Raw genomic sequence first — 72,089 nt, 5'->3', positions numbered from 1 at the left:
CGTGTGAGTACCAGAGGGCAAATATGCCTCAGGGCAAATAGGTACCACAGGGCAAATACAGCTCAGGATACCCTTTCCTTGACTTTACAGTATCATTTGTACCACCTATACTTATCTTCAGAAAGAGCTGAATCATCTTAACAAAAATTTTCCCAAAGTAGCCTCAGAATGGAAAGGTTTCAGTTGAAATGGATGAAATTTTGCAAGATTATAAGCAGCTAAGGGCAGAATACTATAATGGGAAATAAGCAAGCCCACCAATCTTATCTATAAAAATACAAGAAATTACCAGAGGCAGCTAAGTAATTTAATGTGCATGTTTTTGTTTTCAGGCTTCTATCCCCACTCAACTAACTAGTGTTAGTTGTTTTCCTAGTTTTTAAACTGTTAAAGATGTTTGAACAGTGTTTGTTAAACGGTTTGACTGTGGCCTCAGGTTTCAATGGTAATACTAATATTGGAAAAGGATGAGGTATTTCTACGTCACTTGGGACATCCCGTGAAATGCATTCCCAGGCCATTATTTTTCAATTTAAGACTAGAGGGGTTGAGTAAGCATTTATTGTCCATCCTACTGAAATCCATTTGGTGATAACCTTTGTTTTTCTTTTCCTCTCTTTTTCAAACCTAATGATAATTAATATGAGGTTTTGCACCATGAGCTGTAATAACCATTCAGCAGCCATGGTTCCAATTTTATATTGACAGAGGAGGTTGCTCATAAAATCATAAATCTTTCCCTAGTTTCCCTAGGCTTTCTTTACAGGTAATTGAAAGGGAGAGCCTCTTGCAGAGGATTGTTCAGAGCTGGACCCTAATTAAACTGCTCTGTTTTTTCCCTTGGAGAACTTTCTTTTCTCTATTGATGATAAAAAGAATCCAAACATGTTTTTTGTACAAAGTTTTTTACTTCACCTCTTACAAAATTCATCTATTTGATATTGACTGAACTCCATGTCATAATATGATGACTGACCAGGGCATATCAGAGATTATTTAAACTAGTAAGTAAATAGTGCGTGTTTATCGCCTTGTGTTGATTGACTTGATTAGTGGTCTATCACAATGATAGATTACCAAATAGTTGGAGTATTGCAATTACCTTAGAGCACGCGTAATGACCAAAATATTCTATTCTGATAATCCCATGGACATCAGTTATATTACTTGCTGCATGAATTATCTCTAAATATTCCCAGGTTTGAGATCTAGTATGCTTTCTAGTATACTTACTAGTGTACTTTATACTAGTATGGTCATACTTTCTAAAGACAAAGGCACAGCCTCTGTGCCAAACAATAGTACTCAGTCAGTTGCTGAGCTTAACCAATATTTTCATTTCAGTGTTTTTTTAGCATATGCTGCAGTAAGGATACTGACATTTAAACTTTTTTTTGGCTTTTTTTTTAATGAACCCAAGGGCATTCCTATCCTGCGGATGCTGGGATGCTGGTTGTTCCCATGGTTTTCCTTGTAAAAATCATTGTGCATATCTAGCTGTAATGTGACAAAAATGTCCATGTGAAATTGAAGAAGCAATATATCTTTACTAAACATTTTTTCAATTCTAAATAGAACATTTTATTTTACATAGAAAGATTAAAACACTATTTGTTCCTGATTTTGTCTTTGTAGATTCTTTGTACTGTATGAAAGGTCTTATGCACAGTCATAAATTTATTGTTATTTATTTATGATTTTTATTTGCCATCTATCTGTTCAGTCTTACCTGACTTTCATTTATTTTTATATTTTTGCTGAAATGAATTATTATGGGATTGTTTTAAAATTTCTTTTGATCATGGCTTATCAAGGCCTGTTTTTCTTTTGATCATGAAGTGAAGTATGAAACAATGTATTTGTGAAATCCTTTTAAATGAGGATAAAACAGGTATATATCCAAAATATCTTTCCCAATACGGAAAGTGCAAAGGTAGTGCATTACCTCTTTCAAAGTTAACCTTCTACATATTCAAGGTGTATAAATAGAAAAAAATTCCTGAATAAGCAAAAAAATACTTTTAAATTCTTGTATAAAAGACCTTCAGGGTGATATAAAATGATTCAGACTGGTGATGTGACATGCTTAGAATGCACAGAGATAACATCTATAATTTTTTCATTATAGTGCTGTATAAACAAGTTTCATTAGACATTTGTCTAACTTGCCTTATAATCTAGCAGTAAAATATTTTTCCTGCTTTCCGTTCTGACTTACAAAGGATCCAATCCTGCAGTTCTTACCAAGCAAATTTTAAATGTGTATTTCTTGTCTGCAGAAGTGTCCTAGAATGAGGGTCTAAAGGTACCCTACAGAAATGGAATGATTAATTGGTGAATAAGAGTAAGAAAAAGACTGTACTTTTTAAAGTAAGAAAACCATAATTTCAATATTAAAATCAGGGTTTTTCATTAGTTTAGAATTCCACCTAATGGTCAAAGAGAAAGAAATAGAGGCAGAATAAAATAAAAGTCTATACCCTGCTTTTATCTCTGTTTCTTTCCAACTGTAGGGTTTCTTTCCAATTTAATTTAATATCATCATGCATCTCCTGAAGTTCAAGATTCAAATTTACATCAAAGAAGCCTTCCTTATCTGTACATGTACCTTTGCCATATTTTTATGACAGTCCAATTATTTGATCTACCTTTATATGAAGAAATAGTATAAAGCAGGACATCGGGGGGTATTCACAAAGACTAACTTTAGGCATAGGAGGCTAATTTTCTGTAGGTTTCCTCAGTTGTTGGTAGAGATTATATAAGTCCCTTTTTGAAATATTTCAGAGTAGGAGCATAGTTTAGTCTGCTCTGAAATGCCCTCTGGAGAAAATGCTCTCTCTCTACTGACTATACATATACATATACTGCAGAAAACATGCTCCTGTGCTTAGAGTCCTGTGATCCCCAACTCGTCCTGCCCCACCCTCTGTCCATTCTTGTGTATCTCAGGTTAGGTTTCTGAATCTATACTTTAACTTTCAAAAATCTTGAAAACTCAGAATTCACTGTGATGAACATTTACAGATGGCTTCTTAACAGTCATCCTATTTCGGTATATGTGATTGAACATAGATTTAGGGTCCAACCGTGACACACAAATTTTTTAAAATTGTCATTTATATTAGATATGCATTATAATATTTATAATAAGTATATATATATATGTTGTCTGTCTATATTACATATGTTATACATATATTCATCATCACTCAGTCTTCATATTTAGACTTAGTCATAGGCTTACTTCTAATTTCAGCTCCACATTTTTGAAGAGTTGAGTGTGAGGTGATTAAAGATTCCATCCTTGACCTGCTGGAAAGCAGAGAAGGATCTGGGAGTCCTGGTTGACCATAAGCCAGCAATGTGCCCTTGTGACCAAGAAGGCCAGTGGTATCCTGGGCTGCAATGGACAGAGGATTGTCAGCAGGTTGAGGGAGGTGATTCTCACCCTCCACTCAGCCCTGGTGAGGCCACATCTGGAGTGCTGTGTCCAGTTCTGGGCTCCCCAATACAAGAGAGACATGGAGCTACTGGAGCGAGTCCAGCGAAGGGCTACTAAGATGATGAGGGGACTGGAGCATCTCTCATACAAGGAAAGGCTGAGAGAGCTGGGCCTGTTCAGCCTGGAGAAGAGAAGGCTGAGAGGGATCTTATCAATGTGTATAAGTATCTGAAGGGAGGGTGTCAGGAGGATGGGGCCAGACTCTTCTCAGTGGTGCCTAGCAATAGGATGAAAGGCAACGAGCATAAACTGAAACACAGGCAGTTCCATCTGAACGTGAGGAAAAGTTCTTTACTGTGAGGGTGACAGAGCACTGGAACAGGTTGCCCAGAGAGATTGTGGAGTCTCCTTCTCTGGAGATATTCAAAAGCTGTCTGGACACAATCCTTGGCAACATGCTGCACGTGACCCTGCTTGAGCAGGGGGTTTGGACTAGATGATCTCCAAAGGTTCCTTCCAACCTCAACCATTTTATGATTCTGTGATCCCTGCTCTGCTCTATGGTCACTATAGTAAAAGTATGGACATATGCTGGTAGAAGTCACATAAATACGTAAGTATTTACATAAATAAGTAGCTGCTTCCCAAAGTTTGCAGTTTTCATTTGAAAATGTCTCCCTTAAGATCCTGCCAAGCAGATCCCTGACCAAGCTGAAATTTCCTTTCCTTAAGTCTAGGATTGTGATTCCAGTATTTGTCTTGCTCACTTTTCTCAGAATGGTCTCAAGATCACTGTAGCCAAGGCTGCCCTTGACCACCACATGCTAGACCAATTCTTATTTGAGAGTAACAGGTCCAGCATAGCATCTCCCTAGTCACTTTGTTGATGCCCTGCATCAAGTAATTGTTGTTAATACACTTCAGAGACACCCTGGAGTGCTTGCACCCAGCTGTATGTCCTCCCAGCAGGTATCAGGGTAGTTGAAGTCCCCCATGAGTATCAAGGCCTGTGACCATGAAGTTTTTATAGAAGGCTTCATCTGCCTTCTGTTCTTGAAAAGGCCATCTACTGCAGATGCATATTAGTGTTATGTGTGTTAGTCTGTTCGATGATCCTTACCCATAAGATCTTGCCTTGCTCTAAGGCAAAGCTCTGTATATTTGAGCCTCTGCATTTTATGGAGCACAACTGCTCCTCCTTGCTTTTCCAGTCTGTCTTTCCCAAAAAGCTTGACTGGATATAAAAAAATCGATGGAAATTCATTGCAGCACTCCAGTCACATGAGCTGTCCCACCACATTTCTGTAATCCCAGTGAGATCATATCTCTACAAATATGCAAAAACATCTAATTCCTCTTGTTTGTTTGCCATTATGCATCCATTTGTGTACAGGCACTCAGTATAGGCCAACACTGCATCTACTGCCAGTACAATGCTGCCCTTATATGCAGAGTGCAAGAACCTCCTCCACCATGTTCTTCCCTGGCAATATCCTCACTGTCCCCCAGGCTTTCACTTCTCTTTAGGTTATAGTAACCCTAGTTATGCACCCAGTCTTGGTCCAGAAGGGGAAAATCTTGTTCTGTAGATAAAAGCGGTAAAGACGGAATTAAAATAGCACATTCGTGCTCCCATTCAGTAAAGCAAGCATATGGGCCCTGGTGCAGTGACAGTTACATAAGCAGACGTGTTCCTGTAAAGAGATTAACTGTATGGTGCAGAATATTTAAAGTTATTTAAAACATTAGAAAATCCATAATAAGGAATAGAATCTCTGTTTCAGCGGAGGGATTTGTGAACTGTTCTAACTCTGTTCATGTCACCACGCACAGAGATATGCATCTATTCTTTGAAAAGTCGAAGGTTTTGAATAAGGCTATAATTGATGAGGGATTTATCCTATTCAAAGTATTAAATTCTGAAAATTATATAGAGTTTAGGATCAGACTTCTAAATCATGAAAAATACTTGAATCAATGCATGATATACCAAGGCAATACAAATGCCTTTTCAATTCAGTGTTTATTTGTGATGTGTCTCCTGGCATGATATTATTACCTGGCAGTCTTCAGTAGCCATTTTGGCACTTGTACTCTGCACAGGAGGACCAACATAACTGCACTTTTAGAGTAGACCTCAAGAGAGAACATGCACCAAATTTGAATACCCACTTAAATCCCACCTCATCCATCAAAACAGGTTCTAAATGAGTGTAAAGTGAGACAGGTTTTTTGTGGCTTCTGTGTGCAAGGGTTGTTTTCATTCTGTACCTGTTTATGGGTGCATCACTGAGTCTTCTGTCTGGTGTGGCGTCCATGTAATCTTTTTATTTTATGTACATCAACAGAGAAAATGATTCTTTGCTTTAGAGACCTTAGTTTAAAATGCTGGACCAGTTCTCACTTATCTCACTTCTGTGCAGAACAGCAAGTCAGGCAAAGGACTCATCCATCATAATTCTGAAGCCAGACTCTTGTTTGGTATCCAACCACTAAAGTTGCAGAAAAAAATGTGAACTAAGGACTTCAACCTTTCCCCTCCATAAAGTCAGAATACCCTTCTCCAAGCACCTGTCCCTGCTTCCCTCATAGGGCTGGCAGAGCATGGAAGAGGTGAGGATAGGCTCTGACGGATTTTTGGCTGCTGTGGCGTTTGGCAGAAGCTGGAATTAGGTTAGCTTAGGAAAAGAAGAGCAGAAAATGGAAAGGCATTTTTATCTTCAGTTAAACTAAGTACAAATTCAGTATATCCTTTCAGTATATATTACTGAGTATTCAGTATATTCCCCTTTTTCTCAGCATTACAGACAAAGCCAGGATTTTTTTTTTTTTAAATATTGTGAGTGATTGTTTTCCATAAGCTTGTAGCACATATCGGTGGGCACCAAGGGAAAGAAGCCTTGTAAACATGGGTATGTGCTCAAGTGAGTCTCCATTTTCAGTTTCATCTCTCCAGTTCTATTCCCTTTCTTTTCTGTGTTTTCCTGAGGCATGTATTTTTTTCTTTGTTTGTCTATAGTGACTTCTGTTCTCTTCCCTGCTCTGTCTGCACAACAGCACTACCCCTCTTATGCTCTGTGTGTTGACCTCTCAGACCGTACTCCCCACCCCAAATACATTGTTCCTGCATTGAGAGAGAAGAATGTAAGTACTGGAAAAAAGCAGTTAATTCCCTGTGGCGGACAGATGAGTGAACTTTTGCCTTAAACATTTCTTGGTACATAAGGTGCAAGCAAACCATAACCCCGAACAAGCCATCTGTTCCCGGCGGAAACAGGACTGAGCTGCTGCGACCCCCAAAGTGGTCTCCCTGCGACCACCCGGGACACACCGAGCCTGCGCCGAACCAGGGCATGATCGGGCAGAGACTTTGGGACCTGGACTGTAAATTACTGCCACTTAGCACAACTTTTATAAAACTTGCTTAGCATGAGTAGCTACATTTGCTGAAGCCTTAGGCCGCACTCCCTAGTTCAGTGAGAAAGGGCCCCAGAGCTGGTGCAGACTGGAAAGACAAGGGAGTTACAAGCAGTCTGCATTCCTGTGCTTCACACTCCGGGAGGGAGGATGTGAAGGCTTTGAAGTGAGGCCTGCTTGGGCGCCAGGACCCTGGGAAACAAAGCCTCCCCTCACTGCTGAAACAGTGTTAATTAGGGGAGTCTGGATTATATCCTCTTCTTCAGGACCTTGGAGGATAACACCTACTGTCACTGCTGGGGCAGTGCTAATTGCTGGAACAACACCTGTTTGTCAGGGCCTTGAGAGAGAAGGGCAGAACCCGAGGAATCAAAACACATCTGTCAGCAGAAACCACAACAGTAAAGATAAGGGAGAAAAGCAGCCTGCCTGGGAACAACGATGAGACCCAATAGGGAGCAGGAGACCCCAGACCCCCAAATTACTATTGGTCTGAACTACCACGTGAGGGGTGGAAAACTTAATTTGAAAAAGCTATAATTGCCCGGGGATTTCTTTGTTCAGGGTCCCTCTTCGGAGGCACCCAACTCGAGCTGTAACCACTGCACGCATGTCATTACAATTTATTTATTTTATTTGCCTTGATTTGGCTCCGAAATTTTCAGCGGGAACCTAGGGTCGGACCCTGTTTGAGTTGTAATTACTGCACATGCATCGCTAAAATTTACACCCAGGGTGAAGAGGACCAACGGGACGCCGCTGGATCCATGGGTGGTGATATCTCTTTCTCTTTCCCCCTTTTCTCTCTCTCTCTTTCTCTCTCTCCTCCCCTTTGCCTTTCCCCACCTTTTCTCCCCACTCCGTGGAAAATAAAGTTAAAAGGTTTGTACGATATTTGACCGGTTTTAGCGTCTTAATCTCGTCCTTGGGATCGTAACGAAACCCCTCCGATATTGGATCGGGACACTCCCTGCGTGGAACAAGATTGTTGCCTCAGTCCCAGATGTGGGTGCATATTTCTGAGTGTGAAACAAAAGCAGATGAAAGGCTGGAAAGATTTTTCTGGCTGTTGTGCTGTAAAGGCAGAAAGCTCAAAGGAGATAAGAGAGAAGATACCAAGGGAGCACCAGGCACAGCCTGAACCAGTCTTGGGAATGTGGTCCTGAGAAAGGCAGCTTTTGGGGCTGAGAACTCCTCTAGGACAGGCTTAGAGCTGTAAACTAAGAGACTGATTTCTCTCTGTGTTCAGAGAAAAAGGATTTTTGTATTTTCCTGCTGATGATGTAAATAGACAGAATTATATCAAAGAAACTCCCTACTCCACTATCAGCATCTCCTCATGTGAGCAACTTGCCAGCCACAAACTTTGCCTAACTGCTTAGGTCAAAAAGAGGTAACAGTATATATTTATACAGAGTGAATAATACATGAATTCATTGCTCTCCAAGTGTGATATTGTGTTCTTTATAATGTCATTCATTGATCTATATGGCACAAACAGTGGGAGTGGGTCGATACAGTTAAAGATAATTAAGAATTGATTAGCACCTGAGAAGTCAAATGAAAAGACACATTTTTCCCAACGGTTGGAGTTGTTAAATTAATTGATAAAAGCAATAATCTTTGTTTGAGATCAAAATCTGGTTGCTCCTTACTGTTAGTAAGATATTTTGTTTAATTCAATGTTGGCATGTTTTGATGATGTTGCACAGTGCCTTAGGTACCTTAGCCTTTGTAATGCTAAGGAATGCCTTCTATTTCCAATTCTGTGCCTGCCTTTCACTTGCAGCTCTGCAAACTTTGCACCCAAGCTGCTGGTCAGCTGGGGAAGGACATTTGCCTGGGGACTCCCATCACTTCTTCTCCCTGTTGGCCACTGGGGAGGGTTTTCCCTTTCCCTTTCTCTCTCCCTCTCTCTCTGCTTTTGTTTTTGTTTTTCCCCCAAAGTAACTTTTACTGTTAATGTATACTGTTTGCTATGTTTCCTCACTAGTCTTTGTGCATGTGAACCTGTCAGAAAAACCAAAACATTAATTTTAGAAAAAGAGACAAATAGTCTTTCATTTATCCGTTATAAAGCATTTAATTAAAGGGGAATTTTTCCTGAGAAACATAAAGTACATCAATAAGCTTCTGCAATGCCATAAAGTCTTTTAATCTATTCCAACACATGCCCAAGGCACATACGCTCTTTTGTGAAGTATTAATACTTGATATAAATTCTTTGCTGAACATGAGTCCTGAAGATCTCTAACCAATGAGAAGTGCTTTCCACAACTAGTTCCAGCTTCTTGGAGTGACTTTGCAAACTAACCGTTGATGTTGTTTGCTTCCAGACATTATCTATCCTGTGTTGATGGCTGACCTAAGGATTTTGGAAGATTAGGAAGGCAATCCTTTGTGTTAAGTTTGCCTGCCCTACATGCTTCTAACTTCATATTCAGGGGTCAATCCCATTGCTTGTCTACGAGGGGAACCTCTAAGGACCTCACTGGATTCTCTCACAGCAGAATCACGCCTGAGTGGTTGATCATTTTTAAAAATAATCTTCAATTTTTATTAAAAGTGTCAGAGTGACTTTTCCAGGAAGAGTTCTCATTTTATGCATGATGGGAGTATAATCAGTGGTGGAGTCCTTGTTCCCTCTCCTCCTACCAAAAAAAAAAAAAAAAAAAAAAAAAAAAAAAAAAAAAAAAAAAGAAGGAAAAGAGAGAGAAAATGGGAAGGGAAGGCAGGGCAGTGCAAGGCAAGGCAAGGCAAGATAAGATGAGAGATTTGAACTTCTGCACAGAATCTCTGCAGTGCTGGCTCCATCTTTGCTGTATCTGACCCTTGCTTCCAGGCACATCCCTATGTGCCTGGACACAGGTCAGTGGTGTCATTTTTAGGAAGTAATTGTACTTCAGCTTAGGCTCCTTGGCCAGTTGTGGACACTTCTTTGCATTGCTCTGAATCAGTATGGTTTGGCTGGACTTAATGCTTATCTCCTGATAAGCATTTGGCTCTGTGTTGTGAGTTATGAAAAAATTAATATTTCTTTTATCTATCTCATTTTGAAGGATATGAAACTGGTTTGCAAACACACATTTGAAATGAAATGTATTTCAACCTTTTTGTCCTGAAATTTCTTAACATTGCCAGTGTTTGTACTGTTTTAAGTACTACTATAGTAAGTAATTAATAACCTTATAGTGTTTGTGCAAATAAATCTACTTTTTCCAAATTGTAACTTGATTTTGTATCGAGAAGTAGTCTTTGCATGTAGTATTTTATTTAAATTTAACGATTTTTATTCCCGAAGTAGAAGGTATAGTTGCATTCTATCACATGTTTTCTAAATAAATTATATATGAGTTTGAATCCCATATGTGGCATAATTCACACACACTATGTAATTTTTTTGCATCATGTAACAAATATTACTGTGAATAGTAATTCTATACTTCATCTGCACTTCAAATCTCACCACTGGCTTTATTTTAATGCCTAAACACATGCTTTCTTATGCCTGACATATACCAGATGCGATGATGTGGTAGTAATATTGAGATTCATATAATTCATATATTTGTGCCACTATACTTTGCCCATAAAGTTCTGCTGGGATTTCTTTTAACAATCTAAGCTACTGATTAGTTTCAGGTTGCGCTTTCTCTCTTGAAATGGAGGGAAAAAAACATCTTGCTAGAGAAATATTTCATTCTTTCTGCTCTCACCACAAATGCTGAATTTCTTTCAATATGGCCTGAAGCCCAGGACAGGCAGTATTCTGTAATGTACCAGTGACAGGATTAAGATTCAGTAGTTTGTGATCCATCAGTGTAGAAATGGGAGCTGTATACCACTGGCAGGGCGGATCACTGGAAAGGAAATGGAATGTGTACAGTACTTTCTATCAATCATGTCACTCCTGAAATATCAGACCATGCACTTGTCATATTATGGGTGAAAAAGCAATTTATATGTAATTATTGCATTTCTAAAATGTATTAGTGATCATTTCACTCTCCTTTAGATGTCTGCACAGTTATACTCCTGATATTAGAGGATTTATTTTGCTGCTGGAGAAAGATGAAAGTGACACTAATAATATTTTTTAAACAAAAATATTTACAAAGTCTTCTTTGGTAAAGTCTGAGAAATATATAGAATGCTTCATGGATGACAGAGAGAATAGCTTGTCGTTTGTTTGATATTTATCAATTTTAGGCCAAAATTACTAGATCATCTAGTCACTCATAATAGGTCATTGCATTTCACCCTGTTTTCCTGAGGCATATCTTTCACAAATGGATCAAATCTTTAATTGAATATTTTTGCCAGTAATAGGAAAACCTAATGACTACATGTTCTTATCACTGAAATTTTGTGCCTTATCTTTCATATGAATTTTTGTGGATTCATCTTCAAGCCACTGATACCCACCTTGTTTTCTTCTGCTAGATTAAATAGCTCATTAGTATCTGGTGTTTTCTCCCTGAAAATGCACTTATATTCTGTAATCAGATTGTCACTTCATCTTTTGATGAAACTAGATAGAGCTATTTCATCTCTCACTGAAAAGCATTTTCTACAGCCCTCAAATTATTCTGTGTTCTTTTTGATACCGTTGAATTTTCAACAACTTTTTCTAGAAATAGACCCCAGATCTGGATGCAATCTTCTTGTATTACTTTCACTAGTACTGTATACAGCAGTGTGATAGCAATGCACCAAGAGTTTACATTTAGTTACTAGTCTACTGTGATTCTTAGATGATTTTTAGTCGCTGCTTTCCAGGATACAGTCTGCCGTGCTTGTCGGTTTTACCTCTGTTCTTCGTTTCTACAAATATGATTTTGCATTTTGCTGTACTAAATTACATTGTATTTAAATAGCCCAATTTAGCAAGTGAGACATTGTGCTGTATGACTGCTTTTTCCTCATCATTATTTTTCTCTCTACTAACTGTACAGTCATCTACAATATTTTTTTAACTAGTTCACTGATGAAAATGTTGAATAACATCAGCCCTTGAACCACTTCCTTTGGGGTTACATGAGAAACACTTCCAGCCAGTGGAAGACTTTTCATTGACAACAGTTCTTGAAGGTGTTTCAGTAAAGCAGCATCAAAACTGAATCCTCACAAGATTGCTCTCAGGTTCAAGTCCTCAACCTTCCTATTGTCAGTCTTTTAGCTTGATCACAAAGATGGTCCAGCCCCACTTCAGAGACTCTTTTGAATTTCCAGGATGAATCTGACTCTTTGCTTCATAGCTTCATCCATTTTCAAAACGTATTTTGAGCTCACTTGCATATGCAAGCTTTGAATATCAGAAGTTCCCAAATAACAATGGTTTCAGGCATCTTTGCACCCTTCTTCATGTCTCTTTTCCCCATTAATAGGGACAAACACAGAAGTAGTCCCTAGACTGATTACAGGAAGGACTTCACTCCATAAAATAAAAGAAAAGCACCACCTCATAACCTGGGTGGCTTTTTTGGGAGTTAGAATGTATAATACAGAACAGAGAGGGCAGCTCACATCCTTTCAGGAGACTCCAAGGTCAATCATTCATTCAGTGTATACATTCTCCATGTTAGCTTTTAACCTATTTACCATGCACTTTACTGATATCATGTGAGGCTCAATTATTAATCATAGTGGAATGTCATACACATCAAATGCCTTCCAAATCTGTATATTACATCTGTATAACTCCGTTTATCAGTCTTATGAAAGAATGAAATCAATCTTGTTTGATGAGATCTGTTCCCCATAAAATCACAATTATTGACATTAATTATAGTCCTATTTCAAGTTTTTGGAGGAACTTCTTATCAACATTTCTGACTTTCTGCACGATTTTGATTGGATTTGATGCCAACCTAGTAACTCATATGTCCATAGCATTTATTCCTTTAGAGATATTACCTGAGATGATCACATTTCTATTCTTCCAAAATTTCCCTACTATCCTAGTATTTGTTATGTTGAACATAAATCAAGCTGGATTTGCCGGCTGACCAGTTTAAAACTCCTGAATATGAGCCATGCTAATGTGAAACTCTTTTTATCACTCTTAGATGATTTTTATTTAGTGGAAATTCAATGCATTCTATCTGATCCTTGTTTGAGCATTCATTACAGCACCATGTGGGAAGATACTAGTTAAAACAAAGAATGGTAAAAATGGATAGAAATACAGGAGGTAGGAAGAGAATTAGCTAAAGGGAACATGCCAACAAGTTGGTTGAAAGAAGAATTGTGATGGAAAGCGATTGCCTGTAGAGCTCCTCAAGGACTGGTGTTGGAAGTGATCTCATATAATAGTTTAATTAATGACCTTGGCAGAAATAGTAGGAATGTTGTAATGAAATTTGCTGATGACAAAATTTGGGAAGTATTATCAATACAAAAAAGAAATTGGACGACCTCAAGGACTGCAGTAATAGAATATGATTACATTTAATAATGAAAAGTGCCAGGTCATGCATTTAGGAACTAATAAGAATTTCTGCCATGTGCTGAGGACTCATCAGTTGGAAATGACAACAAAGCAGAATGATCTGGGTCAGTCAGGGTATGACAATAGGACTAGTCTGTGAAAAGGCCAGGTAACCCAGGGATGTATCTGGTAAAGTAGCTCCAGTAGAGAAAGGTGAATATTAGTTCCAGTGTAGAGTGCACAGAGGGTAAGACCCTCATCTGGAACACTGTAAGTAATTCTATTTATCTGTCTTCAAATTTTCCCGAGTTTTGTAAAATTAGCCTTTCTGAAGCCCCGAATATAATATACCGGTTTACTTTATCTTGTGTTTGCCTGTCGCTAAGCAACCTCCAGTTCACAGTGTAAGAATTAATTTATTTGTATAAGGTACCTTGCCGAATGATGAGTATTGCTCTCTCCAGGGCCTACGTACGCTTTTATATGCAGTTGTGCTGCATGAAATTCAGTGGATTATTTATATTTATATAGGTTACAGTCTGTAAAATCTTTACCCTTGCACAGTCATGACTGATAGTTACTAACCATCTGTCTAGAAGAGTGTAGGATGGTATATTTAAAGATACTTAGCACTAGCCTGACTTTTTTTGTCATTGGTAAAGTGCCCCTTTGGCTTAAGTGAGAATAGAGTGAGGACCACTTTTAGAGCTTTTAAAAATCCAGCAGTGCAATAAGCTTTCACATGAAGTCCACTGAAATCAGCAAATGGCCATATATTATAAGCAACTGTTTTGGAGAAGCTTGTCAGCGTCTAAACTCTTCAGGAACCAATCAAAGCATTCAAGACAATACAAGGCTGTAGGACCAACAGAAGGTCCAAGTTGCCTTCCAGGTTATATGTAATATGTCTATGAAGAGATCAGATAGAGTTCTGAGAAAGAGCCTGCCTGTGTTTGTGTTATGCTTTGCTGAAACCAAGAAGTTTAAACAAAATATTATTTTTTCAGTGAATCAGCATTTTTTCACAAAACTGTTGCTTCATACTACCAATTTTTCACATGGAACTTTTGCAGGACTGGGCTTTCCGTTCAAAAGGAGGGAACTAGAGCAGCATCTGGCTTCCTGACAGCATCATATTTCAAAGGAATGCTGCCATGCAGTTTTGAGGTGTCATTACACATAAATATATATAAATATATACCAATAAAGAATGATGACATACTGATGAATTGTTGCACTACAACATGACCATTTTGCTCTATGGGATAAAACTCCACAGGTGGCAATCACAACCCTATTCAAATTCTTCCAGAGGCAGGAAAAAAAACTCCCACATGCCTTTACAGCTGAGCCAGTAGGTAGCTTTATCACTTGCTCACAGCTGTATATTAGTTTTTTTTAGCCATGGGATTTACTGCATCCTTGGACTGGAGTAAGTTTTTTGTGTGACTGTGCATGGGAGGATGGACTCAGCAGCATAACTTCAGAAGGAACAAAATAAAAAAAAGTCCTAGTAAGGGTTGTATGGTCAGATTTCTCACAACCATTCAGAGGTTTCACATCTTCAGCTGAAGTTTTCGATCTTCTACTTTCAAAAATATTGTTTTCAGCCACAGTCCTTCTAATGCTTATCACTGATTCCTGGCTATCCAATCCTGACATAAGCCAAAGAAAAATAAATATGCCAGAGCCTTTCTCTGCTCCCTAACACATCTTTCATTGTAGATCTATGGAATGCAGGGAAGTGAAGGACAAAAGCAATACTTAATGTAGATTTGTGTAAATGTCACAACAGGTATTTGATACATGTTGATAGTGTTAGTGTCTTACAGCAAAAGGTGCAAGAAAGGTGAGATTTTGGTGATTATGAATTAAAATATCCTTGCAATGTTAAAAACTACACAGATTATTTTGGTTAATGGCTACAAGAGGTGTAAATTAGTGATGGGCCAGTAACCAAAAAATGGAAGCAGTACTTTCACAAGAGGTTTAATAGAACCAGTCACAAAATTCTTTGATATTGATAGGTCAGTTGAGAAATGTATATTTAAAGTGAAATGCTGGTTAGTTCAGCTTGTACTCACTGAACAGCTTAATCATAGAGAAAACATAGCTTTGATTTATCCAAAAGGCTAAATTAATCACTATTGTTCACATAATTCTTAAAGGCTTGTTCTTCAACTTTGTTACCTGGATAATTTTGCCTAACTGTATAGCTGTAAGTGATCCAGCCATTCTGCTTCTGTCTATCCATGTGCAAAGGGGGAGCCATCAGAGACAGCTTTCTTGGTGAGAAGAGTTTTGCTCTCCTGCTCTTGCCTTCTCCCCCTGCTGAGGACCGTGGCATCTGAGGGAGCACAGTGGATATACGCTGGAGACATTCTCAACCAACCCTAAAGACCTCATTTTGGAAAAGATGCCATAATACATTCATAAGGCAAAAAATGCCTTTTTAGGTACCCCAGAGAAATAGCTTGTCAAAATGCCACTGCTACCACAGTTTCAATTGAGTTTCTTACCAGGGAGAAGTGTGACACAAACTCCTATTTGTTAGTGGAATGAAGCCAGCCTCAAGGTACAGAGCGTACCTGCGGGCTGTTGCCAAGTTATTTCTGATTCCTTGGGAGCCATCCCAGCTGATGATTGGAATATATCCATGAGTTTCATGATCTGCTCCAAAGGAAGGATTTTGGCCAGGTTAACAGCACTGACATTTTAATCCTTCCCTCTGAATCTCCAATTAGGCCCACAAAGTGTGAAGAAAGAAATGCATTTGTCTTGAATACTGTGCATTAGAGCTAATCACACTGTTAGTACTTGACTGTGTTGTCAAGTACTCCTGTCTTGACTGTGGAAACATTTTGTTCAACATTGCATAGACTATGAATTCTTCCATTTTTGTTTTTAAAAACAAAATATCTGTGAATAGTGACGAAAACACCTTGATCACTGGAATTATGTATGCCATTCATTTTGTCCATGTTTTTTTTACACACAGCTATTTAAAGCTATTTATAGCTGTTTATTTGGGAACTGTCTTATAAAAAAAAAGTTATTACATTTCACTGACAGGTGTTTATAAATAGCTGAAACCAACGCAGTCACATAAATAGAATTATTAAATAAAATACATGGGGTAGGTGATTCAGAGGCTTCTCTAGTGGGTTAAAAGCAATTTATTTTAAAAAGGAATAAATTAAATACAGTCTCTCTTCTTCACTTTATAGTTTAAATAAATGCTTGTTTTTAAAACTCCTTTTGTTTGTAGTTAAAACAAAGTTGTGCTTTTTGACTGATAGAAAACATTGTCTTCTGAGATTTCTGCTGACTATGAGAAAGGAAATGTGTATTTGCACGAACATTTTAATACACATGCATGTGCTACAGAAGAAAACATCTGCTCGAGACAATATTTTGAGTAAGAAATTTACTTACATGCTTTAAGCTGTGATAGTGTACAAAGTGAAACATATTCAACCTTTGCAGAAGTATAGCTTATTAGATAGCTTTGAATGGTGTTTTACTGGACAGGCCCTAAAGTTAATGATAGATGTCTATGAAACTAAACTTGGAAATTGTTTACTACAGTTTTGCAATTTAACTTGTCTGACCAACAAAAGAAAAATGAGAAACACTGTAGGAAGAGTTTAAGACAACCTTCAGTGGTGCTTCGTATGCTATTCAAATAGCTGCTGGCTAGGCGGGGAAAGGGAAATGTGCCAAGACAAGGTGACAAGGGAGACCAGCAGCGAGAAAGAAAGATTTGCTGTTTGCAGGCTTGACTGGTTGATTTGACCAGAAAAATAATTACAGATCTCCTAACCCTTAAGGAGTATTGCAGCATCATGCATCACAAACAGCATTTTTGGAATACAGTATCTCAGGAGCAGTAACATTTGCGTATTAGAACTTCTAAAATTTTGGAGTAATCTTGTGTTCTCCTTTTTTCTGTGATACTCTTTACCACAATTACTTCTATCTTTTCCAGTAATTGGTGAGTAATTCAATAGATTGCACTGAGTTCAATAAATGCCCTAACCGTAACTCCATTAATATGACCATTAAAATGATGTATAATATCATAAGTTCAGTTTATAGTTTTTCCTCATCACATACAAGAGGGGAACTTAAACTGTGCACAGTTTACTATGCCGAATGTGTGAAATAATAATGATAAACATGCCACAAATTCAGTGTGGATGTACGCATCTATATTATGATTTTTCTGATTCAGGTTATGACAGCTGCAGAGGATTATGGTTTCAAAGTTTTGCTGTGCTAAATTCTTGAAAGCCGCTATTTTATTGGTGGTAAGTTATTTACTGGAATTAGTGTCAATTCCTCTTTGTGGCTAAACTGAAAACAAAATTTATACACAGAAGAAAAAGAAGACATTTGATACGTAAGATTGAGCAGTACCTGCCCTCAGAGTAATAAGAATATGAAAAAAATCAACAAAATTGAATATTAATTTCTATTAAGTGGTAATCAAAATAGCTTTCTTGCATGCTTCCTGCTTTCAGAGATAGTTAAACATAGAATCTTGTTTTCCTGGAGTCATTCAGGCATATAGTAACCAAAACTCCAAGGAGATGAAACCCCTTATTTGGGCAGATGTTTTAGCAAATAGCATTCCTGCTCAAATTTCTGGAGGACTTTTCAGTCTAACACAATGACTAATTTACCTCATGGGTTTACACTTCTCTTATTTTAAATATTTTTGCTGTCATGCAAACTGCAGTTTTAGTCATATTTGACAAGTTTAACATCTACAGGCAGTAACAACCTGAGGTTGGTGCCATACCTCTATTTTTTCAATGTTTTTTTTTGTATGATCTCACAAATAAAGGTCCACCACAGCTGGATGTTTTTGTAATGCAATGTTACAAATAGATAATGTTACCTTACTCTGGCATTTTGACCACATCAGAGATTTTCAAGATTTTAATGACCTTCAAAATTGAAAAATTGTTCAGGTTGCTTATAGAACCAAATATACATGAAAGCAATTGTTTTCTTGGTATTCTGTCCCAATTTGGAGAAGCAAACTTCTTTCACCTTCATCTTGTTGTGTAAAAAGTATCATGAATTACATGAAAGGTGCTTTTATCTAAACCTTTTAGAAGCGCTTGTATATATAAGAAGACCTTTCTTATTATAGCCCGAATAAAGTAAAGAAGTATAAAAAATTGCACTTGACTACAAAGCTCATCTGTGCTTTGCATTCTGAGCTGACTACAAAGCTTAGCATACCTATGTGTTATAAAATCAAATCAAGTTCTGGTGAAGCTGGGCTTATAGGATCAGCAATGCTTTCTTCTCTTTTGCTTTATGCTTGCACAGTTCCAAGCACAACTTTTTTCTGGTCCAAGTGTGGGATGCCCAATTGCTACCATGATAAATAGAAGAGAAAAAACATAATTTTTCACATTGACATTCCTCTCCAATTCTGCTCTCAAATATTATTTTAACTTTATGCTTTCTGTGAAGAATGCTTTATACTTAGTGTTGCATTTCAAAAAACATCAAAATCTATTACTGATGAAGAATAAACTGTATAACATATATGCAAACTAGGACTCATGGGAAGTAAGCATTGTGACACATCCCGTTTCTGTTAGGTACTACTGTCTTATATAGATTAATGTTATCTAACAAATTGCTTAAAAAAATCCATACTTATTTAATCAATATATTCTTCAGTGCAGGTTTAGACATGTAAATATTCTTCAGTAACAGTTCTGCATATCATTCTGATATACCTTTTCTGCCACTTTGCTCCAATTTACACACAATTTTCATTTATGCAGGTGTACCACTGTTTTCAGGGAAGCATAGTTAGCATGAATCTCAGTAAGTGGACTTATACAGCAAGTTCATGAAATTTTAAACACTGTAAATAACAATGCATTAAATGAACTCTTCATGTTGCAAGTGATTCTATATGAATGTGCTAATGACCCTTGTGGTTCAGATACATTTGGTGAAGCTCTGTATTAACAAATGATTATTTTAAAGCAATCTCCACCCTCTTCCTTATTTTTTCTGTCTTGCTATCTTAATCAGTTTTTTTCACATATTATACAGGTTTGCTTGGCTTCAGTCAAATGATTACTTTAAAAAGACTCTTAGATGCTTTAATGATTATTTGAGTTACCGATTTACTGCATGGCATTCTTCTTTCTGGGTGGATAATGATGTACAGCTTCAGTATGGCATTAGAAAATACGGTTCTCCTAAGAATGCCTCTCTTCTTGAAATTCCTTGAAAAACTGAGCTCTTGACCATATGGCCTTTAGATAACAGTTTTATTATCTTTTATGATTTATATTATCATTGCAAATAGGAATGCTAATCATAATCTGTGTATCAAGTAATACACAAACACAGAACAAAAAGTCCCTAAGCAGTCTGCAACCTATGCATGGGACCAGGGAATGAGTGCTTGAAATGGGTGAGCATAAAAAGACAATGAGATATCGGTCAGCATGACTGACAGGGATCTTAGCTGTAAATCAAAGTTTCAACAGGTGATTTGAAGGAGAACAATGAAAGTCCTTGCAGATACTCAGTGAGAATTGATGCTATGTGAGATTTGGTGTGGGACAAGGTGAAAATGTGGTTAGAAAATGTAACATAGTTACGTAAGTGTACAATAGAGGCTGGCCTCATGGGACAAATGCAGGTGAGAGTTACAATTTTGAAACTGAATGTGAGGTGTTAGATCAGAGCTGCAGCCTGAATAGGAAACATCTATCCTATGCTCAAGGCAGTGGAAAAACACAAGGGTGAAGGATGGTAGTCAGTTATCAGTGTCACACTGATAGTCTTCAAGCCATAACAGAGCTAGCTTTTATTTTTACTTTAATTTTTTGGGCAGTGCTACTCTGGTGTTGAGTGAAGCAACATGTAGTTTTAGGTATGTTCACAATGGATTGTATTTCTGAAGAGTTTACAACCACTGCAAAAAGCACTTGTAGCAAAGATATTGCTTTCACAAACAGACTGTAGGTATTAATTTGGGGGAGGGGGGAAAGCAGGAAGACCAAAAAACTGTCCAGTGAGTAAGCATTTAAATAAATAGTTATATTTATTTGAAAACATTTCTATGGGATTTGGTTCAGTTAACTGGAGAACAATATATGAACCCTTGAGCCAGAGACGTACGAACTTTTTGATGTAGCTGCCATTACGTTAAGCTTAAAAATAGAGATAATACATATATTCAATTTTCTCCAAATGTATCTGAAAAAAATTCACAGTGCCAGTTACTGTTACGGATCTGTGGCTTGCTACTGGACAAATATTTTAAACCAGAAAAATATGTTATTTTTATTGAGTCTGTAACTTTGACATTACAAATGGAAAAGCATGGAACATGTTCCTGCTTCAGTATTCTGAGGCATTTTAAGTATGAATGTTTGAGGAGGCTGTATTAGGGAGTGTATCTTTGAACAGGTTTAAAAAACTGTCACCAGTACCCGACATAGTGTAAGGGCTATGGATCTTTTCAAGCCTAGGCTTGAGGTGACCTGCCAGCCACCAGCTCTCTTTCTGCTCAGGAAGGTGCTGGAGTGTTCTGCTGCTTGTGCCTGCTCTGTCTGCTTTCCCCTCTTCCCTCCATGTTCCCTTTTGGCAAACCGGGGTTGTCTCTTTTGTTTACAATTGTAAGTAATTCTTCAATAAAGGTTGCTACTCAGGTCAGTGAGACTAGACATCATAGTAATTCCTAGAGATCGATTACAGATTATTGTGTCAATAAGTGTTTTTGTTTTTATAGCACCAAGGATTTCTTTGAGCTTCACAGATTGAGATGCAGATATACTTTCTGCCCGGAAAGATATGCATTTTGAACAACCCAATGTGAGACTCTTAATACAACTAATTCATGACTGTTTTTATTTCTGAAAGTTTGTATGCTTAGAAAATAAACGCCAAATTATCCTTGAGACCCTACTGTTCACCTAATGCACTCTCTTCCTTCCCCTGAGCTTCCTCTACATGTTTTTGATTTCTTTCTTGCTACTCCTCTCTGCTTCCAACATATTTCTAAATCACATGCTCATCTCCTGCCCCACAGCCCCTGGGGAGGAAGGAATCAGAGCTTTAATACTTATGGAAGATTAAAGACAGTACAGGATAAGTGATGAAGACAGCTGTGGCAAAACCACATATGTACATCAGTGGAAGAAAGCTTTTATGTATTGAAATGTGTGCCTAGTGAAAGATGGATGTGTTACACTGAATGAATACACAGAGTCAATGAAAGCAGGATAAGCAAGAACTGCATATGTAATTTATGTAAGTATCCATACTGTAATTTATGTAAGCATCCAGTATACTGAAGTTAATTGCTACTATATATTGTACGTAGACAATATACAAATGCTTAAATGTTTTTCCCAACTTTGGTCTATATACTGCTACACTCTGATGCTGTCTGAAGTGATTAATCTATGTTTATTAAGTGCTTTAGAATAGAAACAGCTGTGTGATGCAACAGGCCAGCGGGCATCTCTCCTCATACTTGCACAGGCCTGCAAATCAGGTATGGGAAAAAAGTAATCCAAAGTCATCATTATTCTGAAAGTACTTGTTGAGGCTTTTCTGCATAGTAATATTCTAGAAAGATTCTGTGGCAGAGAATGGATTCTGAATTATTTATTATTGGGAGTACTGGGAGGGCAAAGCAGGGCACGGTTTGTCTATTCACGGCTTTCCAGTGTACATGCCTACAGATTTTAACATAATACTTTACATTTCAGAGTGGTCAAAGAACATCTTATGTGATCAGATTTCAGTTTGTGTAGGACTAGGAGAGTGTTTTCTTCCTTCAAGAATTTGTAAACAGAATGATTGCAATCTCATATGCGGCTACAACTGGTCAGCCAAAACCTGTCCTACTGCTTCTGATTTCCCCTGAAATATACACCCTATCTTCAATACTTCTGCTTCCACTTAATTCTTGCTTTAGGACTGAGCTAAAATACATGGTTTTTATGGATTCAGAAATAGCTTTCTGTGGGCATTTGTCTAGATGAAGCTTTGCTTACCCAAAAGTTGGGAAAAGGCAATTGTAAAAGCCAAGTGAACTTATCTGAAATGATTTTGTGTTTTTTTTAATAATATCATTTTTCTATATTTAGAGTTAACACTCTGCAATTCTAGATACCTAAGAGGGAGGCAGAACACTCAGTACCTGCCTGGAAACATTTACTCCCTTGGAAGCAAGAAGCCCAAATTAACAATTCAGCACTGGAATGATCTTTCTGATAGTTATTGTACTAGGATAACTCTGTAACAAAATTAGCTACTTGCTGATGCACTGGAATGACAAGTCATATTAATGATTTTGTATCAGCAGTGTAAAATTCATTGTGTTAATTGATTACCAAAGGTAATGTTATTACTTCTATGATTAAATTATGACTTTGTCTCATACCTGGGGTTTCACAAATATGTGTTAAAAAGGTAGTTGTAGTTATGCTTCTCTTCAGGTCAGTAGTTTTTCATATTTGTGTGTTACATGACTTAAAATTTAGTGAATAAAAATAACATTTTTTTTTTCCAGTACAGATAAATGCACTTTCCACTCCTTCTCTTCCATCTAAACCCTTATGTAGTGAAGACTGGGAGTGCCACAGCCTGGCCGATGACCCAGGCAGTGTAAGTCTGTCTGTAACTGTCAGAGCGCTTGCTATGAAAAAGGGACTTTCGTGTCATAGCTCCAGACCATTTTCACAGCCTTAAATTTCTCTGTTCCATTAATTGTCTAGCCACTAGGTAGCAGGCCTAGCCTGGCCCACCTTGTGACTCTCTTCTGTTTCAGCAGCTCAGTTTTGAGGGCAGATGGTATACCTTCCACCTCCCAAAAACTGAAAACCAGATGGTTAGTCTCCTGGGATGTGAGCTGAGGATGCTCTATTTCTTAACTCTTAGGTGAGTTCTCTAACAGCTAGTCATTATAGAAACAGTGGGCAATCTACCATCACAGCAGATAAGATTAGTTGTATTGATGATTGCAAATAATTTTTCAGTCTTCTGTGCAACATGGGTAGAGACTGGGTTCTTCTGTGCAGTGGCACATTAGGAGAAAGAGAGATGCATTTCTGTTTGGAAGAGGCACTCTGCACATGCATGGCTGACTAAAATGGAGCCTCTAGGAAGCAGAGACAGGCATCCAGTAAAGAAAGTAGCCTGATACATTGTTTGAGACTTAGAGATTGGTATTCTGTTTGGGACTTAGAGATGAGTATTAAGCATTTATGTCTCAGCTTAAACAAGGCTGAATACCCTCTCTTGTGTGCAAATTTAAGAATGATTATCTATGTTTGAGAATTATTTGAATATTTATAAAAGGTGACAGGGTAATCAAGAATAATTTGAGAGTAACTTTGATGCTGTTCTTACGGAAGTATAGACAGACAACTCTTATTCGGTCATTCTGTGGGATAACAGCAGTTTTACTGAATATAGATACGGCATTACAGCTTCTTCAGATTGAAAATCTAGTGAGTTGTCTTGTGAATGATTGATCGACAATTATGGGAGTTGAAATGATAATATGTGTTTCTCCTGATGGTATGGGAGAAGAAATGAAACAAAAGGAATGTGGTTTTATCATCTTAACTGTCATTGCTGTGAAGTCAAGGCACTTCAGAAGAGGTTTCTGCAGGAAACAAATTTCAAGTCCCTGCTCTTTTATGTTCAGATCAGGGAGTTGCACTAAGGTCTTCTAGGTCTATTTTTAGTTTATAGGTGTGAAAATTTTTCTCTCTCTCTGGACCAATAAGCAGTTAATGTAGATAAAGGAAAAGTACCACCCATAGGAAAAAATAGTATAATAAAGAAGTGTTCCTAAGTGAGTAGTACAGTGAAAAATCTCCAGTAGCTAAGAGACTAAATTCCAAGTGCTTCTCTTGCCTAATTCTCCTTCTGTATATTTCTGACATTTCCATACAAGATATTAGAAGTGTTTCCCAGTAAGACTGTGTCATTCATATTGTACCCACAAAAAACTTGACAAATGAGCATTCCCTAACAATAAAAATTTCATTGAAAAATTCTAATAAGCTCTTGTCTGAACTTCTCTGATTTTTTTTTTTAAAGTATTTATTTACCTAAAAGTCATTACAAGGCATTGCATTACATAAAGATGGTGGGCATTGCACTGGTGAATATAAATAATATCTGCAAGGCAGAGGAAAACATTTATCATTCTCATGTAAATGTGAGCTCACCCTTACACTTTTGAAAGCTTTGTGGAAGATTATTGTTGAATGACTTCTAAAATTAATGATAGTTGCTGTGCAATGTATAGCTTAAAGGATTATCTAAGCACGCATACATACAGAGGCTTTGTGTTCTCTCTTCATTTTTTTTCTGTTGAATGTCCTACAAATAAAGATTTCATGCTGATTCTGCATTTTACATAATGATAATAAATTCAGAAAATACAGAAATTGCACTAAGTGTCCGCAGCTCTGATTGTCTATGTCAGGATAAATAAATTTATCATTTTCACAAAAGGGAGGTAGGTGCAGAAATTTTTGTCCTGTGTCTATAAATACTATGTGTTGATTTGCCTTTGATGTTACTCTTATACCAGGTTTACGACATAGACTTTTGCCAGTTGGCTTTCAATGTATGCATGAAAAATCTGAACTCTTGTATGAGCAGAAAAGAATGTAATGGACTTTGTCATTTGGAAAGGAAGTAAATTTACATGATCAGGAACTGGTGTAAAAAAACCTTCTGTTTTACATCCTGGGCATATTGACAATAGTGTTTTCATTCAGGTCAGGAGTGCACTTTCAAAGTGAATCTCTTGACCTCCCCACTTATTTTCCTCAGTTCACATTGTGGAGTGACCTCAGTACACAAAAAGTTGATTTTGGACAAAATGAAACTGGAAGATGGGGCCCAGCCACGAATGGGTTCATGGGACAAGACTAAAGCAAGACCAAAATAAAACAACCCTGACTTACATGTCCTGTAGATATCCAGTCCACAGCACTGTCTCACTCCTCTGCTCTTATTTGTCTACAAGACTTGCTAATGTAGACATACAGAGAAGCTGACAGACACTTCATGCATTACAAAACAGAGTCTGTTTCTTACCAGCTGGGGGCCAGTTACTGACAGTTCCAGCCAATTCTGAACGCAGCCTGATTTCTGATAAGATTTATCCCACTAAAGTGGTCTAATAAATGAGATATTTATCAAAAAGTTTTATAGGATATCGATTCATTGTATTTTCTGTTCCCTGTACTATAGGGAACATTAACTTTCTGAAAAGAAATGCTCTCTCTGTGATAGGACTAAGACAATATGGATTGCCTTCAGTGACTTTGGTTGCTGCACACTTTCGTTTTAGAAAAAAGCATCTCTTAGCCTCATATTTGATTCATAGAATTTCAGGCAGGGGCAGGAGCTCTGTGTAGTACATGCTACTAAATGTTAGGAGCAGTTCCTTTAAGCACACGATTTTTGGAGTTGCTTAGTGATTAAACAGCTGTGTATAGTAGTGTAAGATCTGACAATAGCAAGCTCTTTCTCTTGCCGTCATTAGGACCCTTAGATAAAGAAGTTACTATTAATTATGTTATATAAAGTGTGTCCATTGCACTGAGGAAAATAAGAGCAATGAAAACCGACATGGATTTCTGTCAGCTTTCCCTATTGCCTGATGTTTCACAGGTCATTAAAATCTGTATGCTTCCCATGACTTAGGAAAACAAGTAAGGGTTTATAAATAAAGGTAGGTGCATTGTGGATACAATTTCATCCTTTCGCTTCAAAGAAGGGGATTTAGTTATTTGGAAGGAGGGCAAATCAGTGGACAGATCACTTCTCTTTACTACTAACTTCTACTGCTAGCACTTTAAAGTGATTTTTTGGCTAATGGTGGTCATCTCCATTGCAAACATTATCCCTCCTCTGCTTTAATTTAAAAGCACAAAACCTTAGGCCTTGGTCGAGTATGGCATTTAAAAGTATGGTTAAATTTGTGTTTAAAAATATGGTTAACTAACCCATGTGAAAGTCAAATGTGGTGGTTAACCGCACATGTAAGCATTTAAATACACCATGAATACAACTAAAACAGTCTGCAGATACTCTGTCCTGCCTTTGGTTGGATGTTGTGCACTCCAGAAAGATGCACTGGCTTCCCTTCTACCACTTCCTCTCTCACTGTGCCTGTGGCAGCTCAGAAGGTGAAAACTGGATTTTAATTTTGTTTCAAGAAATAAAATACTTATTCTTTTTAAAATTAAAAAATCAACCAGCTGGAGAAGACCACTGCCCCCCAACCAAACATCAGCAATTGACGGAACCAGTTTCTGAACCTCTCTATTTTATTTTACAGTGACTTTTCTGTAAGGAAAAATATAATGTAAAAATAAAATTGTAATTCTTCCTGACCTGCTTTGTGAAACTACCTGGGCCAAACTACTGGACTGACACTGATCATCGAGTATTAGGATAGTATTGTAAGCGCAGTGGTAGCAGCAGGGACTCTATCTCAGAAGTCAGAATTTTATCTCTGCCGCAGAGTCCGACCTGGAACAGCTGAACAAGTATATCAAAAGTCAATAGTCTGCTACTAGTAATGGTCCAGAGTAGTTTTCTTCCTCTCATTAACTAGCAGAGAAGAAAAGAGGGAACATGGGGACATGGTATTTACACTCCACAGTACATTCAGCTGAGTGTTTAGGTCTTCAGTGTTTGTGCTGTGCATCTCTGAATTAATAGAAAATTGATATCATGAGAAGGAAGACTATGGCATGGTAAGCTCCAGAAAATTTGGATATATATATTTTTAGATCTTTTTTCTTTCACCCTGTCTTATATCAAAAGAATGCCTATTTTAGCAGCTACATTTGACTTCAACTTTCAATATTTTGGAGTGAAATTTCTCAGTGAGCTAGCCTGGGTGCAATTCTTGGCTTTCATTTTAAACTTTCTGTATCTTCTCTTTTTGGTCTATTTTTTGCTATAGTATAAGTAGAGTTGTTAATAATCCTTCACACCACTGTCACTTACTAAGGAGAGGTAGTTGTTTTCCATTATAAGCCTACCTTCCATGCCTTATCCTTAAGAAATCCTTAGAAATGTTTCTTTCTACCTCAAAATTTGCATGTGAGGTCTGTGGCCAGAGGATAGCTTTTGATGAAATTTGATAACATTTAAATCAGTCTTCTAATTTAGTTTTTAATAAAAGGTGAAAGCAAAAGGTGACATAATGATGGATGCCTGTACTACAGGGTGTCAAAGCTTTTCAGTTGCCTGGCTTTCTGCCAGCAATTGGACACGCTGTGATCATAAGTGCCAAGGAGTTAAAACAAAATGACATTTTTATTTCCTAGTGTTGGCAAAACCGAAGTTTGGATGCTCAGAAAACACTGATGACCACTGGCTCCCTTACCAGCTAAGTTACTCCAGTATCCAGTTTCTGACAGATTTTAAGAGGTTTGAAAATGAAGCAGAATGAAGCACAATAACCTTAGAAAAATGAAAACAATCCTATTTTTCTAGAGCAGGTTGTACAAAGGAAATGTAGTATGCATTTGTAACCTCAACCACCAAAGCCTCCAAGGGGCTGATTAGTAGGTCTGAGTTTGTGCTGTATTTTGAAACATAGAAATAAAAATAAGTACAATTTAAAAAACAATCTTAAAAGCACTTTTAATCTCTTTTTCTTGTCTCATGAGCAGGCTTTTTTTTCCCTGTTAATTTCTTTAAAATCTTTCAGGTGTATTCCACCATCGTGGATTTTTTTTATTATTTTTATTCTTTATTTTTATTTTGTTTCCCTTTTGTGTTCCTCTTTGTCCTTTCTTCTATAAAGCATTTATGTTTTGTTGTCCCTGCCTGATATGTGCTTGCTTTACTATTTCTGTGTCCAGACATAGGTTCAGAATGTCAAAAGACTTTTATATTTACATAGGGAGAGTATTCTGCATGGTCCGATTATATTTGTACAGGTTTCTGGTCAGACTTAATTTGTCTCTTCACTGTATCTTCTGGGTCTGGAAGAGGATGTGTCCTCTAATTTAAGTAAAAGCTACTATAATAATTTACAGACCACTCATGCATGATATTCTTATGCTCTGTGTTTATGTTGAGCTTGAGTTGAATCTTCTACAAATGTCCTCTGCAAAAGCATCAGCCAAATTCCAATTCTAGTACAAATGAAATGAAAAAAAAAAAAAGGAAAAGTCAGATTTAGAAGGGATTATCTAAACCCTATCTAGGGTTTTCCTTAGTTTCTTGGAGCATGCTTGCCTGCCATACCCAGGCAGTTCCCACTGGGAAGTCGATTGTGCTCAGTGTTTCAACATGACACCTACTAAGATCACCCATCCATTATGGTATAGGCTTCTTCCATTGCACCATTTCTTTTTATAACATTTGCCCAATGCAGCCCAGTGCAAGAAATAATTTTGTCTGAAAAATCTCATTGAGTTTCTGTAGATAAAGCCACATTCATTAGCATTTCACTATTACTGAAATTGTTTCTAAACTTTAGATTCAGTTAGGTAAATGATATAGGTTGTTGGAGAAAAAGAGTTCTATTAACTAAGATGAGATAAAGGGACAATATATCTGCCTTGCTTCATGACATTGATGATTACAACGCAGCTACAAACAAAAGTGTACCCTAACTGATCCTTATGCAGAGCTGGAATCTCTGTCTATTATCTTTTCCTGAGTATATGGTTTAAAAATTATTTGGGATTTTTTCTATAAGAATAAGGTCCTTACCGCTTTATACAGGAGTGAGTGAGGCATTATCAGTGTGCTGACCGCTTTAGAAGAGCTCCACTCAAAAAGCACTCAGCTAGCATAGCATCATAACCTCTTCCTTCAAGGGAGGGAGTGTCTAAGGATGGTAAAGTTAACCTCTTTAACTTCTATAAAATACGTTGGAAGTTGCAACTTCTACCTGAACAATCATCAGTAAAAAGGAAAGAGTGACAAATGGTTCCTTTGTTATGTGGCATCTGATCCCCAGTGATGATCCCCAGATACAGAGAAAGGAAATTATATCCGAGCTATAATTAATACTAACCTCTGAATTCTATTTGTATTTGATCACCTCTATTGTTCGACTGTAAATAACAAATAACCTGAAGTATTAAGACTTCTAAAATTCATTCTATTTTATTTAATAATACTTAAAATTTAAATGGTTTCCTTATATTTTAATTGTTAGTAAAGTCTCTAGGAACAAACATGTAATTGCATCCATATCAAGTATGGGTACAAAAGATAAAATATTGATTCCACTGAAGGCAATGAAAATTTTTGCAGGGACTCGAATAGAAATGAGAGCTCACACTTAAACTCCAGGAAGTCCTTTTCTTTAATATTTAACTGTGTTCAATATCTGTTTAGATATCCTGAGGTGGACATTATACCTACCAAATTTGCTCTTTACTTCCTCTGGCCAACTAGACCCTCCTCATTACTATAAACTGAGTCTTTACTGCAAGCTTGAGTTAGCTTGGGTTACCTAAGACTTAGCCTACAGTGAAAGTAGTACCCAGGCATCACAGACTTTTACTTTAGTAGCCCAGGGTCTCCATGATGTCCCTATCTTAAGCACCAACCATATCTGAGTTTCCTTCACATCCGCTAACAGATCCATTAATGTTAGGTAAAGTAAAAGGTAATGTAGAGATTGATAGAGGTTCATAGAGTGGGATTAGAAGTTACACTTCAAGTTATTCCTTGGACTAAGAGTGCAGCACCTACAAGTCTTGAGACTTAGGCAGTCATTTTCAAGAAAATTATCTTTCAACAATGAAAGTAGAAACACTGCTAATTCTGAGTCTGTCAGAGGAAAGAAGTAGAGATGAAAATCAGCAATCCATTTGTAGCCCTCTGCTCGGGCATCACATGAGTCCCAGCACTGTCAGGGAGCTACTGAGAATTTCGGCACAGGGATGATGACAACATGCTTTGAAATGCCTCCAGACCCAAAGGTTTGAAAATGCCAGGGCCCCGTCAGGAAATTTCTTCAGAGGAAAATACTAAGTTTCTAAGAACAATCAATCTTCAGGTTCATGAATGAGTCCAGAAAATGATGGTATCAAATTGTGCAATTTAGTTATTTAGCATTTGCTATTTAGCAATTGTCCATGATTAAGAAGTATTTATGAGCTTATGGCATTAATGTGGTCCTCACCACACTGTCGGACTTTCAAGGACACAGGAAATCCAAGATGATACCTACTGTCAGAGATATTTGATTGGTTCCTTTCAATCATGCTGATCAAAAAATCACAGGTTAAGACAGGATGATAACCTATACATACTCAGAAGTAGAAGCATACATAGATCTATCATATTTTAGGATATATTTATGCTGCATAGAAAAAAAGAATGAAATGCATGCTCCATTTATATCTCAGATAAGCTCTCAAAATAACAGCTATGTTGACTTCCATAATACACAGATCTTGTATTGAGCAGGTGGTTTGGCTGAATTTAATCCAGAAATATAACACAGGTGGTGCGAATATGACTTGAAACAATTTTCTTTTAAAATTTGAGCAAATAGTCATGGAATTTGTTCAAAATATTTAACTGGTTCTGGCCATTATTCCTTCCATTGAAATTTACAAATCCTTCATACCATGAATAGTAAAAAAATAATGTTAATAATGTCGTGAAGTTTTTTGTACATTAATGTAAGAGGGATTTTGTTTTCTTGTGATAAAGCACATGTATAATGCTAGATTCACCTTCAATTATTGTTAAACAAGCAGAAAATGTGTAGCTTAGTTATAATATCCCAGTTGTATCTGTTAATTGATAAACATCTGTCCAGAAAGATACTAATTTTCAGACAAAAAATTGCACAGTTTCTTGATATCCTTGTATTGAGTTATAATGTGACTGAACTAATGGCACAAATTTATGGAAAGCATATGAAATGACAGCTTTACATCTTCAAAACATGACTCATGTTCTGCTTTAGTACTGAGTAAATAGCTGGGTTTTTTTTTTTTAACATTTGTTTAAGGCTTGACTAATCGAGGACAAGGCACTGCCAGGAATATACCAGTGGAGCACGCTGTAAGTATAAATACACGGGGTTCTTCCCAAAGAAGTCTAGTTACAGATGAACAATTCCCCTTTGACTGAAAGGGATTTTCGTTGTGCTGTGTACATAGTACAGAGCACAAAGCATTGGTAGAATAAAATACCCAGGCTAGTTCTGAAGCACCTCTCTCTTCTATAATTGGAGAAAAGATGATTTTTTAGTGTTGTATCTACAGGATTTGTGGGCAAAACCAGCGTCACGCCTTCTCCTGGGAAGCCATGCACTAATAGTGTATCTCATGCCTTGCCACTGTAATTGATGGATGCTGAGGAACCTGGGTATGACATACAAGCCCTAAGTCCTCTTGCATCCTATTCCTGAAATTGCCACCTTTGTGGCCTTTAATGCCTTCTTCATAGTACCCCTGTGATGATGCCTTACGCGATAAGGCTACTAACAATAGTGAGCCGATCTCTCCTGGGGTAGCCCTCTGAAACCAAGTCTCACAGTAAGCTCATAGGAATAATACATTTGCCAGGCTTGGAGACTGTGTTTTTCCAGTCTCATGTTGGTTGAATTCTTCCAATTTATCACTTAGAAACAGATGTCCTGATGTTGATACTATTAGATTAAATTTCTTACTGGTGCATAATTTAAACTGTGCTTTCGCCTCAGGTCCAGCCAAGGTTAATTTGTATTTGTAAATCTTAAGCCTAGAAACAAAGTGTGTCTGTCCATCTGTGAAATACCCATGACATTTTTTCTACTCAAGTCTAGCAGTAGAATTACTTAGCTCTCTGGATAGTGAGTTATTCCAAATGAAACAAAATATTTTTGTGATAATATTGCACATCACAGCTGTAGGTTACCTAAATAGGCATTGTATCCATTACTGTTCTGTTACATTGTTCAATGCATCTATTAGGTTCCATCAAAAATGGGAAAACGTATATTATGAGTAGCAAGAAAACCAGCAGGTTGATAATTGCTCTATGCTCACTAATGTGAATTACTAGCTGGCTCATCTATAATTGTAATTAACACCTCCTGCCTCAGCTATGCAATTAGCTGATGTTGCTACAAATTTTTGCTATATATTTAATCTTTATCTTGTTTCTCTGGCCTGCTCTTGTATTAAATTTATAAGTAGATCTATAAACTATATATGGAGCTGCCACGGCAGTTCCTCATTCGTCAGAGGAATTGCAATAGAGGCCCCTGTGCCTGGACCGCTGGCGTCTCCAGGGGGTTTGCGCTAGACGCGCTCCATCCTGGTTTGGTGAATGTGCCTGCTGTGTATCTTTTCACATTTGCTGTATCAGTTCTAGCTTCTGTCTTAACCTGAGTTCATTTTGCTAGCTTTCTGCGCCTACAGCCACTTCATGATTTTTTCTTCCAGATACCATGTTTTAGGAAGTCTCAAACAGTGCAGGTAAGAAATTCTGGGGCAAAACTGCTTTCCTCTAGACATGTTTTGTGAGGAAAGGTCCCCCAACCCTGGGCTGGTTTGGGCTTTCCAGAGCCTGCCAGGCACTGCTGCTGGGCACTGAGGCTCGCTGAGTGGGCACCAGAGGGCCTGCAGGGCCCCCGGCTTTCAGAGGCAGGCAGCGTGCCTGGCCGGGCAGGCACGCGGGCTCTTCGCTGCCGACAGCCCGGCTCGCCAGCTCCTGTGCCACCCTGGGGCTCGCCCACGAGTGCAAAGCAGTGCATGGGCTGTGCAGCCCCAGCCCAGCTCACTGGGCAGCGCCTTCCCGGGCCAGAGAAGCCCTATAGCACTTTTGCTGCTTATACTATGGAAAAATGCAAGTACGCTTGAAATTATGCAAAATATTGGAGGAGTTTTGGCCTGATATATCACAAAAGCAAGCTCTTTTCAGGCCCAAAATATTGTTTCCCACAGAGTAAGCAGAGATATGAAAGACCCTCTTCCTTATGCTCTCAGTCTAAAAAGAGGCCCTCCTGGCCCTGTTCCTGTGTATTCTGGTCTTGTTTTGGGCCAAGGAATAAAAGAGAATGAATAGGGTTCAATCCACTTTACATCTCAGAGAGAAGAGTTTTTGACACTAGGTGGTACTAAAGACAAATGCCAATGTTTTCAATCTTTAGTGGTTAAAGATAGGCAGCTCCAACCCTGGCACCTAACTTGGTGGCCTGCTTATCATCTTCCACGGCTCGTACTATGCCTGAGATAGATAAGCTCTATTAGATCAATTTTCAGAGTATAGGGCTATGTGACTTCTTGTGGCTCCCTGAAAAATTTTTCAGGTAATCCTTTGAAAATCTGTGAAACTACTCTTTGACATAGGCCGGGGTAAATCTAACACTAGATATCACTTGTTAATACAAAAAGACATACATTATATTTTGAGCCTTCTGTGTTCAATTCTGAAAATACATTTCTCATGAGCAACACTGGGAATATTTTGCTGCTCCAGCTGCCCCCTCAACACTTTTCACTGTATAATATATTTTATGGCTTTATTTAAACCATGGGGATCCATCTATCGAGGGTATTTCTGAAGATATTCTCTGTTCATTTAACACCAACCTCCACTCTCAGATGGATGAGCATGTGATTTCCTTGAATTTTCACTGCTGTTTCTCAGTTTCTGACTTTTCCCTTTCTGTTTCTCTGCAGCTGCCTCCGCCTCAGTCACTGCTTGATCAAGGCTCTCTTCTCCCCCTTCTAACATGCAGTGCTTGTTTAGAAACTAAATCTTAAATCTGTTATCTGAGTCTGTAGGAGCCATTAGACATGATTTTTGCTAACAGGTGAAAGTAGAAGTGAAACTTCTTTGGATGGTGAGACGTATTTGATGCCAGAAGCAAGGAACTCTAGCCCTGAAAAATCTATAAGCAGTTTTTAAACTTTATTTTTTTTCTTCAGTATCCTGACTTTTAACTTCAAGATCTTTACCGTGTTTATTACTGCAGAAGTTAAAATCAATGTGTGCTAGCTATCTCTTCACAGGCATCACAATGAACTGCCTGCTGATCCCATGCGATTCAAATTGCTCTTAAAATGTGTTTTACTAAAAATACTTCACTTTTATGTAGAAGAAGACACTGAAATGGTTACAGCAATATAACATGGATGTTTTTTTCTGAGAAATATACAAGCAATGCTAAAGCTACAATGTTATATGTACACAATCTTGTTATCAGCAGTAGAGTTGATGGTGAAAAGATGGATTTTTAAATAAACAACTGTATTAACAATCATCTGAATAGCAGATAGCACACTTTTGGGCATTGTACAAATAAAAACTGACAGATGAAGTGCTTTGTTCAAATAAAATTCAAAAAATAAGAGAGTGCAATAAAAATTGTTACTCTATGTTTCCCCCCAAACAATAAGCTTTTCAAATTTAACTTTGCTTGGATTATACATAAATACATTAGCTTGTACTAGGGTAAACTGGAAAAGTATGCCATTGCATTTTTTTCATTGTCTTTGTATTCCATAAACATTTTGAACTGTACATATTAAAAAAGATTAATTGAAGTAGACATATTGAGAACGTTACCTCAGCATACAACTATATGTTGCTTCTCCATGATCTGTTTATGCTAGAGAACAGAAATGCCTCAGTAATATCTTTAACTCAATTAGAAAAAATTTGTTGTTATTCATCATGCGTAAAAGCATAGTGGAGCTTGCTAAGGTCAAAGCTCAGACAGTTTGGCTGAAGTTTTGGGCTTTTTCCCATCATAATTTCTGGCCATGCAAGAACTGCAAGGTAAGGAATAGCTTGCGATGTGGAGGACTACATGGTAAATACCAAGCATATGTAGAAAACATAGACATCAGTGGTAGCAGTCTAGCCTTGACTTATTAAGTGATGAGGTTCACCGGCTAGGTTTCATTTGACTTATCCTCTTCAGCTGAGACCTGAGTACCTAAACACTTAGCACTAAACTGTAACTTTACAGCTTTGCCAAGTTGCCATGCATGTGTGAAGAGAAGCTCTTGTGGCAGTTGATGGAAACATTATCCTAAATCAAATGCAATGTTCCTAAAGGAAAGAACAGAGCAGTGATAGCTGCCACCACCCTTCATAGCAAGCACCATGCTCTGCTGGCTGACAGGGTAGGGCAGGTGGGACCATAGTTTCACTCCTTTGCTCATGGTGTCTTAGCTTTCTGCTGCCTTTGAGTGTGCCTATTTTCGTTTGCCTAGAGCACAGAACATGTTTGCTTTTGTCCAGATGCTAAGACTTGAGAGGTGGAAATGAGCCATGCATAACCTTGCAGGACAACAGCTCATATGTTCATTATATAGTTAGCAAAGTCATCCTCATTGTGCCTTCATTTGTTCTACTTTGTAAATGGTTAATGTCTGCTTTTGTTTGTTTTGCATTCACTTTCTCTTTCCCTTGTATTTAAATGAGATTAAACGTTTCCTAAATTATATTTGGTAATAAAAAATACTATTTGGAGAAAGGCTGAAGAAAGAAACCATAGTAAACCCATTTGACTCAAGCAGCAGATTATAGGTAAAATCAATGTTGCAAGAAGACAGTGGTGTAACTGCATTTTAATAGCACAACAAAACGCCTACTCCAAATTAATCCAAACTCTAATGCTTAACTCTTCTTTTATAAAAACAAAAAAATAGAGCAAGCTCACAACTTCCATTTGCTTTTCTGTGCGCTTCTAATTCCTGAACAGGTTTGCCACAAGGACACACCTGGAGGAGGGCAACCTGGGCCCTTGGTGCCTTGGTGCCTCAGTGTGGGGTGCTTCTGTGAATCAGAGAACTTGTTAGCTAATTTGGACAATCAAACTAAACCCCAAACTGACCCTGTAAGGCCTGGCATATGTAGAGCACGGATAATTAGAACATTCTAACAAAGATTTTGTAAAGTATTTCAAGTAATAGTGAAGTCATTGGGGGTGGTACGTCTTGAGTTAGCAGTACTTGGTTTGCAGAATTTCCTTTTCCCCCATGTGGGAGACATGGGGAAGGGCCTGTCCTGCCGAGGGCGTATGTGGAGGAGGCAGTCACTGAGGAAGCTTCTGGGGAAAACTTCAGTCTTTCTGCCAAACAGACCCTTGGAAAGTGCATCCTGGAGGGACTTCTCATTTCTTCATGTGTTGGCTACTGTGCTTGATCGTGGCTTGCTTAGATCGCTCAGGTACAGCCTCCTCCTTCTTTCCTGCTCAGACTGGCTTTGCAGAGGGCTGAAGAGGTGGATCGTGGAAGACGAGGCACTCAGTGCTGGACCATCAATGAATGTCTTATAAGGCATTTCAGAAAAGGGACATGGCAGTGGTGCAATTTCAGTGGTGCATTTTCTGCCAAACTGTACATAGATTTCATATGCGTACTCTTTTTGGGACAATGGGTCAAGTCTACTGAATGTCCAGTTCTGATATCACCTACAAAAAAGTGCATTGTGGTGAATTTTTTTCAATATAAAGCTGAAATTTTTAAGAACAGCATACTATTTCTATATGAAGTGACTGAAGTGCGCCTTTATTCCTTTTTGTCAGAAGCACAGACACACTTGCATGGTTATACTAGCTTTCTTTTATCATCTTCCAATATCTACTTCTATTTTCTTCTCTCCATTTTAATTTACTTTAACATTCAAAATTGTAATTTCTCTTCTACAAATGGCAGACATAAAAGATTAATTGTTTGGAGTTATTACTAAGTCCTCCCCCTCCCCGTCACCTTATTGTTTCCTTGGCAGTTACAAATAATTAAATGCATTTCCAAGAATGTGCCATCATGTCATATCATAGGCATTTCCTTATTGATTGCTGTGGAAGATGGAGGTATTTTCTTTCCCATAGCAAAATCCTACCTACATTAGTGTACCCTCCTTGATTTTTCATTTTTCATTAATTGTTGGAAGCGTATGGTTCTTTCTGCTGGGACACTCAAGCTCCTTGCTTTCTCTGTGGGCATCAAGACTGTTAGATAGATCAAGATTTCTTTAGCTGCTGCTTAGCTCTGTGGCTATCTTCACTTTCTGATGATGAGCATGTTCAAAGCCACCTTAACACTGATTCCACTAGGTGAAAGAACTGCTAGGACCTTCCTGTAAACCTAAAGTCAAATACTCCAGCTGGAAGAGGAATGTGTAGCTTATTGGTACACACCAATCCAATGCTATGATATGAACATGAATACATTGAATGTGGCCTGCACAGCTGTTGCATAAGTGTAATGTCTTTTTTCCATTTGAGATATATAAAGGCTAGTGATTATGGTACAGCCTTAGAATATTGGGTCAAGTCGTATACCCAGCAAATGCTTCACTCTTAATCTCTTGGTTATTCTGAAGTGTTTTTTCCCCTTTATCTACTTTCTCATCAATAGGAAAATTGGTACTTCAGGAATCTAACTTCAGTGTGATTGTGCCACAGGATTCAAAATAGCAGGAGGCTTCTCTTTCTATCCAGATGAGCCAGTCCTTGTGCTTTACAGATTTTCACTTTTTTGTTTGGGTTCTCAGTTAATTTGGTTGCGTCAGTGTATCCTACAGATATGGTGGCCACCTGTGCAGGAGCTGGGTACCAGGGCACCGGGCTTTGTAAAGCGAGAGCTCTGATCTGCAAAGCCAACAAGGGAGCTGACTCCATTGGTTTCAAGTACTGAAATATCCTAGAGATGCTGAGTTTTAGGAAACTAACTTTCATTGACTTTCAATTAGGATCTTCAGCGTTAAATCTTGCAAAATGCTGAGTTTTCTTAAAATACAGTGAGTAGCCACAGCTCTCCCTGAAAACAATTGGATTTGAGGCTGCCTAACACCTCAGAAAACTGTCAGCAGTCAAGCTGCAGCTGGGTCAAGCTTTTAAAAATATTCCTGTCACTTGGCTATAATCAGTTTGAAAATTCATGGACACTTTTGGAAATACTTGCAGATCATGAGTGTGCAGCTTTGGTGTAAGATATTAAAAGTGATTCAAGAATAGGAAAGTTTTATAATAGACATCCAGACATAATCAGTTTATTATGAGGCTCTTCTAACAACTCCAAGACAGTTTTGTTATTTTCTAAACATTTATTCACATTTAGAAAGTGATCATTATGTCTCTCCTAAAGAACCATTGCATCCTATTATATAAATAGTGTTTTGAGTGTTACAGACTATTGACTCCACATACGGTAACACAACATTATGTAAATCCAGCTGCTAAGTGCAGTATTTGTCCATGTTTTTGATATGACAAAATTCTTTACAAAATCTTTTCTATCTGGATGTGAAGAAAACTGTGATTCAAATGACAAAGTTATTTCATCCTACAATGAACATTTTCTCTTTTGTCAGGCAAATGATCTCTCTCTCTCTCTCCCCCCCTCCTTTTTTTTTTTTTTTCCCCAGAAAAAGGAACCATGTCAGTGAGATTTGAAAGGCTGACTTGTAGCCTGCTCCCCAAAATGGACCCCAGGACTGCATGGGGCATGAAGGCTTCCTGGGCAGTGCAGGGAAGGAGTCAGGCATCGCAGAATGGGACCCCAGGAAATGGTGGGCTTGGTAGGAAAATGCTTACAGCTGGTCAGAAGAAACACAAGAAGTATTAGAAATCAAAAGATTTAAGTGTCTGACTCCCTTCCCCTTCTGGTGTCCAATCTTTTGCTCCCAAGGCTGTTTCAGGATTTTGAGAAAAAAAACAGCCTGCGCTGCATATAGATAGACCCTTAATTCCTCAGCTACATTTAAGGATGCCCTGAGAGCACTTTGTGAATGGATATAAGTAAAAGAGTGCTTCATTTATCAATTCTCGGCATTGTCAAGCATGAGCTACATACTAGGCTGCTCATAAGACTGGAGCTCTAAAGATTATGCTCAGGAACTGAACTTGGGAAACATTTAAGTAAAAAGTAGAGTGTATTAAAGAATCACTGCAGGGAACATTTAAGTTAGAAATGTAAAGTCCTTTTAAGCCATGACTAATCTTTAAAGTAAAATTAAACTATTTTTATTATTAAATATTTTAAAATGTATTTAAATTTAATATATGGTCTGCACATACATTTACATTTGCAATGAATTGGAAACTTAGCTCATTATGGACTTATAGTTGCTATATCCTTCTTGTTTATTCATTTTTATTGAATAAAAAATCATTTAAAGGTGCTTTTATTCCAAAATAATGCCTGCATGTAGATTCATACACACAGCAAAGGTGTTACTAAAACCAAAGCTGTTATTTTAATGCAAATGCACAAAGAAGCTGAACTGAAGCATTTTGTTGTTTTCTCAAGCTTCTTAAGGAAATACAAAATATATATCCAGTTTCCCTTTACAGTTTTAGCCTAGATATTGTGTTTACTGTTAGTTTCTATAATCTGGAAAAATTCTTAACTAGTGTCATTATAAATAATACAGTTCTACTTTCTGATTTCCTGTGATAATAACTTTTATATTGCCAGTGATAGTAATTTTTTAAAAGTATTTGACTCTTGCATGAATTATTTTGTAAGTGTTCTTTAATTCCTTCTGAATTAATTCGTGACAGATTTGTATAAGGTAATCAGTTTGAATATCTAAAATAAGTGTTAAAGGAATCCTAACATGCAGGCTTAGCTTTTGGCTATGAATAACTGGAATAAGTTCAGATAAATTTTGGTGCTCTAAAGGTTATTCTAAATGTCATAGTTAAAGTTTGGTTTGGCAATGGATAGTAATTGCATAGTAATTCAGTAGTAATATTTATAGAGGAGTCGGATATTTCAGATAATCTTACTAATATCACTTTAAAATTGCATTACTTTGGGAGGTATTGCCTTAATATTAGGTGCATTTTAACAACAGTCTAATTCAGCTTCTCCATCCCTGCTGGGAATCAAACAACCCCCTTTCTTGTGAATTAGTGTTAATAAGTCTTCAATAGATTCAGCTGTGGGATAATTAATGACTTGCTTGTTCTTGCCAGAATAGTTCAAGTGGGCTTCGTGCAGCATGCTGAGCTATTATCTTCTGGTGGGGTCATGCATCATGTCAACCAGTTAACAGCACTGGCTGCACAACAGATTTGGAAATTATATAATCAGAACAGCTCAATTTTTTAGACCCTGCATGTGGATGCTTCACCAGGGATTTTGCAGAGGAACAGTTGAAAGATACTGCACAATGTATTTACAGTGAATAGCATACTTGAAGTTTGGTTCCAAATTTATTTCAGTTCAGCTGCATTTTCTATAATGTACAGTAAAAAATATACATTTATGACATAATCATGCTGTTTGCTTCCTTACATTCATAATCTTATAGATACTTACAGACATGTGGCACATCACTGTGCCTATTCCTACACAACAGCTGAAGGGGGTGGGCAAAACCTCTTCACTTTTGCCATGTTTGCTGTTATTCAGTGTGGTTTTCCAGGGCCAGGAAGAAGCCGTAGAGAGGGGAAACAGCAAAACTCCCTCTGCTTAGTCCTTCTTTGTTATGGCCTGCCTGGATCCTGGCATACCTGCACTGTCGTTCAGCCTCCCCCTTTCTCCTGCCAGTCTGTTGTTGGCTGCCTTTGATCCTGTTAATTATCACTTATGTCATGCCAACACCAATAGGGTCTAGCTCGTGATCAGGGCCCCAGTGTGGGGTGTTGTGTATACACAAAATAAAACATGGTCCCTACTCGGATATACCATGTAAATCAGGTTAACAGATGTAAATACAACTTCAAAGGGACTTCTTTGTAAGGCCCAATAGATTCATTTGAAAACAGCTATATTTGTCTCCATCAATGGATTTCTTCTCTATCCTTTAAACTCCTTTTGCAAGAAAATCTCTCATGGACACAAGAAGAATGTGTCCTCATTAGAGAATTCACAGAGGTGCTGTTTCTGCTCCTAGCTCGGCTGCCCATTCCCTTTTCTAAGAGCTATTCCTGTCTTCTGGGATTTTTTTTCTCAGGGCTACTTCTAGCTGCTGCTTTTTCTCTGAGCCTCATTACTTCCCCCACGCTGTCTCCCCTTGGACCACTACCTTACTTTTCTGCAACATGTCCCTTGTACCTCTCTTATCTCAGCTTTCTCTCAAATTTTATCTGTTTGTTATCTGATTCTTCAGACATCACTTGGGAATTCTCTTAGGGAATAATGGGATAATTTCATAGCAGCCTATGTTTTAATTTTTTTATGTATACTATGTTAACAATAAATGATGCAAGGCTGATTTTGAAAGGAGCAGGTATGAATAAATGCATAGAAATATCTTTAATTTCTAGATTTACCTCCTCCATGATCCTTTTCTGGTAATATTTTATATTTCTACATGTTTAAGAAAATCTTTTTTTCTCTCTCTTCTTTTTAATATCCTTGTGTGACAAGAAAAATAAAGGAGGAAGATTGTGCCTTGAACAGTGAACACCGTCTGAGCCAAAATAACACATCCGCAATGTGCTCCTCCCAAAGGTTTTACTCCCAAACAATTCAGGTTGAAGTTTGTGATGGACCTCCCAGATTTTCTCTATCACCTGTTTTCTGACACAGCTGAGCAGCTGCTAACCCTCAGAGTGGTCAAATTCTTCCTGGCAAGCAGCTGGCAAGTAGTAGGACCATCTCATGCAGGCCCGTTTACGCCTCTTTAAGGCAGTAACTTAGAATCTTTAAACAGGTTTTCAGATTACTTACTGTCTTAGCTACTGTCAGAAATATAAAAAACGTGCATTTACAGATCTGCCCTGTAAACAAGCTCACACAATAATCTGCCAGTTGAAGAGTAATTTAACCGGAAGGCTGCTGTCAACTACATCAAATACATGCTCTTCTTTTAAACTGCTGAGATCGATAATGTACATCTGATGGCAGAATGGAAACAGTGTCCTGAGCTGAGCCTGTACTGCTCATTTTACCTCACTGAACCTCACCTTGACTCATCATCAGAGCTTGACTTCCCTTATTGGATTGCCAGTGATGGCAATTTTCTGGCATACCTAATGCAGTCAGTCTCCATGGAGAATTAGAATAAGATACCAAATGCACTTCATTTATTTAAACCAGATTTCAATGAAGATCTTTGATGGAAAAAGTGTCTTGTACTAAATTGCTAATCTACGGATCTTTCAATATAAAACACTTGCACACAAATTGTTCATTCTTCTATGAGAAGAATATCTTAAATAACCCCTTCTGAGAGATACACTTGAGACCATCAGTTGCCTTGTGTGTATTTCTCTGCTACATTACTCAGCACCTGGAGATCCTGCACATTTGTTGATATATTTTATTTTGGTAATATCATTGTGATTATGCTGCATGTAACACATGGTGAAGCAGAATAAATATGTCTTTCGTCCTTATGAATCTTCTCTCTGTCTCTTTAAGTGTGCTATCAATGTAAAACAGACATCTGTTAACTACCTCTGCACTCTTTTCCTCTATATTCACCATGCAGCAATACAGTAACAAATGGCCAGACCATTTGGAATAGATAGAAGAAAATAAGTTACTTGAATCTTACAATACCATGCTGCTTCAAGTTGTTATATGTTCAGTAGATGCAAAAGTGATTGAAAGCACAGAGGTCTAGGCAGTTATCTGGGTTTCCTTTATAGTCAATGCAAAAAAAAAAAAAAAAAAAAAAAAAAAAAAAAAAAGACCACATTTGGATGTCATTTGACCCTACAGTAGAGATGTAAAATAGCTCATAAGAACTATATCCTGAAGAGTTTACTTCTCCCCACTGACTATAAAGGGACCCTAATGAAACTAATTCAGACATAAATAGAAGTATTTTTCAAAGCAGAATTCGTTGTCTAAACTTAGGTGTTGGATGCCACCTTAGTGGTCCCAGATATCCAGGTTCCCTGCTGCCAATAAGGAAGGATGTGGGTCTCCAGCAGGTTCTGTGTCATTCCCGCCAGCTCCAGTTAGGTGGCTTAAATATCCTAGAATATCTAAAATGGCACTTTGCACCTATGTTTAGACACTGTTTTGCTTCTCAGATGTCTAAAATGAAGTGAATGAATTCTACTGATATTGATCAAAGTTATCATTAGGGGTTAGATTGGATTAAATTTCAAACCAGTTGCTTTCAGAAAGATTCTTTCGGACTTTTACCTTTGAAATGGCCAGTAGAGTCTGGTTTTCAGATTTACCTGATGGGCCACCACTACATAACAAATGCAACTGTTTTTGGGCTGATCTTGGTAGCCTACTAAAAATATCAAGTGCAATACCATGCAAGTTAGTTTAACTACAATGGTAGAAGCTGATATGAAGCCAGAATCATATCCTACAGAAAATATTTACAGCTCCAGTGATAAAATGCAAATTTCTTTCTATGGGTTAACAGAAGTTTACAACTTACTATTTGTTTATACAAAGCAATGGTCCGTGAGATTATAAAAAGTAAAAAAAAGGAACACTACCGTTACTATTGTTCTCATAAAAAATTAATTGATTGAGTATGTTTAAAAATGTACTTAGATTTCACTGCTGTCATTCTGTATTGTTACTTACACTACAAACCCAAGCTTTCAGATTGAGATAGGCATTACATGTTCCATTAATCCTAGATTCCGAAATTAAATATAGACAACTGTGTTAGAGATTTTCTCTGTATTATCTACAACATTTATGAGACAAAAAGTTGCCCCTCCAGAAAGAAGTTACTGGCAGATTTTTAGTGCATAAAACTTGTGTTTCATACATATCCTGCTTGTTCTCTCTTTTTTTTTCTTTCTTGGTGTGTGTGTGTCTTCAAATGACTAATTAGCCTGAGTTCAACATTTTACTGAGTAAGTAGAATTTGTATACAGGATGCCTGCTGGAAATTGGAAGTAGATTTTTCTTTGTATTTTTCTGAACTCTCCTTTTGGAAAAATGGCAAGAAAGATAATGTTAAAGAATTATGTGGAAAGGAAGAGAAATAAACCTAGTCAGGACAATTACAAAATGTTGGTAGTTTTGATAGGTAGCTATGGAATGAAGAGGCTGGTTTGAGAACCATCTCTCTTTTTGCACAAAGAACAGAGATGAAAATAACTCAAAGCTTGTAAGTACTTGATATATCAAGCCTTACATTCTGACTTTGTGTGTGGACATGCAACAGAAGCGTGGTGGTGAGATTCCTGAGTCCTTTTGGGCAATATCACTTTTAGTGTTGGACAAGAGGAAAGATATCATGTCAGAGAGAGTTTTAACATTAATTTGGCCATAGCTGATGTCAACATTACCAATTCATGGCTGCCAGCATAGTCTAATAAACTAATTTTTGAAAGTTGATTTTTGATAATATAAACAGATACATTTCAGAACTTATGGGATATTTGATTATGGTAATTTCTTAGCAACTGATCCTGGAAATTTAAATTCTTCTTTTAACCTACTTTCTCAATATGTTCTTCTATTTCTACATAATTCTCATCTTTTTCTATATAATTCTCATTGCAATAAGATACATCACATTCCTCTTCAAGAACACGTTTTGGGTGGGATTCATCTGAACAAATGAAGATGTGTACAGTACATCTGAATTAGTCACCTGAGACTCTTTTTGTAGTAATTGAAGAGAAATAGGTCTCTCCAGGGTGTGATTTATATTATCCTACAGTGCACATCTGAAATAGATTAGATGAATGGCTCTCTGAATGTGCCTATTGCTCTACACTGATAATACACTGTATATATTTAAACTTAAATAAATTATAACTCAAAAATCAGCTGTGCCATTTCTTACTTGAGTTCATTTTCATAGAAGATATTTTTAATACAATTTTAATTTAATTTATTTTTCATGTGTGCACATGAATGTAGTAAAAGACAACTTTCATATTTGGATAATTCGTTGTCTTATTCCCAAGTATCCTGTTTTTCAAGGTTATTGCTTTGACGCTGGCTGCACGCCCTACCTGTGAACACCCTAGAGTGTTCACTGCTAATGATTCTTGAAGTATCAACATGGGCATGTATTAACCTGTTTCTCCAAGCAATGCTTTATGACAGAATTATATTGATATTTTGAGGCCAAATTTTGCCTCAAGAGTAAGTGAGAATTTAATAATAGTAATAGTAATACTACTACTAATAATAATATGTGAACATTAGTACTGTAAAGCAGACAGATTGACCAGGCTAAATACCTGGAACTTTTTATTTTATTCTTTAGTTAAAGAAGTGATTCTAGACTCTGTTCTCACTTACACGTGCTGAAAAAGAACAGAAAAAGGTTTAGTTTGGTCATCTTCAAGACCTTCTGAAGAGATATATATACTTTTGACAGCTCATGAAATCGTACACTCTCATTTGTTAATAGTAACCATGTCTGTAGGAACACACAACTAATTTATTTCAAGAGACAACTGATTCCACTCAAATTCTGATGGTTGTTGCTCTGCATGTTAAAGTGCAGACATCGTTTGACCCAGGTAAAATGGTTTTCATTATGTTTCTTTACCCGAAGTGGTGAACACATTCCATCTAAATTCCATCTTGGTTTGTGTGCCCTACAATGCATGACTTATAAAGCAGGTCTCACTTTTTGGCAGTCATTTGTGCAGCCACCAGCTTTGCATTCATATTGTTTTCTTTTAGGTTGCATTTGCCTGATGATCTTATTTAGCTGTAATTCACACTCTTAATTTGATTTATATGTTTTTTTTTTGTTTTTTTTTTTTTTTGGAAAGAGGTTGTTAGATGTTTTGGGGTAATCTATAAAAAAACCAAAGAAAACAAACTGGCTGAAGATTTCTTTAATTCTATATTAACCCAGGTTGTATTGATATGCAATTGCAATGTTTTTATTCTTGCCATTAGATGTCGTGACTATTAAATTTTAATGACACTGAGCGCTGTCCTGGTTTGTTACCTCCTTGCACCTGTAGTTCACCAGGAGTTCACTAGGCACCAGGAGTTCATCTTCTGACCAAGTGGTGAACTGCCTCATGCTGAGTAGGTTGGCATGCCCCTTTGGGCTATGTGTCATTAGGATCCAGAAACTCACTGAACAGATTGAAAAGTCCTCAAAGGACCAGATCTGATAGGTATTTTCAAAACCTTTATAGCATGCACTGTTAGCATAGGGATAGCAGTGCCCATCTCCTATGATAGCTTAGTGATTAGAGTGCTATTGCAGTAACCTGAGCTTTAATTCTCCCCTCCTTTGGAGCAGGGGTCAACTCCACATATCCTTTGCCCTGACAGAAGTGTTTAACATTAGCTGGCATGGAAGGAAAAAAAAAGAAAAGAAAAAAAAAAAGACCCCCCCCCCCCCCGAAACAACTGTTAAGTGAAAGGAAAAGAACCAAACCTTCCAGCTCATCTCTTGGATTACATTCTCTCTGTCCCTCCTCTCATCATACTGAGCTGTTCAGCTTTAATTTCTTTGTGATGGGACTACCTTCAGAGAAAGGAGAAGGTTGCATGCACAGCAAGTACTTCTGGAAAGACAAGTGGACATCCCAATAAGGAAGACATGGAAATTAGGGGTCCTATACCCCAGGTGAGTGCTCCAATCTTTGTGTAGTTATGTGAAATGTGGACCCAATCACTGACTATGTGAACAACTAAGAGAGAGGAGTGAGCCCTTCTCATTGTGGGCTGTGTGTGGGATCCTGTATGTCTTATACTAGGTCTGGGCTCCATTCTAAGGACAAATGTCTAGAAGTTATGCATGTGATATTTAACAGGAATTCCTGCAAGTCCTTTGCTGGATCCAAATATAAAATCCTAAAGAATCTCACAATTCTCTACCTACTGGTAAGATTCTGCAAGAGTGACTCTAGTCCTTCAATTACTTGCTAACAAGATGCTTTTGGTGTTGGTGCTTCGTATTTGTTAACCTTGTTACAGTCCTTCACAATCAAATCCTTTACCACCCTTTTAAAATGAATTTGTAAAATACAATGATGCTGAAGTGCTTTGCAGGCTGCCTGCCTGCCTATCTTCCATTTTGCAGAAGCGAGACAGTCTTGCAGTCGGTAGGACTGCTGGTTTCCTGCTACTGCTCTTGCCAAAGGGCTGTTGCCAATGTGCTAAAATCTTTGTTCAGGCATATTGCCCCCAAGAGGAAAATGGCTGTTCAATTTTCCATGTCCAGTCAGTCTTCATTCTTCTCTGACCCTGTCTATAAGGAAACAGAACCAATTAGTACAAATCTGCACTAATGGCTTTGGGACATATTCTCCTGATTGTTAGGAATTTGCTCGTGGCAACACATCTCAGATATCAATAGGTACTGAGCAGTAACAGCCTTTAGAGTCCCACCTCAGGATAACTTTTGTGATGTTACACACTGTCTGTCTTCTCTGATTTTTTTTCTGGTTCTGTACCCGTAAATGGGACAGCCCATTTCCTTGCCGATGAGGAAACTACCATTTTTCTCATTTTCAGGTGAGAATGGAGACATAGTTCATACTCTCCTGGAGGAGAGTGTACTTCTCATTGTATCTCATGCAGAGATGCATATGCATCTCCACTTTGACTATATAAAAAGAGAGCTTCAGGTCAGTACGATTAACTAATACCCTGTGCTGCTGAACCGTATTTTGCTGCCACTTTGGAAAATCTTTGCAGTTTTAACAAGGCTATGTTAAAATCTTTGAGATCATCATTAAGTTGTTGACCAGACTCTTGCCTCCTCTTTTTCCGTTCTACTTTGCTTGATGTGGAATTGCTCTATCCCAGGGCTCTGCGTAACGACCATTGTATTTTCTGATTTTTATATGCTGTCTCTTACTTTAATTTTTCACCCTCACAGTATAATGTTCTTTTGCTATGCTGATGGCACTCAACTCCCCCTCTTTCCTGATGCTTCAGCTGCAGCTTATGTTTTGTGGCAGTGTTTGGCAGAAATTCAGAACCAAACATCTCAATTTTAAAGTGAATTTGAGCAAGGCAGAAGTAAAGCTAATTATATCATGGCACAAACTTGCAACAACCCCTTTTGCAACCATGTAACTAACTTAATAGTCCTGTGTTCTTTGCAGTTCAGGATCTTGATATTATTTTTGGATCAGTGTCTTTATTTTAAAGACTAAATAACATATATATTCAGACTAGAGATGGGATTATCACTTAAGAAATGCTGCTGGAGAAAAACTATTGATATTCCATTCCCAGAGTGATGATTCAGTCACTGACAATGTTAATCTTCGTCTAGTCAAAGAATGTGCTAATGCAACTTTATGCTGATATTAGGAGCATACTTAGTCCAAATGCTTCTTCACAATTTATTAATTTATTTCAAATTACCATACCGCAGATGTGTTTTTCTGTATACTCCTCAATTTTTTTATTTTTAATTTAATATTCTGTTTAAATGTTATTGATGAGTTATTTCTTAAACCACTCAGCGACACTTTTAGGTCCTTGCCACTGCAATTATTCTTATTTTGTTGAGGAGAGCAGGATATAGCATCTTTTCCTCATTGATTGTGTCAGTCTCCACCGTTTGCCTTAAAGGTTTTGGTTGCAAGTTTATTAATTTTTTATGATATAGTCTTTCACCATTGTTTCCCAGCTATGACTGAGGCAATGACTTTTTAGAAGTTTGTTGTGTTAAAAGGAGACGTTAGTGATATAACAGTATGTTAAATTGCAAAGCAAAATTCTGTGAAGAAAATATTGATTCCCCAGTAGTTACCGTAGTACAAATTTTACCTTTTAAAATTCAAACAGTTATTGAATCCCTGCTTTTTTTTTGACCCCTGGCTAGTACTTTCTGTCATCTTGTTACAACAACAGGTCTTATGCTGCACTTATGTGTGCATCTGACTTAATTCTTGTGAATAATCATGTTGATCACAGTTGGATTAGTCAAACTGTTGGGCCCCAAATGCATACAGTGCTTTTTACTGTGTTTGCCTTAGACAGAACCCAGAACATTTACAAAGGTTATGTTTCTCTCACCTCTCCCCTTTTGTCTTCCATCTTTTCTTTTCCTGTGATGTACCTTTAGCTCAGATTTTTAATTTTTTTCTCTATTCCCTAATGATCAAATGAATCTTTCCTTTGATAAAGGTGAATCCTTTATCTCTGTAGTAATCAGGCTTTGAAATTTAGCTGCAGACCTAGTTACGAGTTTTTGTCATGTTAGGTTAAGCAGTTTATGTTGTTTAAACACAAGAATGGTGCTTAAGTTATTAGTCCTTGGCCATTTACTCAGTAAAAAAATGTTGGTATTTTGCTGAAGAGAGGATGGAAAGTCAGGAAGAGCTAAGCGAGCTTGTTGAAGCAATGAGAGAATCTGCCTACGTGAATAAGTCATTCCTTGAAGAAAGGAAATTGTGGAAAGTGAGAGAAAGCAGTCTGGCAGGTCTACTTTATCAGCATAAAGTAGAGTTTGTTGTTTACCTGCTGTTGTAATAGTTCACATTTCATGTCTTCTGCCTTTATTCCCAAAGTTAAAATGAAATTAAAGTTGTGAAGGATGTTGTGACTGTATTGGCATTGTTTCTTACCAGCCAATAAACCCCTGAGGGTGTTTAAATGTGTTGTGTCCAGAGTATATGACCTATTAAGTGGCAGAGTAAACCTACTGTTTCAGATCCTGATCTAATAAAATATAACTAATTTGGAAAAAAATCTACTTTCAGTTATAGAGGACAAAATAAAAGTTATTTTCCTTTCAATTTTGTATAATTTTCATGCTAATATCTACAGATTAAGAATTGATAAAGTAAAGGACCTAAGTGCTTCAGAAATCAGAGACCTTTGTGGCTTCCAGGAAGGAATCTGTATCCCAGACTTAGATTTCTGTCTCCAATTAAGTGCAGAGGACATACTAAGCAAGGCACTGTGCAAGGCACAAAACCCGGCATCCTACCCAAAAGTGTCAGTGTCTTGCTAAAGCACATTTCTTACTGCTGTCCTTTTTCAGAGTTCAAGAAACACTCAGGTTCTTCTCTCTGTTCCAGTTTCCAATTACTGTCCCTTGTCAATAGGTATCTGCTATTATTCTTTCAAAGAGAATAATTTTTGTTTGTTTTTGAATGATAGTATTGTCATGTAGCATACTATTTATAGTAATTACTGAAGTAAGAGACCTATGTTGAAGAGTATTTTTACCCAACCCTAGGGAAAGGTCCAGGATCTGGTTTCTGTCTGGATGGAGTTGTAGCCTGAAGCCCTAACTCTCCAGGCTAAGATGGAGAGAAATACATGCTCTTCTGCATTTCCTATGGCTCAGGACAAGACAGCTACTCTACAGCTCTGGGTGAAGATTTCTGAATATAATACAGAGAGGGTGTGGAAACCCAGACAAACTCTTGAGAGTGGGGAAGGGGGTAAGAGGAGAAGATAGGAAGATGGAAGGTAGCAAATTACTGCAGAGCAACTTATATGGAGTAACTGTCAGCGAGGGCAGCCTGTGTGTGATTAAGAGACAGAGCTTGAAGGAGAAGCCTGGTCTCTCTCAATAAAAGTAAGACGTGCTTATCAAAGCCCATTCAAAAACTAGTTGTGAATGCATGGGGCTGTGTGGCTGAAACAAGGTGTCCTGAGAGACCTCTGTCTAAACCTAGTGAAAACCAGTAGGCTTTCTCTGGCATTTAAAAGAAATGGGAATGGGAAATGAGGAAGATGAATTGTACAACACTTCTTGTGCCTGCTAGAGAAATTGGTAGCATGAGCTCCCTATACTGAAGGTAGGCTAAAGCTAAATATGAAGCAAGTCCTCAGGGAAAAGAACTCTGCCTACCTTTACATACATTGCCTTTGGCCCTCAGACCATAGCAGGTGGATGTCAGCTTTGGAACAGGACGGGGGGAAGATTACCCTGTGTCCTATCTCATAAAGTGATTAGGTGCACTAGTAACTCCAATGGTTTCAATATTACTGCTGCCATACTTAAAGGAAAGAGTATATCTGCATGCATTGCCAGACAAGTGCTTGATCCACCCTGACCACATGTCCTGTTCGGGTCCTACGTATTATTACAAAAAAGTGAGATTCCTGGAAAAAGTTGCTGTGTCCTCTGGTCAATGTCCTCACACTTAGTCCCACAGTGTGTTTGCATTCCAGAGCCTGAAATTATCTCAAGATATAAGAAATATGTTTAAAGCATAACCTGTAAGTTAACACAGGCATCACAATATGCTGACCTAATGGAAAAGATTTCCCTTTGTGAGCAAGTTGCAGACAGTTCATTTTCTATGTACATTTGACTTCAGGCAACTTCAGTTTTAGAAACACCTTCCATGCATTTTGTGAGTCGCACAAGGATATTGTTGCTTAGGTAAAGCATGATATATGTTTTTCTAATTTAGACTTTAGTCTTTTGAAAAGAAAATTAAGCAAGCTGTGCTTATCCTGTTGTTATACTTTCAGGCTACATTTAGCAAGTTACCATTTACCAAAGCATACCTTAAGGTACCTTTATAAGCTGCACTAAAATTTTGCTTGGAGTCCAATACATTGCATATTGATTAATTTTGCTGTATTACTCTGAGTGCTTAGTACTTTATTGTGATGACATACATAAATGGGGTTGTTATTGGAAGATACTAAGATGCCATTAATGCCTCTTTCAATACAGCATGGAGTGACCTTGCTCAATTTTTTCATATAGAAACAACTGCATACTGTGTATGTGTGTCATGCTTCCTCAGGAGAAATCATACAAGACAAAATAAAAACCAAAGTTAATGTGGGTCAGTACTATGCAACACAGAAAGCTGCTAAGATACTATGAGACATTCTCAACTGAACGTTTTAGATATGCTTTGCCCAGTCAGGGTGTCTCCCTTTGAGCTTTACATTACCTTATTCATGTGCTTTCCAATAGCTTCGCCTTTGCCATCAAAGCCCCCCTCCCCAGTGCTGTGAGACACTACCAGGAAGTTGTCATCAGTGTGAGTTTCCTACTATTATTTGCTCCCTTTTGAAACCAGCAGCACAAATTTTGACAGAGATCAGGGTACTGCATGCTCCTCTGAAAGGTCTTTCAGTCATCTCTCTTCTGCAACCCAAATCAAAGTATTGAATTAGTGTACTTATTTTGACACCTCACAGCCCATCTGCTTTCTTGCTCTGATTTCTGCTCTCTGGTCAGAACAAATTCCTTGGCTGAGCAATACCATGGGCTTTGGGACTTTTTTGCCTTTCTATTCTTCTTTTGTTCAAGGCTGTGCCTACCTTCTGAGACAGTGCCACACAGCACTTCAGAAAGTCTCTGCAGAGTATTAAGTCTTTTAATTAAATTTGTTTTCACTGCACTGTGTCCAGAACCTTGTTTTCCTTCCCTATTTGCTTATAAAGCCCCTTTCTGATTTGCAGGGTAAACTTGCTAACTTTGCTAGACCTTATTCCAAGATTTTACGTACTTGTTTGATCTTGCTACAGTTTATTACTTTTGGTATCACTGTAACATAGGTGCAGCTCCTGAAATGTTTGCAAGTTTATTTTTTTGCACCTGTCTAGTCAATTTGCTGCTACTCTCACACCTAACTGTAATTGCATTCACAAGTGTGTGGATTGTTTTGTTGGTTTGATGGACTGGAGCTTTCAAAATTAATTCTGTTTGCTTCCTATATATTCCCTATTGTGGTGCTGATTACTTGTCACTGGAGCCACTTGTTTCTACTATTTCATGCTTGCTTGCCTCTGATTCCTTTGACATTACCTGCTTACAGAGATTCTGTGGCTGCTAATTACAGGATTTTTGGTGCCTGCTATCTCTGTATTTTAAATGTGGTTGAGGTATTTGTTAGCCATTCTGTATGTTGAGAGACAATGCTATGAAAGCCGACTTAACAAAAGTCAGCTCCATTGTATCAAAATCTGAGGACCATTGTCTAGTTTCTGCTTCAGAAATTGGGAAATTCTGAGAATGGAAAGATTACATTCATGACAGCAATTTTCCTTTTTAAGCTCTGGAGAAGGTACTACGAACAGCAGGGCAGAAAAAAGTGATGCAAAACCCTCAAAAATGTGTCTCCTTTCATATTGCAATGCAATTTGTTTTTACTGGTCATCAGTCTTAGTGATCACTTCAGTTGGAAGGAAGAAAATGCTTTCCAAAAGCCATTGTCTGTGTGTACTGATGTGTTTGACCTTCATTTAAAAATGGCTTTGATTTGTAAAAAGGAGTTTTGAAGTGATATATATATATATTTTCTTCAGCATCTCTACTGGATAAGGTTATGACTCAGCACCTTTCACAATGGAAACCATGGAAAAGCTAATTATGATCAGTTACTTCCTCACTGGAGCCAAAATGCTTAGTAGAAAATTTCTGTCTAGAGATTCCCTATCTTTTTATCACTGTCAGAAGCTTGAAGTTTAATCTCACATTATAAACCTTCCACACTCCTTCTAGAGTGACTGTTTTACCATGTCACTGTTCTAATCCGAGAGCTCTTAGTCTTGGCAAAAGAAATGACCTGGCTGGTCCCTGGAATACCTTAATAATTCAGGCATTGTTTCATAGTGCCTTTGAAATGTTTACCAGCAGGTTGCTTCTTGAGAATTTTTATTTTGTCTTCTTGGCACTGATCTATTTACTTGCTCATAAAAGCAAATCAGCATATGTATATAGTAACCATTCCAGCAAGCTGATACATCCATACCATCCCATAACTAGGCGTTATAGAGTATTAATAGATCACTACAGGTCAGTCACGTATTCTTCACAGTGTATCTCAGATGTTCTTGTAGCTGATACAAAGCATTTCCTCCTCTTTCCCCTAGCAACTATTTACATATAGCATATTACTAATTTACACTCCAATATTTTTAACTGATGTGTCTCTCTTAAGATGTGTATTACATTGCTGGTATATTGAGAAGAATGAATTCATTTGTATGAAATAAGAATCAATCCTAACCTTGAATCAAATCCAGACAAAACATTTGAAGGGTTCAGAAAAGTTGGGCTAACTTTATTCTTGGCTAGTTCATCTACCTCTGTACTTTCATGATCTGTGAGGATGGGGAGAAAAAAAAGCTGATATACAGACAAGGCTTTCTCTGAAAGTGTTTTTAATAATACTTCCTTACTAGTCCAACTTAGAAAACCAAAGAAATTGTGAAAAAGCACTAAGAATGCTGATTCTGAAGTGGTGAATGAATTCAATGGCTTTTGGATATCTGTCCTTCATCAATACCAATGACAAAGACCCCTACAATGAATGCATCTATGCCAGGTACACAAAGAAATCAGATGCTTGCTTTATTTTGCTCAAATACTACTTTGATATGTCTGGTGGCTCTACTTACTCTTAAAAAGTATGTAGGTTTTTTTGGGGAAAACTCCTGAACTTCATGAAATTACTATTATAACTGTTCTTATACCAAATGATCTTTAGCTACGGCAGCTTATGTTCTTGTGCGAACATATGTACGAATAAAGTTCTATCTTGAAGTCAAAGATGTGTTTGTCTCAATAAACAGGATACATAATTATGCAGGTGGAAGTGGCTAATACTAGTCTGATTATTCTTTAACTAGTCTATTGAAGTTGCTTTTGCATGAAAGGAGAAGATGTTCAAATTTCTCTGTCGTTTGGCTTTGTTAAACATTCAAACTTTAGGAAAGATGTATGCAGGGTGAATCAGAATTTTCATCTATAATATTTTTCCTATGATGTTAGGTACTGTGGCAGTGGATGCAGAAGGGAAATAGATATTCTACAGCTCACATTAAATACAGAGAAGTTTCTTCTATTGATTTGCAGGGCATAAACAATGGATCCTTGAAATTTGGCTTTATTTTGAAAGGTACTTTAAAATATCTCAGCTAATGGACCTCAACTAGTTGCTAGTAATTCAGAATTTGGAACACAGGGTAAGTGGCAGACAGCACTGTGAACACCCTGGATAGATCTCACCACTTAGGAGACCTTTTTGTCCTCATACGGTGCAGAGACTCAGGCTGAGCAACTGGTTATAATGTACTTCCTGAGGCAAGAGGAAACTAACTAAAAGCCATCATTGTTTAATTAGAATTTTGTGAATAAATTTTCACATTTTCCTTAATTAATCAGTTAAATCATGGCTCTTTTTGTAGCATCAGCTTTTATTTTAAAGTAGCCATGTTTTCATTACTATAAAAACCACAGTTTTATAGCTGCTGAACTGTGATAGTATTCCAGATCAATGCAATGACCTATCCAAAGGTGAATGTATGATGACTTGCGAGCAGAGAGAAACTGGAGATCAGAGGAACATATATGATATAGAACCATAATGATGGTGGTAAAAGAAAAGACATATTCTGTCTGTAGTGTCAGGTTTTTCCCTCTTCTGTCCTAGAATGAAAAGGTTTTGGCCACATCTTGTTGACAGTGACTCCTCCTGAAAATGATCAAAAGGTCTAAAATTTCATCTTCCTTCTTTATACTGATATTTGCAATGTGCAGCAGAGAGCAGAAAAGCCCCAAAAGATGTGAAAAAAACCATGGAAATCTGAGCTGCTGACTCTCTGCAGCTGCGTGGGGCTGACATTTGGTAATAAAAGTTGTCTAGGTCAAGAGAAACACAAAACGTAAATAGCACGACTATTAGAAGAAAATAATAATTGTAAAATCAGCTTGGTTTTGCTAATCTGTCTGTAAGTTGTTCTTCATAACAGGAGTAATGAAGTTTTAACCTGGAAATAACTTAAGTATACTAATTCACAGCATCATTACAAGATATTTACAGACAGGATGCAGTTTCATGTTTCTGACAAGCTGCATGCTTATGAATTTTAATTCTGTGCTGGGTATCATTCACTCTTTCACTATCCAGCTGTGAGATCAGTGCAGAACATATAGGGTAGCTGTAACCCTTCTGCAGTACAACTTGCGCAAGATGAAAAATTCTCGGTAAATAAGAAATTAGTGACATTCTAAAGACTTGCAGAAGAGACAAAATGATCAATTTCTTCATACAACTGAAGAGCATCTGTGGAGTGAGGCGGGGAGGGGGGGGGAAGTGTAAGTGTTCCACTTAAAATAGCAGCTGGTTTCACATCACTAACTGACAAATCTGAAATTGTGATTCACTGGCTAGAAAACTTTGGCATTCTAAACCTACTATTAACCTTCTGCAGAGGGCAATTGAGAAAAAAGCACAGGCAGAAACAATTCAAGCCCTAGCAGCACCACCACCTTCAGAAGAAATCAAAAAGCTGTACATCAGCTCAAGTCACCCTCATCAGACCACAAAGGCATTCCCTCTTGCACCTCTTAATTATGGTGCTGCAGCATTTATTCACAGACAGAAACTGCGATTTGTACCCATTTGGGAATGTGAGACCACACCAGTTGATTTTAGTGGCACAATTACTATTCTCCTACACAAGAAAAAGTGTGACAGGTCAGACTGAAAATTGTCAATGCTGTCTTTTATCTATTCCTAATAAAATGCTAGCAAAGCCCTTGTCATTCAGACTGTAGAATATGTGTTATGACTATTTCTACTCAAGAGTCAATTCATTTTGAGAGCAGGCTGTAGTAGGCAGATAAGATCTGTATTTTATAAAATAATTCCATGCAAAGGAACACAAACAATATCAAATGAAATACAAGACCTTTTTATAGCCTTTAAAGAAGAACATTGCAGCAACTTGTCAGAAAGCATGGGAGCTCACGCAACAGTTGTCATTTTCTGTTTATTGCCTCGGCTGTATCTCTAAGAAACATCTGCTCCAGTGTTCTTTCTGGTCACTCTGGAGCACCAAAGCCTTTGCTGGAATTAGAGAACTACTATTGCCTTTCGCAAGTTTAATAAACTTTTATGGATTTTTAAGATACCAAACAGATTGATGGGGTCATGTTACTTCTCTTGATGAATGATTCAGAAGTCTGGATATTTCACACAAAAGAAAACTGGAGTGTTTTATGAAATAACTGTACAAGATCAAGTCCCTTATCGCCAAAAAAAAAGTTCGCATTTGTCAAAGTCAAAGCTACTTTTTGCTGAGAAATCTCATATCGGGCATTTTCTTTGAATGACCTATAGGGATGAGATTTTGCTTTAGATTGAGACAGCAACATTACGGTGTCTGCAGTGTAGGTGTGTACATGTGAGGCAAGGGTCTAAGCTCCTTTTATCGCCAATGGGGATCAAGTCAGTACAGCCAGCGGAACCCAGGTTTGACTCAGCCTAGAGGAAATAACAGCGGCTGAAGCTCTCTGTGCTCTGCTGACCAGGGCTGCGCTGCCTCGCTACCCACGCCGGCACTGAGCTGCCTCAGAGGCACCTGCGCAGGGCTGTTAAATATTTCACAGTGCCTACGGGAGACTTGCGCTCTTCGCTACAGCTGCTGGAGGCCACCTCAGATGCCAATAGGAGAACTGAATCTGGCCCCTAAATCTCTACTGAGTATAAAGGGAATTCAGGTATGTAACACACACGTTGCCACTAATGTTTTAGATAACTGTTGGTGTCTGAGTGTGGTGCTGACTAATGCACTTGATGTCCTCATTTTATGGCATTCATAAGAATTATTTTAAAATCAAAGTTTGGAACTGATGCTTTAGAAATTGCAATACCTCATGGAAATTGGTGGTGAATCATAATGAAAAAGAATGTTTATTTTTATGTTTCCTTGCCTGGACAGATCACAGCTGTTGCACAAGGTGGGATAAACTGAAGAGGACTTCTAGTAATGAACATTTTACGATGCTTTTGTCAGGGAGCAGCAAGGGCCAGCTGCGGGAACCAGGCAGCCAAGGACGATGGCCCTGCCCCAAGAGAGCTGGGGCAGCCCCAGCCCTGGGGGGCATTGGGCACCGCCAACCAGGGGGCCAGGGCCGGGGGTCCTGTGGCGAGGCAGGGGCTGGGCTGTGGTGGGGCTGGAGCCAGCACCACTGCAGAGTTGCAGGGCAGCAAGTGACGGCCCCCACGGGGCCCTGGCAGCTTTTCAAATTTATAAGCATTTCAACTACATTTTGCTTTTTCCAGCTCAGCTTAAAGCAGTCATAGAAGAACGATCCGGGAGCGCTAACCCAAAGTTAGTCACACTTGTTATTAGTGGGAGATCCTACCTCTGACCTGACTGCACAAACCCAAGATGATCTTCTTTTACTACAAAATGATTATTTACTGTCATGTTGTGCTTTTGCCTCTTCCTTCTCCTCCTGCGCTGCCCTTTCCCAGCGAGGCAGCGCTGCTGCTGCGGGCGGCTCTCCCCCTTCCTCCCCGGCAACCGAATGGCGGAGAAAGCTCTGGCGCCAAAATGTCGGAGCAGAGCTCTTGAGCGAACGAAGCCGCTGGGTGCTTGTACGCTTGCGGGAAGCAGCAGGACGGTTTTGGGAGTTCCTGAGCACCTTGCTCTGCTGCTCCCTTCATGTCACTGCCTTCACCCCTCGGAGACCAGTCCCTTTTCCTCCCAGGGTTGCCAGGGAAGCCAGGGGCTTGGAGATGGAAAAGAACGAAAGACCTGTTTCCCTATCAACATCTCTCCAAAATCCCAGTGACCCTTTACTGAAAAGCTTTAATACTATTACAATACTTGACAGTGCTGTGGTAATCTCCAGCTTGATAAATATTTATTATTAATAAAATTCCTGTTTTCCTTTTGATTTGGTTTGGTTTTCTTCATCAAAGAGCCAAGGATGACTCTTCTTCATTCTGCTTCTGTCTAAGGAAAGTATTAGTATAAAGATAATTATTGATGCAGCCGTAGCAGTTGCCAACAAACTCACTTGTGGCAGAGTTGTCAATGATAGCCAGAAAAGCATTGAACTAACTTCTGTGATTGAGCACACATTTTATATTTGGCATCACTGAAGTTACTTTTCCTGTACTTCCAAGCTAAACTTACAAAAATGGTGATTGGAGACTGATATACCACCTTTTTTTGCTAAAGTGAACCCCCAAAATGTACTTACCACTGCGCTTTGTAGTAAAATGGGAGATGTGATTCACTGTTTTTCTGTCTCTTTTCCCGAGAGAAGCTCATAAGCCTTTTTAGCTCTCATTTCCTTTTTCCTTTTTTTTTCTAAGTCACAAAAGAGAGTAAGTCTTTCCCAGAATTCTAGCCATCAAAATCAGTAAGTTGAACATAACTATGTTATGCTGCAGTGGGATGCTGAGATAATGGGTAGAGAAGTAATTCCACTATGGCACGTCATCTTTTAAAATTAGCCAGAGGGTGGGAGTATAGATTTTTTTTTCTGTGGCAGAGTGTGTAAGACGAAAGGATAGTATGAGCTGCTTTCAGTTGATAACCAGAGAGGTCTGCAATTGATTTGAACACTTCTGAACCACCTCACAATATTCCTCATGCTAAGAGGTATAATACAGACTAACTGGTAAATCTAGACATCCATTTACTTATGACTTCTGACATATTTTATGTGAAAGCCTTGACTGCTTACCACCCCAGAAGAAGTGGTTACTGATGATATGGAAAGTTAAATTCAAATTTATCATGAAAATTCTTTGGACATAGTGGATGCATGGAACTACTTACTTTTAATATTTTCTTGTTATCCATAGAGGACATTTCCAAGGTTGAGATTAGTAGATTTTTATTTTATTTTTTAAAGGTTAGGGAAAAGAAAATAGAAAGAAGTTAAGGATGATCAAAATCATAATTCTTTACTCATGGAACTCCACAGTGAGTCATTCTAGTGGGTCTTCACATTTGGAGAACTGCACAAATGGATTATTTCTTCTATTTATTTTGTGTTTTACATCAACACTAAAAGTTTGTAACCAGTTCTGTACAATTAGGGAAGAAATTTAAGAGGCAGGAGAGGTCCAATGAAATATTAAATGTGATAAACTGAGGTTGGTTACTTATTACCAGAGATCCGTTGCTGGTGCTTGAATACATCAGGGGAATGCAAACTTAGTACTTTTCCAAAAGTGTAAAGAGAGGAAAAAATTGCAATTAGAGGTAGAGAGAAAATTAAAAGGCAAGTAATTACTAATGAATGAATTAGTCTCATGTGAGAAGGGTTGGATGAAATGAAAAGTTACATTGTTCTGTAAATCTTTTAATTTCTCTAAGTTAAGGACCTTTGAATAGACGAACTTGGGAAAATCATGTTTTCATTCCACTCAGCTTTGCAAAATTTGGATATTAGCAGAGATAAATTGAAGTGTGAAATTGTAATTCAGACTGGTAGGAAACCACTCTAGAATTTCTGCATGAAATACTGAAATATAAAATTATTGTTTCATATGCATTCTCTGCTGATTCTAACACAAAGGGCTCCTACAAGCCTCTGCTCAGCTGAGATGACAAACTGTAGCATGTTCCACGTGTGGGCAGTTCTTAGAAAACAGTGACAGTTCTCTTTGAAAGAGCAATATCAATACTTAGAAAGAATATTCTTCGAGGACGAGAGGAAATGATAGTTGTTTTCTATGTTTGCAGTGACCTAATTCATTCTTTCAAGCAAAATCAGCAAGGGTTAAGTCTTTTTTCTGTTTGAATTTAAAATTACAATACCCTTAAACAAAGAAAACAAAGTGTTTGGGACACTAAGAAGGCTGAGTTACAATAGCTTTGCATTGAGCAGACCAGGAGAAGCATCATTTACTGCACACTCTTCTTACTGCTGAGGTGGCATAGTAATTGTCTGAGAACAATTTATGTCACATCATTAACTTAAATGTTTTTCATTCTCTTCATTACAAAATATGAAAAGATGGTGTTCTCTGTTAGGCATACCCGAACCAAAATGTCCATCTGCTGTTAAAATGGTGGCATTTGAATGGAACCTCTTCCGTAACCTGCAAGGACTTCATCTTCACTCTGAAGCCAGTGATAACTTCTGTGTGATGCTCGTGTGATTCAGTTCTGTAGCATCAATGGCACCGGGCTGTTCCCAAGGCCCCGCACTGCCTCCCAGCCCTCCCCACCGCCCCCCGGCCCCAGGGGACCTCTCCTCCTTTTTGTCTCTCTCCTACGCTCCACAAATGGGCTAAGAGCTGTGAAATAAAAATTAACTACACAGATCTCTCAGAACTATCTTTCCAGGTGGCTGTTAGTGATTTTTTTACCCACAGAGTTTATTCTGTGTCAGCAGACTATTTTCTAGTGGAATTTTGGGGCCAATATTTTAAGAGCCATTTGAATCTATTTTTAACAGCTACAAAAATCAAAATGTCACGATCCAGTCTACATCACTTTCTTCCCTGAAGCTTTTTGGTAACTGTGCTGTTAAACTACTGTTTTCAAGTTGTAGTTATGGAAATTTTCCTAACACCTACTTTGTTAAATACAATTAAAAATGCCTGATTTGAAAATAGCTTAAATTTTGCGCTAAAATAATTAGGTTTCTTATCTTGAAACTTGGCAAAAACAGTAAGGAAATGGAGAAATATATATAAGATTAAGTTACTTCTAAAAACTGCTAGAATGTTGCTCTTAATTACCTGGACAGCTGATGGATATCACTGTGTTACACAAAATGGAGATAAGAGCACATGGAAAAACATGTATATAGGTTTTGTAAATCAAAAAATTAAGTATTTTTCAAAAAAACACATTTTAAAATCATAAAATGTATGACTAGAAGGAACCTGAAGAACTTGAAATAGGATCCTGCATACCAAGACTGCTCCTGAAAGATGCTGATCCAAGATGTGTGAAAGATGTGTGAAAATTAGCCCTGCCTTTGATGCACATGGGCAGAAGTTGGTAATCATATTTTCTATAGCAGTATTTTCTATACTGAAAGGCTATTTTTGCAGTCTTCCTCAGCTGGTTTGCTGGAGTAGATGAAGCTCTCATCTTCATTGCGTGCCTCTGAACGCCTCCAAAACCACCTACTGCTTTCTTTGGTGGTCTGTCCTGCACCTCCCTGAACCACAGTTGAGGGCTGGAGGGCCGGTACTTGCTCATGAAAATTGCTGGTTGTGTGGCCCTACATCCGGCATTCCTCTCAGCGCATCCCACAGCACCTTTTAGAAAAAATATCGATCATGAATTCGGGCTAAAATGTGAAAAAGCTGCTATGGAATAAGTCAACACTGCTGCAGCCTCTCTCTGGCTACATACCTCTGTCCATTTTTCTGCTCTGGGCTGAAATGTGATCTGCCAAAACAAAGGAAAAAATTATTTGTCTCCTGGACTGGTTCTTTGATCTGGTTTACAAGATAGCTATACCAATGTTTCTTCATCACAAATGGAAGGACAATGTTGGAGTAGGAGAGCGAGGCTCTTCCTTATGGCCTGACTATTTTATATCAGATTAAAATATTTATTGAACTACAGCTTTCAATACTTATTTAAATAATATATCAAATAGCTGTTAGCCTCCCACTATACTTAGCACTCTATATTAACCCCAAGCCTTTTCTGTAGAACTCCTGCCTGGCCAAGTTAGTCCCCATTTTTTCTTGTATCTTTATTTTTTTCCCCTTTTGGTTGTGGAATTTTGTACTTCTATTGAATTTTGTTTTACTAATTACAGATTGTTTCTTCCATTTAGCAAGCCAATTCTGATTCTAGCAGTCTTTCCTAAAGTGCTTCCTATTCATCCAGCTTGCCATCAACATAAATTTTATATGTCTGCTCTCTCCTCCAACATTCAATCTATTAGGAAAGAGCCAGAACAGGCCTATAAAAGTCATTGATAGATATAGGCTCTGAAGATAGCCAGAAACTATTGAGCTCTACTATTTGAACAGGGCTTTTCAACCAGTCTTTGTACCATAAAATAATTTTAGCTACAGTATATTTCCATTTAATTTAATTATTGTTTAATACTTTTCCATTATATATTTCTGGTTTCATTATGTCCAGTTCTATTTTTTACTCTGGAGATAAATATTATATTTATCATTCTCCAGGCTTCCAGTGTTTACTGTCACCTCTGCCTCCCTCCCCCTCAAGTTCTCTCAGATAATTAATTGCAAATGATTCAGGGATTACTTTTGCTAGCTCCTTTATAACTGTGGATTGGAATTCATCTGGTTTATTGTCCTGAATACATCTCATTGATCTAAATATTCTGTAACCTGTTCTTTCCCTCTCCTGGCCTGAGCTACCCTGTTACAGAGTTTGTGTTAATCATACAGTTGCTATTAATCTTTTTGTCTGAAGACTCGTACCAAAAAGGCAGTGAATATTTTATCTGTATTATTCATTATTTATTCACTCTCCCTACTAAGTGACTGACCAATATTTTCCCTTATCATACTCCTGTTTCTAACATAATATAATGTACATTCTTTTCACATTGCTTTTGTGCCTCTTCTTTGTGTCTTAGTAGTAAGCATGATCATCTTCAACTATAGCTTTTCAGATTTTTGTCCCTACACTATTATGCTGTTCGTTTATAATCTCCATCCTTAATGAGTTCGTGCTTCTATTTTTGATGCATTCCCAGTTTATTCAAGACCTCTAAATGCTGCTGTGGGGCCTTTTACTTTACTTATTATCTTCCCTGTGTATCAGATTGCCACCGCCCGTGTGACACTGCCTCTGTAGAAGCTGCTGGCTCTCTTACCTTTCTCCTTTCTGCATTCTCTTGATCTATCTCATTATTTCTCTGTGCTGTGGTGATGAGTCACTAGTTTTGTATATCTTGTAATCTACTTGCCTTTATATAAGCTTTCACTTCCATAACCTCTAACTCAGTTCTTCTCAGATGCTTTTCAGGGTAGTCCTCAGAAATTTCTGACATACAGACATATTCAGATTAGTAGCTGGGTAACTTCCCATCACATGCATTCCTAGTATTCTTGAAAAGTAAATTGGAACATAGTAATTTTTTTTCTGCATAAATAAAGGCAGATAATTAATAGTTAAGAGTCACAGCAAATAAAAAACATGTCCTTATGTCTGCTTGAAGGTGATACTCAAGCTCCCTGGTACGAGAAATGTAATCTAACTGCAAAGTCAACTGTGCCAAAGCATTTGAATTATGTGTTACACTTGATTACTCTTAAAACTATCTGTACATTCTTCATTACCCTTACTACTGGACCTATCGTGGTCCCATGTTACAGCAGCTTCCTGTCTTTTAGACTCCAGTCTTCAAAATGCTGTCATAAAATTGTTTTACCTGGCTCATATTACCCTCATCTTTCAATTCCTTTGGTAACTTCCTCCACGTTTTCATATTGGGTTCAGTTTTCTCATACTCAGTCCAGTCTGACTTTTCCCTGCCTTTCGCACAGTCTCAGTTTCCTTAATCCGCCACCTAGCACCCTTTATATGCTCTCTCCCTCTTCTTTCCCTCATATTTATGTTTTCCTCTTGGAGCTCACTTACGTTTTTGTTAAGCCAGCTTCCACCCTTCTCTGTGAAATTGTTCTTGCACCAGTGATAATACATCCATCAAACAAAGAAGTGATATGAAAAAAATGTTATAATCCTATTTTTGACAAATCTGTCCTCCACTTGGCATTGCATGCTCCTACTGAATCACCTTTCTTTCTAAATTTTAAGCTCTCAGAAGCTGAAAGCTGCACTGTGCACGCTGTCTGGGCTGAACACATTATTCCAAAAATAATGATTTGATGAAAAAGAAAAACAGGAATAATTCTTGCTACTTTACAAAAGGGAAAAAGAATATGGTTATTGTGGCCATATTTACAGCTGTGTCTTAGATGTCATTCAATCATTCTTGTAGTTAATATTTTAATTATAATAATAAACCAATTTATTTAGAATTAATTATTTTCTATCACAATTTAATTGATTTCACAAAGTACTGGATTTTTTCTGGAATAAATGCCTTTAGAATGTAAGTCCTTTTAAGCACAAGAATCTATCTACAAATTTAAAATTTTTTGGTGTTGATGTAAGGCAGGCAGTTGTAAGGACTTCACAACCATTACTAAACTTTTTGAGGAATGATCCTGAGTGAACATTTTAGAATTGTCATGGTCTTTCTTTCAAAACTGATGATTATTTAGAGTTGGTCCTCCTTAGTATATTTAGACAATATGTGAATGGGGTGCAAAGTCCAGCTGGAGGCCTGTAGCTAGCGGAGTCCCCCAGCAGACAATCCTGGGTCCAATATTGTTAAACTTATTTGTCAATGACCTGGGTGAAGGGACAGGGTACACCCTAGCAAGTTTGCTGATGATACAAAACCGGGAGGAGTGGCTGACCTGCTGGAAAGCAGCTTTGCAGAGAAAGATCTGGGGGTCCTGGTGGACAACAAGTTGACTATGGGCCAGCAATGTGCCCCTGTGGCCAAGGAGGCCAATGGTATCCTGGGCTGCAATAGACAGAGCATTGCCAGCAGGTTGAGGGAGGTGATCCTCACCCTCTACTCAGCCCTGGTGAGGCCACATCTGGAGTACTGTGTCTGGTTCTGGGCCCCCCAATACAAGAGAGACATGGACCTGCTGGAACAAATCCAGCAAAGGGCTACTGAGATGATGAAGGGACTGGAGCATCTCTCATGTAAGCAGAGGCTGAGAGAGCTGGGCCTGTTCAGCCTGGAGAAGAGAAGGCTTATCAATTAAGTATCTGAAGGGAGGGTGTCAAGAGGATGGGGCCAGACTCCTTTCAGTGGTGCCCAGCGACAGGACAAGAGGCAACGGGCAGAAACTGAAACACAGGCAGTTCCATCTGAACATGAGGAAAAACTTCTTTACTGTGAGGGTGACAGAGCACTGGAACAGGTTGCCCAGAGAGGCTGTAGAGTCTCCCTCTCTGGAGATATTTAAAAACTGTCTGGACACAATCCTTGGAAACGTGCTTTAGGTGACCCTGCTTGAGCAGGGGGGTTGGACTGAATGATCTCAAGAGGTGCCTTCCAACTTCAACCATTCTGTGATTCCGCGACGCTGTGCAATAAATCTGTATGAGCTTCTGTACCTATTTTGAGTTGCAAAAAGCTATGATGTCACTTAAGAAATTTTTAAAATGTATTACTAAATGAAATCTCATGTTAACAGGAATTAAATGCTTTATTTTTCACATGAGTTTTAAAGTTAGATCTCTAAGAAATGCAAAGAATAGAAGGTTGATATAATTCTCAACAGAATGGAAATATTATTTTGCAGTTCAAGGTTTCAAGAGGCTCTCCATGTAAATTCATTTTCCTCTTTTTCCTATCACACAGACCAGCTGTTTTCCATTACAACACTTGAGTATCTCCAACTTTCTGGTGCCAGAAATCCACTGAGGAAAAGATTTTACAGGAGGAGGCAATAGTATACTGCTATCACTGCATAAAATAAGTAAATGGCAAGCTTAAAATTCTAGCAAAATGCTGTGATGTCAGGCCAACCACCTCAAACATAGCAATCTAGAGGGACTTGCAAACAAGTCACATTATTAATTCTTTTCCTGCCAGAACTTAGGATTTATTAATTTTAGAGAACAAAAGCAATATAGAGTAACTTTTAAATGAGGCAAATGTTCAACAGTTCTGAGGAGTACTTTTTGCAATTTTTTTGTTGTTCAGACAGAAATAAATGGCTATTAGAGCTGACCAAGGATGGGAACAAGAAGCTATAGGAAGAATTAAATATTTGTTGTCATTTGCTAATTCCTAGCTTTGTTTTGAACTATGTTAAGTTGTATTTGCTAACAATATCATATGCTCCTACTTGCAGAAACTTCCAGTTATATAACATGCAGTCTGATCCAGGTTGCAGGGAAGTAAATGACAGTACTCTCACAGAGGGCAATATCAGCAGAAGACACCCAGTAATTCATATATCTCAGTCTGCTTACATAAGGCCCACAGGGAAAAATAGATGGAGAAAAGCATTTGTTTAAAAATTCTTATTGGTTCATCCCTGATTCTATTGTTCTTAGTAAAACTAATGCAGAGACTGGCAAAGGTAACAAAACTTATGAAGTGGTTTCCGCATAGGCCATGCCCATTCTTGAGTGCTGGAGAATACAAGGTTATCCGCTAATAGACCTGATATGTGAGTATAAGATCTTTAATAAGTAGCAGAAAGTCTCCTAAGAGGCCTGCGAGAGACAAACATTAGCAAAAAGAGTAACAGCAGAAACACTGCAGGAATGTCCTCATGAGACTCCTAGAGAACGTACATAGATTCAGAACAGGGGAATGGTTAATAATTGCAAAGATAACATAATAGATGATCCTAACCAGGCTGGATCTCAAACCTGAGATTTGATTTGGGATTACTTTTTCAGTTTTCACAGGAGAATCTGTATTCTGGGGTTTGCAATGCATGAAATTTAGGAAAAAGACAAAGGCCAGAAGTGCTTTTGTCCATTTGCGTCTAAGTTCCTCAATTACTAAAGATAGAAAATGACTTTTCAGTAGTGCTCTCTGCATTTAGTCACATTTGAAAAGGTTTCTCTCACCTAAAAGCAAAAGTCTGGCAAACCCAAGAATAATCCTATTGTCATTTCCTTCTTTGTCCTGTATTGGATGAAAACAGTACAAAATGTTAAGTTCTGTACATTTAAATTTAGATGCTATCCTAAGACCAACATGTCTTCTAGCTGTAGTGAAATTCGTATCAATTAAGCGATAGCAGAGAGAGATGTGGCTGAAAGGGCTTCAACAGAGTTTTAGCCAGTACTGAGAAAGGTTATTCTACTCTGATCTGGCCAATGTAACTGATTTAAATATCAGTTTCTAAGGCCAGAAAGATATCAGTGGTTTGATATTGCTAAAGATCTTGAGCTTTTTGGTACCTTTCAGCAAAGGTGTGGTATGCAATTTCATGGTGAAGCCTGCACACACAGCTCTAAGAAATGAGTAAATATTTCCTTTGGCTATTACTCTATATGACAATGATCACAGAATCATAGAAAATAAGTTCATTATAAAATCTTTTACTTTTTCTATCTCTCTGAATTTTTAGGCCAATCCTGACAGGTGCTTGTCTAAAGTGTTCCTGAAAATATTCAGACATGGACTAGTGACTTATGTATGATTTTTACCTAATACTATGATTATACTGAAAGTCCACAGTCTTCTCAAATAAAGATTGTTAAGGAGTCAAAAGAAATAGCTTTTTTTTTTTTGTTTATCAGAAATCCTTGGATTCAGTATGCTGGTCCAGTTTCAGCCAGCTCTGTGCCTCCGAGGGACACTCTATAAGGAATTTCCGTTTCCACTGTAAAAATGAAATGTGCCCAAGATCTCTTTTAAACAACTCCAGTACAAGTCTTCTTTGATTTAATTTACTACTGATCTTAAGAAATATGTCCTTGGAACAACCTCTAAGTGACTGTGCTAATATTGCTGTTTAATATGTGACAGGATATGTTTTAATCTTTAAAAGTAGAAATTTACCATTTATTTAGCAGAGTGCTTATAGAACATTTTGCAGCATCTCAGTTTTCAGAATTGTCCATTCTTGAAATATTTACACTTTTTTATTGAATGCAAAACATGCAGTCTGGCCTTCCACATCAAAGCTTTTCTGCCTCTCACCAGAAGGTGTTTAGATGGATTGAGATTCAACCAGCTGCAGAAAACTCTTTATGAAGAAAAGATCCTGCGTAGGGGGAAATGTTTTAAAATCAGGCTTTTATCTTCAGTCTTTGAATTAGCTGAATCTCTTTACGCTTTTGTTATCATTATTATTACCAGGGTTAGGAAGACTGAAATTTTGGAGCTGTTCCTCATATATTGTATTAGCACACGGTAACAAGTATCTTTACTAGAATTTCCAGCTGTCTAAATATACTGCTTTACTTACCATGTTTTTCACTGAGTAAAGTTGTGTTAATTAATCACTTCCAGTATCTCAGTTTTCTGCCTTTTACCTTCAAATTCAGGCACATCCATAATTATATGATTGCTAAGGTGTCTGGAGAAAGTGCAGGTATTGCCATTGTGGGCGATATTGAAATGGGCAATGTTGAAAATGAAGCTCCAATACAAATGTTTCATCTTCTGTTTTTAGCAATAAAGCTAAGATTTTCATATAGTCAAGGAACTGTGGTTAAGCTCAGCTATCTAAGATAATGAGCTTCACTGTGAAATCACAAACATTGACAACTGTGGTTTGTCTTCCTTTTCTTTTAACCTTTATTTTGCTTATTTTTTTGTCTGTTACTGAAGTCTTCGATGGGGTCATTAATTTGCAGGGATGAAAAATATTCCCTAACTATGGATACAGTTAGTGTAAATCCACTGTTAAAGTTTACAAATTATATGAAGTATAATTGTGACATCTAAAAGAGCAGGTAAAATATTCTAAAAATGGCTCTTTTGGTGGTTTGGACAATTTCAGCTACATTTGCAAAGTGAATACGTGCAATGAAGCTGGTTTTGAGTAACTTGTGAAGCTTGATTTTTTAGTTTTTATAACTAAGATGGTAGTAAGTTCTGCTCATCATACTTGAAACAATTTATATATATAAGAGTTAGTGTTTGGAACACCTAAAAAATTCAAATTGGGTCAAGAATGTACTAATACATGGACTGAAGATACAGGTTTGTTCTATTGACTTAATGTACTAACTTCAAAAATTATGTTCTGGATCTAAATTTTATTTTCAAACCCTCCTAGTGCTTTGAAGAATTTACATCTTGGGATTTAGTCTAGACTCCTTTAATCATCTTAAAGCATGGCTGAAAAAATATCCAGTGAAGAATGTTTTTAATTCTGATAAATAAAATTGTCAAGCTTTTATTTTTCCTTATGCTGACATGATTCTAAATACAGAACCTGACTCAGTCATTTTCTGCCTATAGTCCTTATTCCTGATGATTTTGTTACAGAAGCATGCTGTTGTTTCAGTTGAAAGACTTCTTTTCTGTTTCACCCTGTATTCAGGGCAAATATCTGACTTTCAAGATCATGTTGAACAGAATAATGATCAGCTGTTCCCAGAAGCATTTTTTTGGTTCAAGGCTAAATGCCTTTTTTTTCAGCATCTTCTTTCTTTTTAAACACAAGCAGGAAGTAGATGCCAGTTATGTATATGATGTTTGGTACTTATTACTCTCAATAATGCAGTGTTACTTTCTCTCCATAATTGTTATGTGCATAATGATAATAAATCACTCCCTGTAAAGAAAATGATAGTATCACATAGAAAAAATTAGTCTAGAAAACTATGACTGATCCGTTCTCTCTATCAATGACCCAAATACATATCACAATCTACTAAAACTGAAATGAGTTTAAAAGATATCCAAACAGCCATGTACATACACACATGGAAATGCTTGTGTAAACAAGCATAAAGGTGAAAAATCTTAGAGATGATATGTATTTTGCTTAAACAAGAATACTTACAGTATTCTATTGTGTAGGTATGTCTTCCTTTCTATCTAAGATAAATCTCTGTTTTGAAATATGCTTAAGGATGACTGTAACTTTATACGTGGAAACAATAAGTGACTTCTGCTTCCCTGCTTGACTGTTCATTTGTAATGTCATCCTTCCCAATCATGCTTGTCTCTTCTGATGTACTGCCTGTCATGAAAACTGAGAGCTCTGTAAATGTCTCTATAATGACTAATTCACTAAAGCCCTGGTCCTTGATGGCAGCTACCATAATGCAAATCATAAATAATAATAGTGTCTGTGCATAGCTACGGCAAAGTCAGTGAGGCAGTACATGTCCTGCGTATACAAGGATTCCAATAAGATATTGGATTGGGGTCAGATCTTTTCCTTGCATCACATGGCACTGTGTGAAAGCAGGAACTGCAGCTCAACTCCTTCAATCAGATCTATATTTGAATCTTTATGCAGTGAATCTCTGTGAGCACACAGACTCATTCTTTCGCATGTGGAAAGGGGAATACTTTCATCCTTTGTAATCTGTAGACCTCAGTGATATTACATGCACATCAGCTACTTTCTTTTCTATTAATTAATAATTAAGCAATTTTGGGAGACATCTTCTAAATAAAGTATCCTGAACTTTTAACAATATATGTTTAATTCCAGTTCTTAATTCCACCATATTTAAATACCTTAACCTGAAATTCCTATGCCAGAATAAATATTGAAAAGTGCTGAATGATATTTCAAATGATGTCTGTCAACATTATGTAAAGGTCTAACCCTGCAGATTCTGAACTCTTAACACCCTCGTTAGAATAATTTTAACGGCATTGTCAAGATGCAGTGGTAGAAGGATCTGTGGTCTTAACTGTTTTAAATATGTGCTTCGTTCGGCTGCAAGTCTTAATTGCCACCATTTAGAGGCCTCAACAATCGTCACGCTCCATGTATTTTCATTTAGTAGGAGCTGAGCATTAATAAAAGACTTCATTTTGTAGCCACACCTCCGTAAGACACCTTTAACATATACATCTCCTTGGAAAATTATGGTATTTAATAGAAACTGACTTTGCTTTCAAGCTTCCCTAGATTTAAAGTCAGAGAAAGAAGTAATTAAATCTAATAGAAACTGCAACCCCTAAACAAAGATATATGGTATGTATGCACACATGTGCTGCATTCTTAAAAGAACCACTAAAGTAACACCAGGGTTAGAAAAGCAGTTCTTTTATTTCAAAGGTTTGATTGCCAGCAGTGCACTAGAAAAGGAAATATTTCCAATACAAGACTTTTTATATGCCTGGATCCTTACATCAGACACCCTAATTTACATTCTGGAATCACTTTCTGTTCTGATCACTTGCTCTTGCTGAGCAGTGAAAAAAATGTCAGATTAAAAAGTACAATAATAGAGCTATCCTGCCAAACTCATTGCATTCAGGCAACTCCAAGGCTCCCTCCCTTCGCAGTAATTTGACTGAGAATATATATCCGCCGTGCTGAGATTTATGCACTGGGAATGGAGCACATAGTTATTCAAAAAACTTGCCAAAATTCTGAAAGCAAAAGCCTTTCAAGTCTGAAGCACTATTACTGTTGTTTAAATGCCATTTGTAGGCAATAAGCAAACTACTACTAATGTATTTGGGCTCAGTACTTTCACTCTACAGCAAGTGTGTTAACATACAAAGCAACAGTAACTGGTCCTCTGGGAAATTCAGTAGTCCAATAAAGCAGGGTAGTTATTT

At 37.7% G+C, this 72,089-nt stretch overlaps 1 long non-coding RNA gene across 1 annotated transcript; it reads left to right on the top strand.

Annotated features, from left to right (window-relative positions):
- Nucleotides 1-27,564: 27,564 nt before the first annotated feature.
- Nucleotides 27,565-42,849, top strand: LOC135328010 (uncharacterized). The gene is made up of 5 exons (XR_010388732.1): nucleotides 27,565-27,764; nucleotides 31,327-31,379; nucleotides 32,747-32,779; nucleotides 38,688-38,831; nucleotides 41,642-42,849. It is a non-coding gene; the product is annotated as an uncharacterized LOC135328010 (long non-coding RNA).
- The last annotated feature ends 29,240 nt before the right edge of the window (nucleotides 42,850-72,089 follow it).

The sequence above is a fragment of the Dromaius novaehollandiae genome, chromosome 3 (genome assembly GCF_036370855.1).
Source record: "Dromaius novaehollandiae isolate bDroNov1 chromosome 3, bDroNov1.hap1, whole genome shotgun sequence".
In the NCBI taxonomy this organism is placed as follows: Eukaryota; Metazoa; Chordata; class Aves; order Casuariiformes; family Dromaiidae; genus Dromaius; species Dromaius novaehollandiae.
The sequence above is the reverse complement of the archived record's forward strand: the minus strand, read 5'-3'. Positions and strand labels throughout refer to the sequence as shown.